Below are 72,089 nucleotides of genomic sequence, written 5' to 3'. Positions count from 1 at the left end.
ACAATAAATAAATCATAGGTAAAGCTTACACTTTAATATTCACAAATAAAATTCAATATTTCAGGGGAAAGCCTTAATATAGGTATTTAATTTGTTCTAAGAAAAAAGTTTTTTTTTCAAATTAGGAGAAACATAGATTTCTGTTCAGAAAAATGAATAATCATGCAATTCTCATAAATCTTTAACACTCAAACATACACAAAGTGGGTGTTGGAAGAATATTCTCAATGATAATATTTACCTATAATGTAAGTTTGCCTCATGAGTTCATCAGGACAGTGTCTCAAAGACATCCTGTACTTTAAAGATTAATGGTAAGGCTGGCACCATGGCTCACTAGGCTAATCCTCCTCCTGTGGTGCCGGCACCCCTGGTTCTAGTCCCAGTTGGGGCACCGCTTTCTAGTCCTCTTCCAGTCCAGCTCTCTGCTGTGGCCCGGGAAGGCAGTGGAGGATGGCCCAAGTGCTTGGACCCTGCACCTGCATAGGAGACCAGGAGGAGGCACCTGGCTCCTGGCTTTGGATCAGCACAGTGTGCCAGCCGGAACAGCCATTTGGGGGGATGAACCAACGGAAGTTAGACCTTTCTCTCTGTCTCTCTCTCTCTCTCTCACTTTCTAACTCTGCCTGTCAAAAATTAAAAAAAAAAAATTAAATGGTAAGATAGTCCAGACATGCAGGCCATAAACAGATTTTAGTAAATTCTACAGCTAAGCTCAAAAGGCAATGGTCTACTTTGATAGTACTGTTGCTTTGTCTTCTCATGTTACACTATTTCCTTTCCTTAGCAATCTTATGTATTTATGAAAATCCTCAAGGATCATATTCTAGGTTCCAAAAGGTAAAGAGAGGAAGCTCAATTTTATGGAACATGAAACTAAAGCTTCTGTGAACAGTCCTTACATATTAGCGGAACTTTCTAACTGTAGGAGCCAACAACAAGTTATGAAAAATTTCATTACAGCAACTTTCCCAAAATGTCTAGAAAGTAAATTTCTCAATTTAAGAGATAACCATTTAATACAACATAAGACTTTTAAATTTTAATCAACTTCAAGAAAATAATCAATTTTCCTAGGATTACCATGAGTGCATTAGCTCATCTTATAAAGAAATGACTTCAGAATTCTTTTATTTTTGAACTTATCATTTTACAAACTGTTTTGAAGGGCTCATAAGACAAACTCAACTAATGGAAGCAGAATAATATCAGAAGAATGTCTTTTACTCACTTGTTGAAGTAAGGGAATCTAGTCTTCAAAATTATGACTATTAATTTGTTGATTGCATCAGGCAAGAGATACTCCTGTGGCATTCAAATCCTTCCTTAATGATGTCCACTATTTATTTTAAAAATTAATATTAATTATGTCATAATATCATTATATTTATATATCAATATGATTGTAATATTTAAGAAGCCATTAGGACTTAGTGTAATACTTGCTTCTCTGAATTATTATTAACTGCATAACTAATGAGTATTCGTATAAAAAACAGCTACTTTGAAAAAGAAAGCTTTATTAGCATTCTTTAGTTGAATAAAAAGACAAGTTTGAGCCATGCACTCCAGATGTGGGGATCGCTTTGTTTAAAATGGAGCCAGCTACACAGGGACAATAATTGGAGAAAGAAGGAGAAATCACATCACCAGCCTTTGCAGGAGGGATTGTGCCCCCTTTTTTTTTTTGGAAGCTGCATCATCCTTACTGGGACAGAGGCAGGCAGGTCAGGCCAGAGAACTGATCTGGGTCCTTCATTGTCACTCTCAAAGTCTTACATAAAATTGTCTTCACATTCCATAGAAATGCCATGGTTTTTCAGGAAAAATACAGACCTGAGACAATAGTTTATTTTGCCTGGCACTACAGTTCCCAAACTGAAAAATTACTGCCAGAAATAGAAATCTCTGAACTGAGATGCAGGAAAGTGCTCCTGCATTAATTCCCTGGTACTCTGGGACCCCAATCAAGGGTCCTTTGTTAAGAACCTCTCAAAGTGATGAGTCACTCACAGGAAGTGGGAAGCTTTGGGTCTGCAGTCTACTTACCAAGGGAATTCCCTTTTCCTCGGGCACCCCCTTGCCAGCAGAGGTATAAAAAGGCAGCAGCAAGGCCTACCTGGTGATGAGGCATTGCCCAAGTGTGGGCAGCCAGGTCATTCACTCACTAAGGCACAACCGCCCTGGGCTCTGGGCAGGGCTCTCACAACTCCTTGAGTCCCCCAAGCATCCGCTGCTCCTGGGCTTCCCCATCTTTGTTTCCTTGTACTCTTTCCTTAAGCATGGCAACTGCTCCCTGGGCTGATCTCCTCTAGGATTCATCCCATGTCTTCCACAATTCGCCATTGTCAACATGTTACTTACCATGTGACTTCCACTCAACCCGTGTTTATTGAATATTTGCAGTGGGAGGTATTCTGTTCCTCACTAGGAAACTGATGAGTAAATATACCATGTGATTTAATTAAGTAGCTTATGGAAGTAGTGGGCTTGTGTTGGGTGGAAGGTGGGGTGTTGGGGGTATGGGAAGTGGGGGTGGTACAGGAGGGCAAATCATGAACAAGAATAAAAATAAGTTCATAAATATCTAGTAACATCAAAGTACTGATTGAGTGACTGAAGAGAGATGCAAACATCCATTGGTCATCAAAGAAGAAAAGGGCACATACAACTGGGGAATCATGAAAAGCTTTCATGAGCAGATCAGGTGTACCACGGCTCTTAAAGAAAGGACAGAGCCTCTACAGTGGCAGAAAAGGGCTTTCCAGGTGACAAGAAATATAAAAGCAAAAAACATGAGCAGGAGGCATAAAACAGTATCTGGAGTACAAAATACAGAAGGGAGCGATGAGAAACAGATTCCAGAATGATAGGTTAAGGCCATGCGGGGCCTTGAATGAATGAAAGCTGAGAGAGGCAGTTGTTTGTGAGCTAAAAAAGTGTTGTCACAACAGAGAGGAAGGGGGATGGCAAAAGTACAGGCATCTGATCTAGGGGACCATGGGCCCTGAAGACTAGACAGAGACATGGTGATGCTGACAAGCCATCATGAAGTCAGGAATGAGCTGAAGTCCAGCAGAGAGTCCAACATTCCAGGAAGAGTAGGGATAAATTTCACTCACCTTAAAAGACTAAAATGTTTTTCTGCCCCTTTTTTCTACACTGCCAATAAAACTCTACTGCAAATTATATTTGGTTTGGATTTTTTTTATTTTTTAACTTTTATTTAATGAATATAAATTTCCAAAGTACGACTTATGGATTACAATGGCTTCCCCCACATACCGTCCCTCCCACCCACTACCCTCCCCTTTCCCACTCCCTCTCCCCTCCATTCACATCAAGATTCATTTTCGATTATCTTAATATACAGAAGATCAGCTTAGTATACATTAAGTAAGGATTTCAACAGTTTGCTCCCACACAGAAACATAAAGTGAAAAATAATAGATGATTTTCTTTAAATGATGATGAATTTTTTTTCTCTTCCAAAACCCCTAACAAATAATGAGTTGCCTATACACTTATTTGTTTGGTTTAGTGCTGTACTATATATACATATTTCTTTCCTGGGCTTCTAAAATATCCTGAATCTAATCATTAACATTTTTCTACATTTCCATACTTTTAATAAGCAATCTCAACTCATATATTCTAACATAATTGCACCCAGGGATATCTTTGCTAATGTTCAGTAGTAATAATGCCTTTTCCACCACACAAGGCTTACAGAGCAATCCTCAATTAATTCCAAACCAATCTTTATTTTAAAAAATTCACAAGTGAATAGTCCTCCTGCTTCCCACATCCTCATGCCCTGTGTTGGGGCAGCTTCATTGCACAATGTATGGCTGGAAACCCAGCAGGCCCAGATGTTTTCATGGGAGAGACACTGCACCCCCTCAAAATTCTCTATGTCGACTCTCTGCAAATCCAAGATGAACGCTTTATCCCCACTGTCCTGCTAAAAGTGCTTCAAATCTCCTTTAGGAACTCCTTCTGCTTGTCAGCTACCTGACTGGCAATTCTGGAATTCAGACTGGAAATTCGAATAGACTGAATCTTTCATGAGGCTATGAAGGTTAATGATTCTATGTTGTTAATTGCCACTGTCTGATTCTATTAAGCTTTCTTACTTTTCCCCTGGAAATTCTACCCTAGTTTTTGGCATGTTCCCCAACCTTTCCCAGAAAAAATGGTCTCCTCCCTGTTCCTCTAGGGGCCTGGAACTCTCCCTAGTTAACCTTACATTTTTGAATATGTTTTATTGTTTGCCTTCTCACTTCCACAATACCATTTTCTGACACTCATATCCATTGTTATGGCACATTTGACTGCATTTTAATTGCATATCTATCACTTACTGATCTAACATCTCAGTACCTCTGAGTCCATTTGTCTTTTGATAACTGCCCAAATTCAATGTTTATACATTGTCCTCAATTAAGAATGACTTTAAGATGCATATTTGTCCTCAAATCCATGCTTGCATTTTCTTCTAAAAACAGCTGGTTGATGCAAGTGTTTATTTTTTAAAAGTTCTTTTGTAAAATCATGCTCTTTTATGTTTCACTTTTAAAGATGCTTCATTTTTTATCATATTTAGTTTCTCTTGGTGTTGGAGTTCTCATAATCTCTTGTTCTGATGAGAAGGTCCCTCTTTCAGCAGCTGAAGATTAAGAAGGTTGGTCCTTATGTCTAAACCCACAGGACACTTCAGAGGAAGGAAGGGTTCTGCACTTGCAGTATCCCATGCATTAGCCACACACAGATATGGTGTGCATGGAATGTGGTTCACTGAATCAGTGGATTGCATTTTTAAGTTTACCTAATGAAAATTTAAAAAGCCTTAAGTGGCTCTTGGTTCCCTTACTACACAGCATGAAAGAGCATTATAATGGAACAGGCAGGAATGTTTGTGTCCCAGGTGGATTGAGCACCTGGTTTGCAGTCACTGTTGCAGTCCTGGCTTCACTTCCAATTCCAGCTTCCTGCTAATGTATTGGGAGGCAGCAGGTAATGAATGAAAAACTTAAATCAGGGCCACCCACACAGGAGACCTGGATGGAGTTCCAGGCTTCTGGCTTTGCCCTGGCCCAATCCCAGCTGTGGCAGCCATTTGCAGAATGAATCAGCAAATAAGAGATCGCTTTCTGCCTGTGTCTGTCTCTCTGTTCCTCTGACTTTCAAATAAATAAAATAAAACAAATATTTTTATAAAAGGGAATGTTACAATTATCGCTGACAACCACAGATACAAGCCATGCATTGTAGTAAATCTGTAATGCCTTGTTGGGCAGACATGTCTGAAAAGAATGACATCCAGAGGACAAGTGCTTGTGTCTTAGGACTTCTCATTGAGAAAAGAGACTCTTCTTGTCTTGGAATTCTCAACCCTGATGGTGTGTAAGAATCACCTGGGGACTTTTTGTAGGCTGACAGTGTCCCGATGAAATGATGAGACACTTGGGACTTGCACCAAATTACTGGGAAAAATGAGAACAGAGACTAGGATGGCAGAAATGAGCTGTCATTTGTCACATGCTGAGGAACACTGAACAGGACATGCACATGTCCCATACCCCATTCTCCCATCTCATGCTATGATTTCCATGGATTGTCAAATTTAACACATGGCAGCTCCACTCTAGATGAACTTAATTGTAATCCAAGAGGCTTCTGTATCTTTGGAAAAGGCTTATATTACTCCAGTGCTCACAAAATTTAAGAATCACTGGTTTATGAAGAAGTCCTGATGCACAGAGAATATGAACTATCTTTCCTTAAGATCCAAAGAGATCAGGAAAAAGGAATCAATTTAATAAACAATGTTTATTAAAAAAAAAAACACTCATCAAGGAGCAGGCTTTGTGGCATGGCTGGTTAAGCCACTGCTGGTGACATTGGCATCCCATATCAGAGTGCAGCTTTGAGTCCCAACTGCTCTGCTTCTAATCCAGCCTCCTATTAATGCACCTGATGGTCCAAGTACCTGGGCTCCTGCTACCCATGTGGCAGACTAGAAAGGAATTCCTGGCTCCTGGTTGCTGGCTTCTGCCTGGACCAGCCCTGGCTGCTTTGGGTATTTGGGAAGTGAAGCAGTACATGGAAAATCTTTCTTTTCTTCTCTGTCACTCTGCCTTTCAAATTAGTAGATAAATAATCTTTTTATAAAAAGAAATTAAAAGACTGACCAAAATGCATTGCCATGTGCATTATGTTAACTCCCTTACAGAAAATAATGGTAACTGTGTTGCACAAGTAGATTTGCCACCAACTTTCCTTTCTAGGTGGTTTATGGAACCTATCTCAGAAGATCCCATGGGAAGATTACTGATGATCTGCCCCACCCTCCCTTTCCTTGTGCTTTATTCACTGGCCGGGCCACCCATGTGGTCATCAGTGTCCCAGATCCATGGTCCCTAATCCTGTAGCACTGTTTGACAAGGGTTAACAATAATCCTCTGCAAAGTGGATCATACAGACACAGACATCCTGGACTGAAGCAGCATCATTCTATCAAGGTCCTCATAAAAGGGATTTTTAATCTATTTGTTAAAGCCAGTGAATTTAAAAAATTTGAAAGCAGTTTATTTTTCTTTAACTCACCAATATTTGTGCCACTATCAAATAGTACAATGCAGCTTGCTTAATAGTCCTTATTTTTCCCAAATGTCCAATAATTTCAAGTTTTATTTAGTATTTGACATTTTAAAAAAGATGAGCTGACTATATATAACGTTCAATAATGCATAAATGTATAAAATGCATAAAGCTCAACAATGCATAACTCTGCAGAGATGGCTATAGCATCTCACATCTCATCTAAAAGTAATGCCACAGGATATTCATACATATTGGTTAATAGGAAATTGGATTTCATAGTTACCAGATTATTAAAAGTATAGACACCGTATATATTTTAAAATACACATTTTTAGCTTGGTTATGATAAACTTTTTAATAAATGTGCACTTATTTTTGTCCAGACTTAATAAAAATGGTAAATATATAACATATAACCAAAGGTATTAGATGTTAGAAAGCATCCATTGATATCAACCATACACAAACACAAACAATGAGACTTTAGTGACTGTTCATCTACTTTTCCTGTGGGTTGACCAAACATTTTCCAGGTTCACCCCACTCCTAAAAACGTGGATCTAGGAGCCTCAGAAAATCTCAACCATGGAGGATTCATTCATCTTCAGAGCAGCAGTTTCTATACCAGAAGTAAGATTTGCCAAACAAATAGGATTTACCTGACTCTATGCAAGTAATAGTCTTTACTACCAGCGGAAAATGTGATGAGTAATTAGGGGGTATGCATCTGACAAGGTGTCATGCAGATTTTAACAAAAACAATGCATGCAGATTGGCAAAAAGATACTACAGTCTGTGGGTTAAAAATAAATGAATATCTGATAGGCAACAAGAGCTAAACACACACACACAGAGCATGTAAAGCTAGTGAAATCTGGGTAATGTTGATGGATTGTATCAAAATGAATTTTCTGGTTGTGCTAATATATTGCAATTATTCAAGTTACTGCGGTTGGGGGAAGCTAGGTAAAGGATTTATAGGATACCTCTACATTATTTCTTTAAATACTGCACGTGAATTTACACTTGTTCAAAATAGTTTTTGTAGTGAAGTGCTAAGCAGAAGCAAGTCTATTGGACAAAGATTTGTTAAAACCAAACAAAATCAATTATCAGTGCAAAAGTAATCAACTATTCAATAAAGGCTTTAATGATTGGGTTAAGAAATTCTAGATGAAAGCCTATGAATAGATACTCCAAAATTCTTATCAAAGGAAATCAGATAGTGAATACGGTACTGCAATTCACTAGGGGTTCTTGGCTACATGATGGATGCAGAACACCTTCTGGAAAATTTCCTGAATGAATCCTTCACAATGAGTTCTAGGTACTCACATCATGAAGTAACAGAACACTGTCTTGAATGCTAATGATGTATAATCATGCTCTGAAGAATAATTTTGCCAGAAAAACACTGCACTCAATAAAACAAGATTACACTCAAGAGCCAGTTGCGTAGTGTGTCAGCGATGGATATCAGGCACTTTGTGTGTCATATGCATCAAACTTTATGATTAAACATTTGTATAACAAGTGTGGAATAGCTTCAGGTTAATGCAGAATTCTAAGAAGATAAATGATCGAGTCAATATATTATTGTGTGGTATAGTAAAGAAATCCTACAAGATCCCACTAGGGAAGAATAAAAACAGATAAAAATGCTCAGAGGACAGTTAACTTAGGAGTTCTGTGGGGAGGGGAATACATTAAATTCCAGAGACACAAAGTGGCAATAGGAATAAAATAAAGGATGATGTCAAATAGGATGAATTTGGTCCATGTTGAGTAGAATAAAACCATGGCACTGAGGACCAAATGTAAGTGTAGATGAGAAGGAGAAGTCATCAATGGAGATCATTAATGTGAAGACATTTGGAAAGCAAATTAAAATTAGTTATGTAAAGCAGGGATTTTTATGTGTGTGTTTGGGATTAGAGTCATGATTGACAAAAAAAAATGTGGAAAAATCAACCCTATTTTCCACACTTGATTTTGTTTTGAGAGTCTTGAAAACACAAGGATCTGGGACAACCATGAGGATCAGAGTTAGGGTCTTTGCAGAGTTCAGTGATTATTGGAGGAGGAAGGAACAGGTGGGTCTGGTGTGCACAGGTGATGGGAAGACGATGTGGACCAGAGAGGGGGAGAAAGAAGGAAAGCATGTCTGTTTAGTGCAAACAAAATGGTCAATCATGGATATTTTTGAGCAGATGCTGGAAAAGATGACCATTCAATTTAAGAAACCAGCAGTTATCTAAGAATGCAGAGAGAAAGTTAAGCACTTGAGACAAGGGAGGGTTGCTTGGTATAATTGGAGCTATTTTATTTTATTACTTTATCTGGACACAAAGACAAATAAAACTATAAGTAAAATTCAATTTCCCCAAATTGCCTTAAAATAAAAAAAAATTGAAGAGGAAATAGATTCTTCAATCCATCAAGGGTTTTCCAAAATATTATTCTATTTATGGAAAGCATCTCTAATTTATAATAGATCCCATGTGTACAAGACCAGATATCACACATTAAAAGGCTACGAGGTGTCAAAAATATTCAGGCACTTTGTTAGCAGGAGCTACATCACTGGAATGTTCAAAATCTGAAGCTAAGAAAATGTATCTATCGGTATTTATATTCATAAAACAAGGATGAAAAATGACTTAGGTAATCATAAAACCTGATTCAGAGAATGGTATCTTACACCCAAGTAAAGCGTTTTGTCAAATTTCATTGTGTTCACTCAATGGCAGTAGCCAACATTTTAAATGATGCTGAGATTTATTTTTATTGGGAAGGCTAAAACTTAAGGTTTCAATAAGGGCACCGGTTTGAGTCCTGGGTGCTCCACTTCCGATCTAGCTCTCTGCTGTCGCCTAGGAAAGCAGTAGAAGACAACTCAAGTCCTTGGGCCCCTGCACCCGCATGGGAGACCTGGAGGAGGCTCCTGGCTCCTGGCTTCGATATACTTCCAGTGTTGTAATAAAAGCCAATGTTTTCAAGCACAGAGGGAAGAGAGGTAATGAACAAAACATGGTTTTTTCAGTTTAAGATTAGAAATCAGCTTACAGGGTGTCAACATAATGGCCTCCATTCATAGTTACTATTAAATAAAGATTAAATGTTAAATATTTAGCATCAAATTTCTAATCTGAAGGAAAACATATATTGTCATATCTTGCACTTAACGGTTTTCCTTTTCAAATATTTTAGAGACTTACACAGAACTGGAAAATATTCCCATTTTTATTTACATTCTTCCTTTGATTCATTGATGACTTTCAACAGTAAAGCATCTTCATTTCAAAGAGTTCTTACCCCGAAATTAATCTACTACTCCAAGAAAAAGATTCTATAGCTTAGAGACTTTTAAATTGTTCAACATTATCCTTAATCTTTGAGATGCAACAGGGTATTTTTTTCTACTCTAAAGCAAATACTAAAATATACAACTCAGTAACACAGAAATGAATAGTAAAACACAATGATGGAATATCTAGGAAAAATTACAATATGATGCACAATCAGTTTGAGTAAGATGTAACTTAGAGTTTAACTTTCAGTTTATTAAGTGCACTGTGTACCTGTCATTCTACAATGCCAGGCATATAGACAAACACTGTTCCACAACAAATGCTTTATGAGTTGGTAGTTATAAATAAAATATTTGCCATTCTACAAAAATCTAATATAATGCAACATCTAATAAAATTCATGTCCCCAAATCATGTCCTGTTTTGGATCAAGTTCTGATTTTTAGGAAATACATACTTATATTCACTAATTTGAGAGAACATACTTACAATATATATTGTATATCCCCCACAAAAAAAAATAAAACTAGCATTACACCGATTAATCAATTTTAGTTATTTTAACTGAAAGTGGCAGTTTAACTGAAAGAGAGCATGGAGGTGAGCAGGGCCAGGCCTTGGAGGGTGAGGAGGGGAGTGGGGTCAAGCCCTGGTTGGTAGCAAGGGGATCCGGGCAAGGAATTGGAAGGCAGGGAGTGGAGCAGTGTAAGGCCCTGGAGGGCATGGAGGAAAGCAGGGTCAGGCCCAGTAGGGCAGCGAGCGGAGCAGGGCAAGGCCATGTAGGGCGAGGAGGTGAGCAAAGCCAAGCCCTGGGGGGTGAGGAAGGCAGCAGGGTCAGGCTCTAGAGGGTGGTGAGGGGAGTGGGGCAGGGCTATGGAGGTTGAGGAGGGAAGCAAGGTCAGCCCATGGAGGTCTGTAGGGGAGCGGGGCCCAGCCCTGGAGGCAAGGAGGTGAGCTGGGCCTGGACCTGGATGGCGAGGAGGGCACCGAGGCCTGGCCCTGGAGGGCATGGAAGGGAGCTGGGCTCAGGCCATGGAGGGCGAGGAGGGGATCAGGGCCAATCCCTGGAGGGCGAGGAGGGGATCAGGGCCAATCCCTGGAGGGCAAGGAAGAGAGTAGGGTAGGCCCTGGAAGGTGGCAGGGGGAGCAGGGCCTGCTCCCCTGTTCGCCCTCCAGGGCTGGGCCCTGCACCCCTCCTTACCATCCTGGGCTAGGCCCCCCTCTATTCCTTGCCCTCCAGGGTCAGGCCCCACTCCCCTTTGGCATTGCCATCACTGCCCTCCAGGGCATGGGCCCCACCCCCTCCTCATCCTCCTGGGCCTGTGCCCCATTTCCCTCCTTGCCCTCCAGGGCCTGGCTCTGCTCAACTCCATGCCCTCCAGGTCCTGCCCCGCTCCACTCGCTGCCCTGCATGGCCTGACCCAGTTCCCCTCCACTCCCTCCAGGGCCGGCCCCCGCTCCCCTGCATGCCTTCCTTGCCCTCCAGGGCCGGCCCCCACTCCCCTGCACGCCTTCCTTGCCCTCCAGGGCCACACCCTGCTACCCTCCTGGCCCTCTAGGACCTGGACCTTGCTGCCCTCCTAGCCCTCCATGGCCTTGCCCTGAATACCTCTACGCCCTCTAGGGCAAGGCCCCATTCCCCTCAGTCATGACCATCACTTCCCTCCTGGACATGGGTCCCGCTCCCCTCACTGCTTTCCAGGGCCTGACCCTGCTGCCTTCCTTGCCCTCCAGGGCCTGGGACCACTCCCCTTGATGCCCACCAGGGTCAGGCCTCGCTATGCTACTCAGGCCCCAGGGCCCAGCCCTGCTCCCCTCCTCACCCTCCAGGGTCAGGCCCCACTCCCCTCAGGCATGGCTATCACTGCCCTCCAGGGCATGGGCCCCACTCCCCTCCTTGCCCTCCAGGGCCTGTGTCCCATTCCCTCCTCAACCTCCAGGGCATGGCACTGCTCACCTCCACACACTCCAGGGCCTGGGCCTCATTCCCTCTGCACGCTCCAGGTCCTGGCCCCACTTCCCTCCTTGCACTGCATGGCCCTGCCCAGATCCCCTTGCCACCAACCAGGGCCGGTCCCGCTCCCCTACTCGCACTCCAAGGCCTGGCACTGCTCACATCCATGCCCTCCATGGCCTGGGCCCCAACCCCCTCACTTCCTTGCAGGGCCTGGCCCTGTTCCCCTGGACACCCTCCAGGGACTGACCCCGCTGCCCTGCTAGTCCTCCAGGACCTGACCCGCTCCCCTCCTCGTTCCAGCACCTGGCCCTGTTCACATTCACGCCCTCCATGGCCTGGGCCCTATTCGTTCCTAGCCCTCCAAAGCCTGGGCCCAGTTCCCTCCTCACCCTCCTGGAACAGACCCTGCTCCCCTCCTCACCTCCAGGCCTAGGCCCTGCTGCCCTCCTCACCCTCCAGGGCCAGTCCCTTCTCTCCACAGAAACAGCCATCACTGCCCTTCAGGGCATGGGCCCCGCTCCCCTCCTCACCTCCAGGGGCAGACCCGCTCCTCTTGCCAACCTCCAGGGCAGGACCCTACACCTCCCCCGCCTCTCTCCTGTGCAGGACACCACTCCTCTCCTTTCCCCGGAGGGCCGGGCACTGCTCCCCTCCTCATCCTCTAGGGCCTGGACCCTGCTACCCTCCTTGATTTCCAGGGAAGGGCCTTGCTCCCCTCCTAGCCCTCCAGTGCTGGGCCCTGCTCCCTTCCATGCTTTCAGGGCCTGGGCCCGCTTCCCTTACTGCCCACCAGGACCTGACCCCGCTCCCCTCCTTGACCCCCAAGGCCTGGCCATGCTCACCTACATATCCTCCATGGACTGGGCCCCGATCCCCTCACTGCCCACCAGGACCTGACCCTGCTCGCCTCTTTGCTCTCCAGGACGTGGCCCTTCTCACATCCATGCCCTCCACTGGCCTGGGCCCTGTTCCTTCCTAGCTCTCCAGAGCCTGGTTCCCTCCTCACCCTCCAGGACTGGAACCTACTCCTCTCCTCACCTCCAGGGCCAGGGTCCTGCTCCCCTCCCTTACCTTCCAGGGCCTGGCCCGGATCCCCTCGCCACCAACCAGGGCCTGACACTGCTCCCCTCCTCACCCTCAAGGACCTGGCAATGACACATCCATGCCCTATGTGGCCTGGCCCTGTTACCTACTCACCCTCCAGGGCCTGGGCCCTGAACCTCTCGCCAACATCCAGGGCCAGGCCCTGCCCCCCCGCTTGCACTCCAGGGCTGGGACCCCTCCGCTAATCGCACCCAAGGACCAGGCACTGCTCCCCTCCTCACCATCCTAGGCAAGCCCCACTCCTTTTCTTGCCCTCATGGCCCAGGCAGTTTCCCCTCCTTGCCCTCCAGGGCTTGGCCCCCATCCCCTCTCACCCTAAAGGGCAGGGCCACGCTCCCCTCATCACCCTCCAGGGCCTGACCCAGCTCCCCTCCTCGCCCTTCAGAGCTGGGCTCTGCTCCCCTCATCACAGTCCAGGGCCAGGCCCCACTCACTTCAGGAACAGCCGTCACGCCCTCCAGGGCATTGGCCCCGCTCCTCTCCTCGCCCTCCATGGCCAGTCCCCGCACCTACTGCCACCCTCCAGGGCCAGGCCCAGCTCCCCTTGCTGCCCACCAGGGCCAGGCCCTGCTCCCCTCCTAGGCCCCCAGGGCCTGGCCATGCTCCCCTCCTCACCCTCCAGGGCCTGGGCCCACTCACCTTGATGCCTACAAGAGTCAGACCTGGCTCCCCTACTTATGCTCCAGGGCCCAGCCCTGCTCCCCTCTTTACCCTCCAGGGCCAGGCCCTGCACCCCTCCTTAAAATCCTGGGCTAGTCAGAATCAGCCCTAAAGGCATTCGGAGCTGGCTGAAAAGCTCATGAGAGTATTTCAGGCATGGAAAGCCAAGACACTCTGGCAAAAGATCTCTGCGAGTGAGATCCCAGTGGAAAGAACAGGTCATCAAAGAAGGAGGTACCTTTCTCTGAAGGGAGGAGAGAACCTCCACTTTGACTATGACCTTGTCTAAACAAGATAAGAGTCGGAGAACTCAGAGGGCTTCCATAGCCTTGGAAACTCATGACTGGAGCATAGGGAGATTACTGATGCCATAGACAGGAGTGTCAATGTTTAAAGTCAACAACAGGAGTCACTGTGCACTTACTCCTCATGTAGGATCTCTATCCTTAATGTGCTGTACATTGAGATTTAATGCTATAACGAGTACTCAAACAATATATTTCACTTTGTGTTTCTATGGGGGTGCAAACTGTTGAAATCCTTACTTAATGCATACTAAACTGATCCTCTGTAAAAAAAAAAAAAAAGAAATTATCAATTCAGAACTTGACTCTCACTGGGATTAAACATGGCAATAGGTCTGCTCTGATTTCATCATCATTTAAAAAAATCATCTATTATTTTTCACTTTATGTTTCTGTGTGGGAGCAAACTGTTGAAATCCATACTTAATGTATACTAAGCTGATCTTCTGTATATTAAGATAATCGAAAATGAATCTTGATGTGAATGGAAGGGGAGAGGGAGTGGGAAAGGGGAGGGTTGTGGGTGGGAGGGACGGTATGTGGGGGAAGCCATTGTAATCCATAAGTCGTACTTTGGAAATTTATATGCATTAAATAAAAGTTTAAAAAAAAAAAATCCTGGGCTAGGCCCCCCTACTCTCCTCGCCCTCCAGGATCAGGACCCACTGCCCCCAGGCATGGCCATCACTGGCCTCCAGGGTATGGGCCCCGCTCCCCTCGCCCTCCAGGGCCTGTGCCCCATTCCCTCCTCGCCCTCAAGGGCCTGGCCCTGCTGACCTCCCTGCCCTCCAGGGCCTGGGCCTCATTCCCTCCTCGCCCTCCATGGCCCTGCCCTACTCTACTCACTGCCCTCCAAAGCCTGACCACACTCCCCTCTTTGCTCTTCAGGGCCTGAATCCGCCCCCCTACTGTCTTTCAGGGCCTGGCCTGGCTCCCCTCCTTGCCCTCCATGGCCTCACCCCTCTCTCCTGCCTAGACCTGCTCACCTCCATGCCCTTCATCGCCTGGGCCCCAATCCCCTCACTGCCTTCCAGGGCCTGGCCCTGTTCCCCTCGCCACCCTCCAGTGCTGGATACCACTCCCCTCCTAGCCTTCCAGGACCAGGCCCTGCTCTCCACCTCACCCTCCAGGGCCTTGGCTATGCTCCCCTTGTCACCCTCCAGGGCAAGGCCCAGTTCCCCTCCTCACCCTCCAGGGTCTGGGACCTGCTCCCCTCCTTTCCTCCAGGGCTGGACCCCACTCCCCTTATTGCCCTCCAGGGCGGGACCCCACTTCCCTCTATGCCTTCCATGGCCCTGCCCTGCTCCCCTTGCTGAGCTCCAGGGGCTTACCCTGCTCACTTCCTTGCCCACTAGGGCCTGGGCCATGCTCCCCTTGCTGCCCACCTGGGCCACGCCCACTCCCCTCCTCACCCTCCAGGGCCAGGCACTACTCCCCTCCTCACCATCCTGGGCCATCCCACTCCCCTCCTCCTCCTCCAAGGCCTGGGACCTGATCCCCTCGCCGCCCTCTAGGGCAAGGCCCTGCCCTCTCCTTGTCCTCCAGGACCAGCCCCCCTCCCCTAATTGTCCTCATGGACCAGGCCCTGATCTCCTCACCATCCTGAGCCAGGCCCCCCTCTTCTCCTTGCCCTCATGTGCCAGGCCAAATTCCCCTCCTTGCCCTCCACGGCCCTGCCCTATTCCTTCCTCGCCCTCCAGGGCCTGGCCCTGCTCCCCTCCTCGCCATCCAGGGCCAGGCCCTGCTCCCATCCTCACTGTCTAGGGCCTGGGGCCTGAACCCTGCTCACCCTCCAGGGCCTGGCCCTGCTCCCCTCCTCGCCTTCCAGGGCCTGGGAACTGCTGCCTTCCTCACCCTCCAAGGCAAGGAGGGGAGCGGGTCTCATATCCTGGAGGGCATGATGGCTGTGCCTGAGGGGAGTAGTTCCTGACCCTGGAGGGCGAGGAGGGGAGCAAGGCCAGAACTTAGAGGGCGAGGAGGGGAGCGAGGTCAGGCCCTGGTTGGTGGCAAGTGGAACAGTCCATGAACTGGAAGTGGAGAGAGAACGGGGCCCAGGCCCTGGAGAACAAGAAGGGGAACAGGCCCATGTCCTGGAGGGCAGTGATGGCCGTGCCTGAGGGGAGTGGGGCCTGACCCTGGAGGGCGAGGTGGGGAGGGGGGCCTAGCTTAGGATTTTAAGGAGGGGTGCGGGGCCTGGCCCTGCAGGGCAAAGAGGGGAGCAGGGCTGGGCCATGGAATATGAGAGGGGAGCGAGGCCAGACTCTGTGGGCATCAAGGGGAGCAGGCATAGACCCTGGAGAGTGAGCAGGGGAGCATGGCCTGGCCCTGGAGGGTGAGGAGGGGAGCAGGGTCAGGTCCTGGAGGTTGGTGAAGGGAACAGGGACAGGCCCTGGGAGGCAGTGAGAGGAACTGGACCCAAGCCCTGGAGGGCAAGGAGGGAAGCAGGGTCAGTCCCAGGAGGGCAAGGAGGGGCGGGAGTCCCAGGCCCTAGAGGGTGAGGATGGGAGGAAGGGCTGACCCTGTAGAGTAATGAAGGGAGCTGACCCTGCCCTAGAAGTCAAGGAGGAGAGCAGGGCCAGACCCTGGAGGGCAAGGAGGGGAGCAGGGCCCATGCCCTGGAGGGCAGTGATGGACATACCTGAGAGAGTAGGGCCAAGCCCTGGACTGTGAGGAGGGGAGCAGGGCTCAGCCCTGAAGGGCTAGGAGGGGAGTTGCGCCCAGGCCATGGAGGGCGAGGAGGGGAGCAGGTCCTGGTTTGGAGGGCGTGGAGGGGAGATGGGTTAGGCCCTGCAGGGTAAGGAGGGCAGCTGGGCCTGCCCTGGAGGGTGAGGACTGGAGCAACACCTGGCCCTGGAGGGCGATAAGGGGTCGTGCCCAGGCCCTGGAGGGCAAGGATGGGAGCAGGGCCTGACCCTGTAGGGTGAGGAGGGGTGCTGGGCCCAATCCTAGAGGGTGTTGAGGGGAGCATGGCCCGGCCCTTTAGGGAAAAGAGGGGATGGGGCCCAGGCCCTGGAGGGTGAGGAAAAGAGCGAGGCCCATACCCTGGAGGGCGATGTTGGCTGCTCCTGAGGGGAGAAGGTTCTGGTCTTGGAGGACGAGGAGGGAACTGGGCCCAGGCTCTGGAGAGCTAGGAAGAAACGGGGCCAGGCCATGGAGGGCATGGATGTGAGCAGGGCCAGGCCCTGGAAGGCGAGGAAGGGAATGGGGTCAGGTCCTCTAGGGCAAGGATGGGAGTGGGGGCAGGTCCTGGAGGCTACAGAGGGGAACAGGGCCAGGTCCTGGAAAGCAATGAGGGGACTGGGGCCCAGGCCGATGATAGCATGGATGTGAGCAGGCCAGGTCCTAGAAGGTGAGGTGGGGAGCAGGGCCTATGCTCTGGAGGGTAGTGATGCCCTTCCTGAGGGGAGTGGGCCCTAGCCTGGAAGGCAGTGAGGGGAGCGAGACCGAGGCCCTGGAGGGTGAGGAGGGGAACAGGGCCCCGGCCCAAGAGGGCAAGGAGGGGAGCAAGGCCTGACCCTGTAGGGTGATGAGGGGAGCTGGCCCAGCCCAGAAGGTTAAGGAAGGGAGCTGGGCCTGGACCTGAAGGGCAAGTTGGAGAGCGGGACACAGGTCCTGGAGGGTGAGGAGGGGAGCGGGGTCAGGCCCTGGAGGGTGGCGAGGGGAACAGGGCCAGGCCCTGGAAGGCAGTGAGAGGACCGGGACCCAGGTCCAGGAGGGTGAGGAGGGGAGCAGGGTCAGGTCCTTGAGGGCGAGGAGGGTAGAGGGGGCAGGCCCTGGAGGCTGGCAAGAGGAACTGGGCCAGGCCCTGGAAGGCAGTGAGGGGAGTGGAACCCAGGCCCTATGGGCCAGAAGGGGAGTGGTGTCCTGCACTGGAGGGAAGCAGGGTCAGAAGGGTCCAGCCCTGGAAAGCTGCTAGAGGAGCAGAGCCAGGCCCTGGAGGGTGAGGTGGGGAGCGGGGCCCACACCCTGAAGGGCAGTGATGCCATTCCTGAGGTGAGTGGTGCCTAGCCCTGGAAGGCAGTCTGGGGAGCAGGACCCAGGTCCTGGAGGGTGAGGAGGGGAGCGGGGTCAGGCCCTGGAGGGTGGCGAGGGGAACAGAGCCAGGCCCTGGAAGGCAGTGAGGGGATCAGGGCCCAGTCCAATGAGGGCATGGAGGTGAGCAGGGCCAGCCCTGGAGAGCGAGGAAGGGAGTGGGGTCAGGTCCTGGAGGGTGAGAAGGAAAGCGGGGTCCCAGGTCCTGGAGGCTGAGGAGGGGAGCGGGTTCAGGTCCTGGAGGGTGAGGAGAAGAGAGGGGTCAGGCCCTGGAGGGTGGTGAGGGGAACAGCCCCAGGCCCTGGAAGGCAGTGAGGGGAGCGGGACCCAGGTCCTGGAGGGCAAGGAGGGGAGCAGTGTCCTATACTTGAGGGCAGCATGGGGAGCAGGGTCCGGCTCTTGAAAGTGGCAAAAGGAGTGGAGCCTGGCCCTGGAGGGTGAGGTGGGGAGCAGGGCCCAGGCCCTTAAGGTCAGTGATGCCCTTCCTAAGGGGAGTGGGCCCTAGCCCTGGAAGACAGTGCGGAGAGCGAGACCGAGGCCCTGGAGGGTGAGGAGGGGAGCAGGGCCCAGTCCCAAGAGGGCAAGGAGGGGAGCGGGTCCCAGGCCCTGGAGGTCAAGGAGGGGATCGGGGCCTGGCCCTGGAGGGCGAGGAGGGGAGTGGGGCCCATGACCTGGAGGGCAGTGATGAACATTCCTGAGGGGCATGGGGCCTGGCGCTGGACTGTGAGGAGGAGAGCAGGGCCCAGCCCTGAAGGGCTAGGAGGGGTGTTGGGCCCAGGCCATGGAGGTTGAAAGGAGTGGGTCCTGGTTTGGAGGGCGTGGAGGGGAGTTGGGTCAAACCCTGTAGGGCGAGTAGGGGAGCAGGGCCTGGCCCTGGAGGGCGATGAGGGATCGTGCCCAGGCCCTGGAGGGCAAGGATGGGAGCAGGGCCTGACCCTGTAGGGTGAGGAGGGGTGCTGGGCCCAGCCCTAGAGGGTGTTGAGGGGAGTGTGGCCCAGCCCCTTAGGGCAAGGAGGGGATGGGGTCCAGGCCCTGGAGGGTGAGGAGGGGAGGCTGGCCTGGCCCTGGTATACAGCATGGGGAGCAGGACCCAGGCCCTGAAGGCAAGGAAGCGAGCAGGGCCCAGCACTGGAGGGCTAGGAGGGGAGCAAGGCCCTTCCCTGGAAGGCAGGGAGGGTAGCAGGGTCCAGGCCCTAGAGGATGAGGAGGGGAGCAGTGCCTGGACCTCTTGGCCAAAGAGGGGAGCGGATTCCTGACTGGAGGGCAGCGGGGGAAGTAGGGCCCTGCCCTGGTGGGCTAAGAGGAGCAGGCCTGGCCCTGGAGGGTGAGGAGGGTTGTGGGGCCCATGCCCTGGAGGTTAGTGTTGGCTGTTCCTGAGGGGAGAAGTGCCTGGCCGTGGAGGGTGAGGAGGGCAGCAGGGACTAGGCCTGGAGGTGAGGAGGGGAGAAGGTTCCAGTCCTGTAGGGCGAGGAGGGGGCAGGGACTGGCCCTTGCGGGCCGCAAGGGGATCAGGTCCCAGGCCCTGGAGGCGGAGGTGGGGAGGAGGGCCTGGCCCAGCATGGTGAGGACGGGAGTAGGGTCTAGCCCTGGGGGGCAAGGAGGGAGCAAAGCATGGCCCTGGTGGGCAGCAAGGGGAACACAGCCCAGGCCCTGGTGGGCAAGGAAGTGAGAAGGGTAAGACCCTGGAGCACAACGAGGGGAGCAGGCCTGCACTGGAGGGCGACAGGGATAGTAGGGCCCTGCCTTGGCTGCGGAAAGAGGAGCGGGCCTGGCCCTGGAGGGTGAGGAGAGGAGCAGGGTCAGGTCCTGGAGCGTGAGGAGGGGGCAGTGCCTGGCCCTTGAGGGCCGCGAGGGGATCAGGTCCCAGGCCCTGGAGGGGGAAGTGGGGAGGAGGGCCTGGCCCAGGACGGTAAGGAGGGCAGTAGTGCGTAGCCCTGGAGGCCTAGGAGGGGAGTGGGGCATGGCCCTGGTGGGCAGCAAAGGGAGCACGGCCCAGGCCTGGTGGGCAAGGAAGTGAGAAGAGTAAGCCCCTGGAGTGTGGCGAGGGGAGCAGGACAGGGCCATGGACAGCATAGAGGGAAGTGAGGTCCTGCACTGGAGGGCAACAAGGGGAACAGGGCCCAGGCCCTGGAGGGCGAGAATGGTAGGAGGGCCTGACCCTCTAGGATGAGGAGGGGAGTTGGGCCTGGACCTGGAGGGCCAGGAAGGGACCATAGCCAAGGCCCTGGAGGGCTAGGTGGGGAGCAGTGTCCAGCACTGGAGGGTGGCGAGGGGAACTGGGCCAGGCCCTGGAAGACAGGAGCAGGACCCAGGTCCTGGAGGGTGGCGAGGGGAACTGGGCCAGGCCCTGGAAGGCAGTGACATGCTCAGGGCCCAGTCCATCGAGGGCATGGATGTGATCAGGGCCAGACCCTGGAGGGCGAGGAGGGGAGCGGGGTCAGGTCCTGGAGAGTGAGGAGGGGAGAAGCTCCAGGCCCTGGAGGGTGAGGGGAACTGGGCCAGGCCCTGGAAGGCAGTGAGGGTAGCAGGTCCCAGCCCTGGAGGGCAAGGAGGGGAACAGGGTCCTGCACTGGAGGGCAGCGGGGGAGCAGGTTCCTGCCCCTGGAGGGTGAGGTGGGGATCAGGACCCATGCCCTGGAGGGCAGTGATACCCTTCCTTGGGGAGTGCGGCCTAACCCTGGAAGACAGCGAGAGAAGTGAGCCAGACTCTTGAGGGCGAGAAGGGGAGCAGGGCCCAGGCCCAAGAGGCCAAGGATGGGAGTAGGGCCCTGGCCCTGGAGGGCAAGGATGGGAGCAAGGCCTGACCCTGTAGGGTGAGGAGGGGAGCTGGCCCGGCCCAGGAGGTCAAGGAGGGGAGGGAGGCCTGGGCCTGGAGGGCGAGGAAGGGAGCAGGGCCCACGCCCCGGAGGGCAGTGATCGTCATTTCTGAGGGGAGTGGGCCCCAGCCATGGACTGTGAGGAGGGGAGCAGGGCCCAGCCCTGAAGGGCTAGGAGGGGAGCTGGGCCCAAGCCATAGAGGGTGCGGAGGGGAGCTGGGCCCAGACCTGGATGACAAGGATGGGAGCAGGGCCCAACCCTGGAGGGTGAGGAGGGCAGCTGGGCCTGCCCTGCAGGGCGAGGACTGGAGCAACACCTGGCCCTGGAGGGCGAGGACTGGAGCAACACCTGGCCCTGGAGGGCGATGAGGGGTCATGCCCAGGTCCTGGAGGGCAAGGATGGGAGCAGGGCCTGACCCTGTAGGGTGAGGAGGGGTGCTGGGCCCAATCCTAGAGGGTGTTGAGGGGAGCATGGCCCGGCCCTTTAGGGAAAGGAGGGGATGGGGCCCAGGCCCTGGAGGGTGAGGAGGGGAGGCTGGCCTGGCCCTGGTGGGCAGCAAGGTGAGCAGTGCCCAGGTCCTGTAAATGAGGAAGTGAGCAGGGCTCAGCACTGCAGGGATAGGGGGGAACAAGGCCTGACTCTGCAGTGTGAGGAGGGCTGTTGGGCCCAGTCCTTGATGGTGTTGAGGGAAGCATGACCTGGCTTTTTAGGGCGAGGAGGGGATGGGGGCCAGGCCCGGTGGGCGAGGATGGGAACTCCCCATGGCCCGTGAGGGCAAGGAGAAGAGGGGGGCCTGGCCCAGGACTGGAAGGAGGGGAGCTGGGCCTGGTCCTTGAGGACAATTAGGGGAGGGGGGCCAGCCCTGGAGGGCAAGGAGGGGGTAGTGTCTGGTCCTGGAGAGCTGTGAGGGGATCAGTTCTCAGGCACTAGAGGGGGAGGTGGGGAGGGGTCCTGGCCCAGGATGGTGAGGAGAGGAGTAGGGCCTGGCCCTGGAGGGCGAGGAAGGGAGTGGGGCGTCCCTGGTGGGCAGCAAAGAGGAGCACGGCCCAGGCCCTGGTGGGCAAGGACATGAGCAGGGTAAGCCCCTGGAGCTCGGGGAGGGGAGCAGGGCGGGGCCATGGATGGCATAGAGGGAAGTGGGGTCCCGCACTGGAGGGCAACAAGGGGAACAGGGCCCAGGCCCTGGAGGGCAAGGAAGTGAGCAGGGTCTGGCTCTGGAGGGCCGCGAGGGGAGCAGGGCAGGGCCATGGTGGGCATAGAGGGAAGCAGGGTCCCGCACTGGAAGGAAATTAGGGGAGTGGGGTCTGGCCCTGGAGGGTGAGGTTGGGAGCAGGGCCTGACCCTGGAGGGCAAGGAGAGGAACGGGGTCCAGGAGCTAGAGGGCAAGGAGGGGAACAGAGCCCGACCTTCCTAGGCAAAGAGGGGAGCAGGATCCTGTCTGGAGGGCAGCAGGGGGAGTAGGGCCCTGCCCTGGAGGGTGGCAAGAGGAGCAGGCCTGCCCCTGGAGGGCGAGGAGGGGAGTGGGGCCATGCCCTGGAGGGCAGTGTTGGCTGTTCCTGAGGGGAGAAGGTCCTGGCCGTGGAGGGTGAGGAGGGCAGCAGGGCCTAGGCCCTGGAGGTGAGGAGGGGAACAGTGTCAGGTCCTGAAGGGCGAGGGGGGGGAGTGTTGTCAGGAACTGGAGGGTGAGGAGGGGTGAGGGGGCAGGCCCTGGAGGCTGGCGAAGGGAACGGGGCCAGGCCCTGGAAGGCAGTGAGGGGAGTGGATCCCAGGTCCTGGATGGGAAGGAGGGGAGCTTGGTCAGGCCCTGGAGGCTCACAAGGGGAGCAGGGCCAGCCCCTGGAAGGCAGTGAGGGGAGCGGGGGCAGGCCCTGGAGGCTGGCAAGGGGAATGGGGTGAGGCCCTGGAAGGCAGTGAGGGGAGCAGGACCCAGGTCCTGGAGGGCAAGGAGGGAAGCAGGGTCCTGCACTGGAGGGCGGCGAGGGAAGCAGGTCCGGCTCTGGAGGGTGGCAAGGGGAAAGGAGCCTGGCCCTGGAGGGCAAGTGGGGAGCGGGGCTCATGCCCTGGAGGGCAGTGATGCCCTTCCTGAGGGGAGTGGACCCTAGCCCTGGAAGGCAGTGAGGGGAGTGAGACCCAGGCCCTGGAGGGTGAGGAGGGGAGCTGGGCCCAGACTTGGAGGGCAATGTTGGGAGCAGGTCCTAACACTGGAGGGCGAGGAGGGAACTTGGCCCAGGCTCTGGAAGTCTAGGAAGGAATGGGGGCCAGGCCATGGAGGGTGGGGATGTGGAGGGCGAGGAGGGGAGCGGAGACAGTTCCTGGAGGGTGAGGAGGGGAGTGGGGTCAGGTCCTGGAGGGCAAGGAGGGGAACAGTTCTAGGCCCTGGAAGGCAGTGAAGGTATCGGGGCCCAGACCATGGAATGCATGGAGGTGAGCAGTGTCAGGCCTTGGAGGGTGATGCGGGTGGTGTGCCCAGGCCCTGGAGGGCAAGGATGGGAGCAAGGCCTGACCCTGTGGGATGAGGAGTGGTGCTGGGCCCAGCCCTTGAGGGCGTTGAGGGGAGCATGACCTGGCTTTTTAGGGCAAGGTGGGGATGGGGACCAGGCCCTGGAGGGTGACGAAGGGAACTCAGTAGCCCGTGAGGGCAAGGAGAGGATGGGGGCCTGGCCCAGGACTGTGAGGAGGGGAGCTGGGCCTGGTCCTTGAGGGTGATTAGGGGAGAGGGGCCGGCCCTGGAGGGCAAAGAGGGGGCAGGGCCAGGCCCTGGAGGGCTGGGAGGGGATCAGGTCCTAGGCCCTGTAGGCGAATGTGGGGAGGAGGGCCTGGCCTGGATGGTGAGGAGGGGAGTAGGGCCTAGCCCTGGAGGGCGAGGAGGGGAGTGGGGCGTGGCCCAGGTGGGGAGCAAGAGGAGCACAGCCCAGGCCCTGGTGGGCAAGGAAGTGAGCAGGGTAAGCCCCTGGAGCACAGCAAGGGTATCAGGGCGGGGCAATGGAAGGCATAGAGGGAAGCAGCGTCCTGCACTGGAGGGCAGCAAGGGGAGCGGATCTGGCCCTGGAGGAAAGGAGGGGAGCAGGGCCCAGGCCCTGGAGGGCGAGGAGAGGAACCGGTCAGGTCCTGGAGGGTGAGGAGGGGAGCGGGGTCAGGCCCCGTAAGGCAGTGAGGGGAGCAGGACCCATGCCTTGGAGGGTAAGGAGGGAAGCGGGTTCAGGTCCTGTAGCACAAGGAGGGGAGCAGGTTCCAGGACCTGGAGGGTGAGGATGGGAGCAAGGCCTGACCCTGTAGGGTGATGAGGGGAGCTGGCCCAGCCCTGGAGGTCAAGGAAGGGAGCGGGGCCTGGGCCTGGAGGGTGAGGATTGGAGCGGGGCCCATGCCCTGGAGGGCAAGGAGGGAAACTGGGCCCAGGTCCTGGAGGGCGAGGAGGGGAGTGGGTCAGGTCCTGGAGGGCAAGGAGGGGAGCGGGGTCCTGCACTGGAGGGCGAGGAGGGGAGCACGGTCCTGCACTGGAGGGCAGCGTGGGGAACGGGGTCCAGGTCCTGGAAGGCAACAGGTGAGCTGGGCCCGGCCCTGGAGGTGAGAGATCTGAGCCTAGATCACGGTTCACTTATTTTAGACTGAGCCTCCATCTTGTTATTTGGGCCTGATAGCCACCCTCCAGGCCAGACACCACTCCCCTCCTCACTCACCAGGGCCTGGGCCCTGCTCCCCTCAGCGCCTTCCAGGGCTAAACCCAGCTCCCCTCCTTGCCCTAAAGGGCCTTGGCCTGCTCCTCTGCTTGCCCTAAAGGGACTGGGCCCTGCTCCCCTCCTTGCCTTCCAGGGCCAGAAAATGCTCTCCTAAGGTGCAGGCCTCCTCGCCCTCCAGGGCCCGGCCCAGCTCAGCTTGCTGACTTCCAGGGCTGGAGGATGCTCCCCTCACAGCCCTCCAGGTCCAGACCCCGCTCCCCTCCTCACACTCCAGGGCCTGGGCCTTGCTCCTCTGCTCGCTCTCAAGGGGCTTGGCCCCACTCCCCTTTTTGCCATCCAGGGAATGGGCCCCGCTCATGTCATCACCCTCCAGGGCTGGACCCCGCTCCCTTCCTCGCTATCCAGAGCCTGGGCCCCGCTCCCCTCCTCACTCTCTAGGGATGGCACCACTCCCACCTCACACTCCAGGGCCGGTGCCGTGCTCCCCTCACCGCCCTCCAGGGCTGGGCCCTTCTCCCCTCTTTGCCCTCCAGGGAGTGGGCCCCGCTTCCTTTCTAGCCCTCCAGGGCCTGTGCCATGGTCCTTTGCTCGCCCTCCAGGCACTGGGTCCTGCTCCCCTCGTTGCCCTCCAGAGCCCAGCCGGCATCCCCTCCTCACCCTCCAGGGCTTGGGCCCTGTTCCCTCCTCACCCTCCAGGGCCATACCCTACTCCTCTTCTCACCCTCCAGGAAATGGGCCCCACTCCCTTCATCGCCCTCCAGGGACTGGACCCCGCTCCCCTCCTCACCCTCCAGGGCCAAACTCTGCTCCTCCTCTAGCCTTCCAGGGACTGGGCCCCGCTCCCCTTGCCACCCTCCAGTGCCGGACCCTGCTCCCCTCCTCGCTCTCCAGGGATGGGTGCCACTCCCCACCTCCCACTCCAGGGCCTGGGCCCTGCTCCACACCTCGCCCTCCAGGGCCTGGGCCCTGCTCCACTCCTCGCCCTCTTGCCAAGCTCTGCTGCACTACTCGCCCTTCAGGGCCTGGCCCTGCTCCCCTCCTCACCCTCCAGGGTCTGGGTCCAGCTCCCTTCATCGCCTTCCAGGGCCAGACCCCGCTGCCCTCCTTGCCCTCCAGGCACTGGGCCCAGCTCCCATCCTCCCCCTCCAGAGCCGGACTCAGCTCTGCTCCTCATTCTCCAGGCAAAACCCCGCTCCCCTCTGGCCCTCTAGAGCCTGGGCCCACTCCCCTCCTTGCCCTCCAGGGCCTGGCCCTGCTCCCCTCTGGCCCTCCAGGGCCTGGGCCCCACTCCCCTCCTTGCAATCCAGGGGCAGACTCTGCTCCCCTCCTCAGTCTCCAGGGCCTGGGCCCTGCTCTACTCATGACCTCCAGGTCCGAAGCCCGCTCCCCTCCTCGCCCTCCAAGTCCTGGGCCTTGCTCCCCTCCTTGCCCTTTTTCCTTTTACCTGCTCTGACTCCCCATACTGAAGGCCTCAATGAACGCCCATGCAAATACAGCCTGTTCAGGCTGCACTGCTTCACTCTGCAATCTGTTCATCAGGAACTCTATGCAGTCACTGCCACAATTCTCCTGCTTCTTAAAGTCGTTCTGACCCACAGCTGATTTTAATTTCCTCCCACTCTACCTCGTTAATGAGCTCTACCCTCTTCCCCCCAGCCCTCCAGCCCACTACTCTCCTAAGATAGAGAATCTGCAACAATCTTGCCTCACTGCCAGCCATTCCTACCAGGTGTGAGAAGAGCAATTTTCAACTAGAAAAAATTATATCCCTCTTAAAACCTATCACTATTCACCAAATCTATCGATTCAGATGCAAGCAATTATTTTATTTCGCTCTCAACCATTCAGAGAACATACAGATGTATGCACATATGACATTCCTGATGGATGTATCTAAAAATAAATTTCTATTTAATATTAACCTATGAAAACAGATCATAACAATATGCTCCTGAATTATTTGGAAACAGAGTCACTAAGTAGTTTCTATACAAGTGTTACCTATTAAATCTCCTTTTTATAATTTCTTTCAGTGCTAGTTCCTTATAGCATTCATAAAAGTATATAATCTTGTGGCCAGCACTGTGATGTAGCAGGTAAACACATCACCTGCAGTACTAGCATCCCATACGGGTGCTGGTTTGAGTCCTGGGTGCTCCACTTCTGATCCAGCTCTCTGCTATGGCCTGGGAAAGAAGTAGAAGATGGCCCAAGTCCTTGGGCTCCTGAACTCCCATGGGAGACCCAGAAGAAGCTCCTGGTTTCTGGCTTTGGATCAGCACAGCTCCAGCTATTGTGTTCATCTGGGGAGTGAACCAGAAGATGGAAGACCTCTCTTTCTCTTTCTGTTTCTCTTTCTCTTTCTGTTTCTGTTTCTGTTTCTCTTTCTCTTTTTCTCTGCCTCTGCCTCTGCCTCTCTGTAACTCTGACTTTTAAATAAATAAATAAATCTTGAAAATATAAATCATCTAATATGGTTTCCTCCTCCTATCATGAATCTGAATAAAATGTGAATGTGAATAAAACATAAGCTGGACAGTGGCCATGGGGTAGGGGATGGAGGGAGAGTTGACGAGGTCAAGGTGGGAAGGCTAGGTTAACACTGTGACTCGCAGGGTTTTATAGTAACAGATTGCTGGTTTACTCACTGTACAGGTCCGTCATTTGTGGCAGGGGACTCTCCTCACAGAAGTCATACTATCTTTGTTACCCAGGCATGCCAAGCAAGCATAGTAGAATCCTGTCCCATGACAGCACAAGGAAAAGGGAACATGGTAACACAAAACCTATCCCTTTCAACTTCTGCCTCACATGGCTCTCATTAGTCAACACAAGTTAGTCAAGCCTAACCTACACCTGGGAGGGGAAGTGGCTGCTGATCAAGTGTATCTTTTTAAAATTGAATTTATTTCTTTGTATTGCAGATCAAAAGCAACATTGAGAGAAAAAGGGAGAGAGAGATTTTCCAACTGCTGGTTCACACTCCAAATACCCGCAACAGCTGGGACTAGGCTAGGCCAAAGTCAGGAACCAGGAACTCACTCCACAAGGGAGGCAGGAACTCAAAGACTTGGACCATTTTCTGTGTCTCCTGGGCACATTCATAAAAGCTGGAAAAGAAGAGTAGCAGGGACTCAAACTAAGCATTTGATACGGGACATGGGCACTGTAAGTGTTGACTTAACCTACTGTGCCACTACGCTCACACTAATAAAGTTTATTTTATGAAGTTTCTATGTGCAGCAAAACTCATGTTCAATTCATATGAATAAGAATTATGAGCATGTTCTTAATTTTCTTTGTTGTTTTCACCTGAATCTTTACTGTTTCTGAAGGTAAGTTCTTTCTCTCACTAAATAAAAAGCTTAAAATTTTAAGAAAAAAAAAGACAAGTGCTAAAACTCTTCCCATATTAACCTACATAAGAATTTAGAATTCTATATCTTCCCACTGAATTGATAACTATATCATTATGAAATCTCTCTGAATATATCTAGTAATAGTTCCTGCATGAAAGTCTGTCTTGTCAGATCTCAAGAGAGTCTTCTATTCAAAATGTGTAGGTATATTTTCAACATTTTTACTCTTAAACATTTAAGGATTGTATCCTAAATAGCAAATAATTAACTGGTTTTCCATTAAATAAGAAAATTTTGATTTCTAGCTGGATCACTTAGTTAATTTACATTTAAAAATTTGTGATATGTTTTACCTGAATTTAGCATCTTACTTTGTTTCCTGTTTTAGTAGTTTCCTCTTCTCCCTCATTTTGAATCTATATAGTTTGTTACTTAATTTCCTCTCCATTGGTTTGTTTTTTTTTCTTTTTTTTTAACTTTTATTTAATGAATATAAATTTCCAAAGTACAGCTTATGGATTACAATGGCTTCCCCCCCATAACGTCCCTCCCACCCGCAACCCTCCCCTCTCCCACTCCCTCTCCCCTTCCACTCACATCAAGATTCATTTTCGATTCTCTTTATCTCAGAAGATCGGTTTAGCATACATTAAGTAAAGATTTCAACAGTTTGTCCCCACACAGAAACATAAAGTGAAAAATAATAGATGATTTTTTAAATGATGATGAAATCAGATCAGACCTATTGTCATGTTTAATCCCAGTGAGAGTTTAGTTGGGAATCAATAATTTTTTTTTTTACAGAAGATCAGTTTAGCATACATTAAGTAAATATTTCAACAGTTTGCTCCCCACAGAAACATAAAGTGAAAAATACTGTTTGAGTACTTGTTATAGATTTAAATCTCAATGTACAGCACACTAAGAACAAAGATCCTACATGAGGAGTAAGTGCACAGTGACTCCTGTTGTTGACTTAACAAATTGACACTCTTGTTTATGGCATCAGTAATCACCCTAGGCTCTTGTCATGAGCTGCCAAGGCTATGGAAGCCCCCTGAGTTCACTGACTCTCATCATATTTAGACAAGGCCATGGTCAAAGTGGAAGTTCTCTCCTCCCTTCAGAGAAAGGTACCTCCTTCTTTGATGACCCATTCTTTCCACTGGGATCTCACTCGTGGAGATCTTTCATTTAGGTTCCCCCCCCCCCAGAGTGTCTTGGCTTTCCATGCCTGAAATACTCTCATGGGCATTTCAGCCGGATCCGCATGCCTTAAGGGCTGATTCTGAGGCCAGAGTGCTGTTAGGACATTTGCCATTCTATGGGTCTGCTGTGTATCTCACTTCCCATGTTGGATCATTCTCTCCCTTTTTTATTCTATCAGCTAGTATTTGCAGACACTATTCTTGTTTCTGTGATCCCTTTGGTTCTTAGTCCTATCATTATGATCAATTGTGAACAGAAATTGATCACTGGGACTAGTGAGATGACATTGGTACATGCCACCTCAATGGGATTGAATTCGAATCCCCTGGTATGTTTCTAACTCTACCGTTTGAGGTAAGTCAGCTTGAGCATGTCCCGAATTGCACATCTCTTCCATCTCTTATTCCCACTCATATTTAACAGCGATCACTTTTCAGTTAAGTTTCAGCACTTAAGAAGAATTGTGTATTGATTACAGTATTCAACCAAAAGTATTAAGTAGAACAAACAAAAAAAATACTAAGAGGGATAACATATTAAGTTGTTAATCAACAGTCAGGGCAAGGATTGATCAAGTCACCTTTTCTCATAGTGTTCATTTCACTTTAACAGGTTTCCTTTTTGGTGCTCAGTTAGTTGTCACCTATCAAGGAGAACAAGTGGCATTTGTCCCTTTGGGATTGGCTTATTTCACTCAACATAATGTTTTCCAAATTCCTGCTCATCACATGAATTATTACTTTGGTTCATTTTTGGAAAGAAGAATGAGATTTCATAAGATTGGTTTTAATAATATCAAGAGATTAATGTTTCTTACATCAAATTTTATTTGTCACAACAAGAGTTATTGATTTTTTTGTTTTGACAGGCAGAGTGGACAGTGAGAGAGAGAGACAGAGAAAGGTCTTCCTTTTGCCATTGGTTCACCCTCCAATGGCCACTGCAGCAAGTGTGCTGTGGCTGGTGCACCACGCTGATCTGAAGCCAGGAGCCAGGTGCTTCTCCTGGTCTCCCATTGGGTGCAGGGCCCAAGCACTTGGGCCATCCTCCACTTCACTCCCTGGCCACAGTAGAGAGCTGGCCTTGAAGAGGGGCAACCGGGACAGAATCTGGAGCCCCGACCGGGACTAGAACCTGGTGTGTGGGTGCCCCAAGTTGGAGGATTAGCCTAGTGAGCCGCAGCGCCAGCCTAAGAGTTATTTATTTTTCAGCATGTTATTTATCCATGGCTCACAATAGCTAGTGAGTATTCAGTTTTCTTAAAAGCATGGGGGGGGGGAGGCACTTGGTGTAGAGATTAAGACTCTGCTTGGGACACCTGCAATCTCAAATTAGAGTGACTGGGTTCAAGTCCTACCTCCATTCTTGATTCCAGTTTCCTGGTTAGTGCACATCCTGGGAGGCAGCAGGTGAAATCTCAAGTTTTTGAGTCTCTGCCACACATCTGGGATATACTGACTAATTCTTTGTTCCTGGTTCAACCTGTCCCAGCCTTGGCAGTAGCTAGCATTTGGAGAGTGATCCACTGTGTGGGAGATCCCTCTTTGTTGCCCTCTCCATATGTGTGTGTTTGAAATAAATAAAAATGCAAAAACAGTGGGATAGTAAAACTTGTATGACTATATCAAAGAGCCTGTTTTACAAGATTGATTTGTAAAGGGGAAAACAAGTTTCAGATCTGAAAACTATAGAGACAGAAAAATGATTCATCTATCACCAGCTTTGTGCTAAAATCAATGATAAAGGCAAGAGGCAGCCCAATAAATAGGGTTTCAATTGTTAGTCATGCAATGTATTCTGTCCCTATACCCCTTCCATCAAGCACCCCCAACCTCAATGCACAGCTGCAGATCTGCAGAGCAGAGTTTGCTGGTGGCTTGGAACTAGCTGAGGGACCCCACTGGCAGGCAGACATATGTCTATCCTTGCAGGCAGAAGTGGAGAAGCTTTCTTTTCTTTCTTTTTCATTCTTACCTTAAAGCATTCTTGGTTCGAATTCTTCACTTCAACTCCCCACTTTACCGCTGAACTACTTGGTTAAGTCTGCAGGGCCTGTTGACATTGGGTTGTCTACATTAACTGCCAGAGCTGCTTTAGTCACTGGGATATGATTAAATCTGAAAATTGTATTTGTACAATGATTCTTTCCATGTTTTCACATCTTTATGATGTGAATAAATATTTGTTAGACAGTGTCTACAGTGTTTCAAGTGCCCAGACAAAAATGGAAGCAGTTGGAACATTAAATCTAAAAATTCCAGATGTGTGGAGATATCTGGATATGTCACTGAAATTTTCAGATTTCATCCAGATGTTTGGTGTTATGGTTGCTTGTTTCTACAAAAGTCATACATTTATGGTACAATATAAATATGGATTATGACATTATATAGATTCAGCTTCCTATTAACCTAATTCACTGTGGCCACCTTAGGAAATTAGGAGACACTATAGATTCATATATAATTTGTTTTCTTCTCTAATCTAATGTAAACCTAGGAGACCAGATATTATACACATTAAATGCAAATGTGTTTCACAAATTCTAATGTACTCATTGAAACAAATTTCAAAGCAAAATTCTCTTGGCTGCTTTCTTCATTAAATAGAGTCAAGATTGAGAACACATATTTTTCTATTTACTTGAGGAGTAATTGGATCATCTAAGCAATGTAAATATTAAATACTTAATTGACTAAGGAGACTTCTTCATGGTAGTATGTTCTGAAGAGTAAAGTCTATAATTGGGGATTTTAAATATTTACCACTATAACAATCTATTTCATGGTTTAGTTATTTTTATTAGGCAGATTTTGTTGAAAAATACCACCTGCATGCACAGATATTAATAACTTAGAAGGTTTGGCTCGTGTATTTTTAGTTCATGAATAACAACCTCTCTACATTATTCCTATTTGGATTTGATTTTATCTAATTTGTTAATCACACTCCATAACATGACACATTTTACACAGTCTTACCTTAAATCCAGTCTTGAAAAAAGGGAATTATTTAAAAACCCTCCTTTATTCAGCACTTTTCAGAAAAGTTGCAGATCAGAAGATATCATTGACTTGAACTTCAAATAAAATCAACATCAGCACTCATAAAATGCATGTACCATGCTCAAATAGTTTATTTGCTTTGCTGTGTGTAATATATTTGGTAAGTCAACTTTCTAGAACCCAAGGTTCTAGCCTAGGTTACTGGAGTAAAAAAAATGTGGAAGGCACACAGGATGCTAACAATGGCAAGGATGTGTGATTCTCAGAGGGAAAATCTCTGTGGTCACAGTCATGTGACAGCTCAACAGTATAGAGTTTTAGGCCACCACTTGGATGGGGGACTTTTAATGACACTCACAGAACAGTGAATGGTTTAGGAACATTCTGTAGAATATGAGTATGGAGCTAACCTTTTACAATTCTCATCACTGATGAAAGCCTCATGCATTGCCAACAACCATCTGTTGTTTACAAGCCTCCCATTTATTCATTGGGAATGCCTTAAGGGCAAGGTCTGCATTTTATTTTCTGTGCATTCCTCACTCAATCCCTCTCATCATGGTTCTACACAGTACTGGTACCTGGACATTAAGTAACATCTTAGAACCTGTGAATGGATGAATAAATAGAGATCACAAGTCATCAAGAAAACATGGATTCTTTTCATTCTATATAGCTTATATGGTTTGTAAATTCAGCATACTGTATGTACCATGCTTGTATATTTTCACTAAAAATCATTAGAATACTTATTTTGAAAAGCTGAAGTCTTAGGCATTTGGATGAATATACAAAGGAATTTCAAAAAGTTTGTGGAAAACAAAATTAAAAGTTTATCTTGGTGCAAAAAGTTTTGAACACAGTGAATAATTTTTTTCAAAACACACTCTTTCCCTAAACAGTTGAAGACACTTCATACTTCAGCTGCCATCAAAACAAAAGTAGAAAAATAATTTTTTTTCATTCCAGTCAATGAAGCTGGATTAATAGTCATACTAACTTGAACTATAAAAATTTTTATGTATAAATCTACCATGATGTCATTATTTTAATAGAAATATTTATAATCTGGAATTATTTTTTCAGATTGTGTTTGCTCATCTTGAGATGAAGATAAAGAAACATGTCTCCTCCAAATTTTCCTCTTATTTCAACTCACTCCAATCTTCTTAGTATATTTGAATGGAAATGGAAATGTGTTGACTTTTGGAGTTCTGTACTTGTCCTTCCATTTTCTATAACATGTGTCCATTATGTATCTGTTGCCTTTTTTGTTCCATTACTAACTTTGTGGAATTTTGGTATCAAATATGCAGTGTAACTCTCAAAGAAAATAGTATATAAGGCATTACAATTACTATAAAATCATCAAAGGTTTTCCCCATATAAATATGTGTATATAAATGTATATGCATATTTATGTGTAAATGTGTATTAATATTTATAGCTATGTGGCTCTTATTTTCCACTATGATGTCTATTTTAAAAATTGAAATGGAAGTCATTTGTTGTGCTGCACCTGTTAAGCCATTGTTTGGGATGCCCATGTAGTGAAGTGTCTGGATTCCAGTAACACCTCCACTTCCTATACAACTTCCTGCTAATGCTCACCCTGGGAGGCATCACTTGATAGATGAATTACTTGGGTCCCTACCACCCAGGTGGGAGACAGAGGTGGAGTTCTTGGCTCTTGACAATGGTATGGCCCACTCCTGGCTCCTGTGGTTATGGGGAGTGAACCAACAGATGGAAGATAATCTCTTTCACTCTCACTGTCTCATTCTGCCTTTCAAATGAATAAAAACAAAACAATTTTTAAAAATAAAATGGTAAAATGTCATATGGTGAGAAAGAAAACTAACGGACATACTTTCTTTTAAATACAAAGTGGTATTCCTAACATCCATACCTTCTTCTTAGAATTTTCTCACATGAAATTGCACATGACAGATGGATGCTGGTATTACAGAATTACTGTACCTCCTCTCCTAGAGAAGAACATCAGCATGGATTTCAATAACTCTATTCCTCCCATTTTTTGTTTCCTGTCAAGATTATTTTGCATGAACATTTCAGTTTTGGTGACAGTGATTATGATGATGACTTATGTGTTTTTTTTTTTTTTCCCAATCTGGAATGGTCAATGGAGAAAATATCCCTATGGAGAATCTTGAAAGCCTCATTATTACAATATCACAAATATGAAAATTGAGACAGAGAAAAGCGTAGTTTTCCCAAATTCACACAAAAATTTAGAAGTGAAGCCAAGAGTAGTACCCAGCTCATGTGCAACAGATCTAATGTAACCTGCACTGTCAAGCTCATATGGTGATTAGGCTGAGTAGTGTAATTACCTAAAGTACAGGGCAGGAAAATAGCGCCCCATTTACCAACCCATTCACAGCAAGTGGAGGAATTACATGAATGACAGTCACCATATGGATGGTGCTCACACATTTCACAATCCTGTACTTTACCTTCTTATCCTGAATGCTCTAAAAACAGGAGTTTGAGATAGAATTCAAATAAAAAAACCAAACCCCAATTCTGGAGCCAGATAAAGACATAGGTGTTTAAATCCTGGGGTTAGAGTTTCCATCTGTGTCATGTTCATGTAAACTTTACCTCAATTGTCTCATTTATAACATAGAAATAATGTTCACAAGATGAGGGGAAAGTGTATTAGAAATAAAGCACAGGTAGCACATATGCTGTAACATGATGCATGTAGTGATCCTTATGAGTAGTAAGCAGTAATAATATGTCAGTTCTCATCAAATATTTTTAAAGATTTATTTATTTATTTGAAAGGCAGAGAGTTACAGAGAGGCAGAGAGAAAAAGAGGGAGAGAGAGAGAAAGAGGGAGGGAGAGAGAGAGAGAGAGGTCTTCCATCCGCTATTTCACAGTCAATGATTATAGGCTGGCGACGTGGCTCAACAGGCTAATCCTCCACCTGCAGCACCGGCACATTGGGTTCTAGTCCCAGTCGGGGCACCAGTTCTGTCCTGGTTGCTCCTCTTCCTAGTGTCTAGCTCTCTGCTGTGGCCCGGGAAGGCAGTGGAGGATGGCCCAGGTGCTTGGGCCCTGCACCCACCTAAGGGACCAGGAGAAGCACCTGGCTCCTGGCCATTGTGGGGGTGAACCAATGGAAAAAGGAAGACCTTTCTCTCTCTTTCACTGTCCACTCTGCCTGTCAAAAAGAGAGAGAGAGAGAGAGAGAGAGAGAGAGAGAGAGAGAGAGAAGTCAATGATTATATTAACTTAATACATTTTGTGTCATGCATGGTTGCACATGGATTGGATGCCTAAGACCTACTTACAACTATATCATGTTATTTTTTAACTGTTCCACATTTAACCAGAAGAATTTGGAAACATTACCATCATTCCTCCTTCCTCCATAGAAATAAACAGAAAACTAATTCATAAACATTTCCAAATTACTCATTATTCGATTTTGTTTCAGAATGATTAGATTGACCAAAATATATTGATTCTATTCTAACTTAGTCTAGCAAGACATATATGAGTATTCAAGAAATATAGTAAATTATATTTTTGTATCATATTTTCTCTTTGTGAGATACATTTTATCACACTGGTAAACAATCTAATTTAATTTTGGGGAGATCCTGTTCAAATTGAAGGTACAAAACATACTTTTCTATCAATCACTTGAAGGAATAAAAATTATGCTTGTATTGATATCTATTTCTTTTTGTAGAATAACTCTGACTTTCAAAGAAAATAAATCTTAAAAAACAATTCTATAAAACTATTCAGTTAACATTTGAGGTAAGTGATACTTAGGTGAAAATATGATGTTTGCAATATAAATACAAACAATTGGCATAGTTATTATTTGAACCATCTGGGGAACAGTGTATTTTGCTGTCAGTCCCTTATGCTGCATTCTGTTTGTAAAAAGCAATTCAGAAATAAAAAGAAAGCCACAGAGAATTTAGCATGAGAGCGGTAGTCTAAACATTCCAAACCTGAAAACATTTGAAGTCTGCAGAACTGATCTGCAAATGCTCTTGAGAAAGTGGTGTTTGTTGTGGTGGTTGTGGTTGTTTCCTGATTTCTTACCTAAAACTGGCCAGGAAAATTGAGTAATAATTCTCTCACGTGTACCTCAACGTTCAACTTTTGCCAAATAATGCTAACAGGCCTGGACAAAGGAACAAACGTGGTCCCAGAAAAAATAGATTGCTACATCAAGTTTTGAGAGCCTATAAAAAATTCAATAAGAATTTTTGAAATAAATCTAATAATTCTCTATTACCATGTGTTTTCTCAATAATCTCATTTTGACATTTGATATGCTTAAAGATATAGATACATTTAAAAATTAAAAAGTTTTTCTTGTATGCCTTATTTCCCACCTTTAGTAACTTTTTAAATTAAATCTGGCTTCAAACTGTGATCAAGAATTCCAGAAAATATTTTATTATATGATGGTTAGTAATTCCCCTTTAAAATATTGTTTACTTTTTAAAAAATATAGTTTTCAGAAACAGTTCTTAAAACGAATTTTCAAAGATAATTATTGTCATATCCAGTTCATGTAAGGGGCTTTATTTTGTATTTCTGCCCTTTTGGAAATGGTTCGTTGAGATAAACATTCATTTCCTTTATTTAAACACTAATCACATGATTTTGGAACACATTTTTGTAGAACTATTCAAGCATCCACTGCTTTTGCAAATGTGTAATATTGATGGTTGAAAATATTTTTACATCTTTTTTATGTTCAGTGTATATTGATATTGAAAATCCATCACTTATCTAACCTGATGAAACATGAAACTCAAACTATTATTTTATTCAAGCTAATACTTCTAATTAAATAATTCGTTAGGCTTTCATTTTTTTTTTTTTTTGTAAGAGCTCCACTTTCATTGGCTTTGCCAACATTGGAATTGGTAATTTTTGTGATCCTGGGCCTATGTAATGCAAGAGAGTGGTGTTTAAAAAGTAGTAAGCAGGAGCTAGCATTTGGCCAAGTGGTTAAGAATCCCCTTGAGACAACCTTGCTACAATGGAATGAGGGCGTCTGAGTGTTGTTTCCATTTTAACTTCCTGCTAATGCAGACGCTGAGAGGCAGCACAGGAGGGCTCAAGGAATTGGGTTCCTGACACACACACACAGTAGAATTACTCTCTGCCTTTCAAATGGATACATGAAAACTAAAATATAGAAATATAAAACGTGGAGAAAGTTATGTCTAAAATTATCAGGCTTTAAAAACACACACCCTGTATATTCATTAGACAATCGGCTCCTAACACTGCTACACCTGCAGGTCCAATTGGGACTGTCAGATGGACCAACATCAGCATGACCAGTGCCAGTCCTGCCGGCTCAAGAAGTGCTTCCGGGGGGGTTGTGCAGAAGGAGGGTGAGTGGCCCCCAGCCCCGCTGCAGCCTAGGGGGGGCGTGCGGTAGGTGGGTGAATGGCACCCCAGCCCGCTGCAGCTGGTGGGGGAGGCCTGCGGAAGGAGGGTGAGCGGCCCCCATCCTCCCTGCAGTCGGCTGGTGGGGCCCGGGGTTGGCACCTGCTAACCACAAGACCAGGGCCATTGCACCCTGTACTGGCGCAGGAATGCAATTACAGCTGTGGCCAGGGCCTGGTCCCCTGCCCAGGCCTGGCCACTGCGTCCTGAAGAAATACACAGACACACACATACACAGACACACACATACATGGACACACACATACATGCACACACACGCACAAACAACACACGCACATACACACATTTATTTGGTTTCCGTTGCCCCCACCCATGCCTCTGTTTGCTTAAGGCAGGAGCCGGGCAGCCTGAGCCCATGGAGACCCCACTCTTGTTCCCTCCCCTAGAAGCCCCAGCCTGGCCCAGGGCAGACACAGTCCAAGCAGCGTGGCCCTAAACGCCAATGCCCTGCAGTTTCTCCAGGCTCCACACAAAGGGGGGGGGGCGGCAGTGGTCTCGGGGTAGAGGTGGGGGTGGGGTTCCAGCCTCAGGATAAATGCGCACCCCATACCTGCTTTCTGTCTGCCGGTTCTTCCCAGGGTCTGACCCCAGTCTCTCGCGCTTTCGAAGTCCTCCCCCCTCACTGCGTCTGTGAGGGAAGCTGATAAAGTTGGCTCAGAGCCCCTTGGAAAAGCCACTCCCTTCAGTTTGGGGGGGTTCACCTGTGCCCCCTCTTCTCACGTGGCTGATCTGAAATCCCGCTGGCCCGGCCCTCAGGTGGGCGCGCCTACAACCACGTGCTGCACCCCCCACCCCATGCGCGGCTTCCCACCATCACAGCTCACAACCCCTTACTTTGCTTTGGAACCCAATGACTTCTCCAGGGACTCTCTTTGTCTTGTGCACTGTTGTGCCCCAGGGTCCCTGCATACAGTTGGCCCTCAGTAAATAGCCCATGGCTTCAGTTGCCACCAGGGTAGCCCTTCCTCCATGGCCAATACTGCTCTAAAGCAGATTTGTTAATTCGGAGGTTGGTGTTAAACAGGGAGTTGTGGGTGGGATTTGAACCCCATGCCCCAGCCTGGGCTGGAGGAGGAAGAGTTGGGGTGAGGGTTTGAAGAAGGGGGGTGAGCAGGTGCAAAGGCCCTGGGGTAGGATGGGGTGGGTGGTGCAGGCGGGGCTTATAACCAGGGCAGCACTTTTGGGCTCCATTTGGCCACTCCTACTGCACAGCTGACCCCCACCCCCGCAGGACTCAGCCCCACCTCCAGCCCCAAGTCCCCTCCAGGGCTGGTAATGAGCCCTGCATGAGGCTGGCCCAAGGCTGGAGCTCACAGATTCGATCAGGCCAGGTGGGCGGGCTCATTAAGGCTCCTTAATTTGCCCTGCCTGGCAGCCAGCCCTCCCTGCCTCGGTTTCCCTCCTCCCACCTCACCTGCTTGCTGCGGGCGAGGCCCCAGCTCCCAGTCCCACCTGGGGAAGACCCCAGGCCCCCTCCCGACCCGGCCTCTCCCGGAGCTGGGGTGGGGGGACTCTGAGAGAGCCTAGCTCTGGCTGTCTTCTCCCTGCCCTTCTCTCTCTCTCTCCCTCCTGCTGCCCCGCAGCGCTGCAGCGTGGCCGCATTCCGCAATCCCTGCCCGCTGGTGGCGTGGCTGCTCTTAGTGCTGCCCCTGCCTGCACAGGGCACCACTGCCGGCCAAGCGCGCGGCCTTCCTGGACCAGGAGCAGGTGGAGGAGATGGGCCGCCTGCAGGGGGACTCCATGGAGCCCGGTGCCTCAATGTCATGGCGCTCTCGGCCTCTGCACGCGCTGAGAGGCTGCAGGAGCAGGTGCAGGTGGCGCTCATGGAGTATTGCGCGCCCAGTACCCGTCCCAGCTCCAGTGCGCCTGGCCCTGTGCGCACTCCAGGCGCCCCTCATTGCGCAGCTCCACTTGCTGCGCCTGGTGGGCAAGACGCCCGCCCAGACGCTCACCCGGGACTCGCTGCTGGCGGGCAGCCCCTTCAACTGGCCCTAGGGCTCTGGCCGGTGACCGCCGCATCAAGAAGACACTCTCTGCTCTGATTTCGGTATCACAGATTGCACAACACCTGGAAATAGTTTCTTTAAATGTGACGATCGGTTACAACGCAGAGAGGTTAAATGAAAAAGTGTCTAATCACGACCACATTCTTTCTTAGTAACTTCAGGCAGATTTAGCATCTCTACAATATATTAAATAATGGCCAGATATTTCCCAGGAACACCATGTTTTTCTGATGGATTTCAAAATTTCATGGGAAATAGAAGTAGAAGATAAGTTTATGTTGGTGCATAACATTTGAAATATGTATTTCTCATAATACATGTTTTCCATGAACTTTTTAAATAACCCATGTATATATAAATTTCAACATGTTTTGAACCAAAATAAATTTAACTTTTAATTCCATTTCCACAATCTTTTTAAGGTACGCTTATGTGAGTCAAACAGATGGCTTCGCTCACGTAACACAGGCTTGAGGAAATGTATCTGTATAAACATGTTTTGGGGGCTGGTGCTGTGGTGCAGCAGGTTAACGCCCTGGCCTGAAACGCTGGCATCCCATATGGCCACCAGTTCAAGACCTGGCTGCTCCACTTCCAACCCAGCTCTCTGCTATGGCCTCGGAAAGCAGTGAAAGATGGCCCAAGTGCTGCACCCTTGTGGGAGATCCAGGGGAAGCTCCTGGCTCCTGGCTTGGGATCAGCGCAGCTCTGGCCATTGCGGCCAATTGGGGAGTGAACCAGTGGGTGGAAGACCTCTCTCTCTCTCTCTCTTTCTTTCTGCCTCTGCTCTCTCTGTGTAACTCTTTCAAATAAATAAATCAATATTTAAAAAATAAATAAGCATGTTTTTGAAAAATAGTGGATATATATATAATACATCCTGTTTTGCAAGGTTTTTTTTTGCTTAATAATGTAAATATATTTTATAGCTAAACTATGTTTCTTCATATGGATTTATCATATACTATTTAATGAATACTGTACTGTTAGATATTTACTTTTCTATCCTCAAGTTTCCCTAAGAAAAAGTTCCCATAGACACTTCTGAAACCTATTTTTCCAAAGAAAGATTTTTTTAAGAAGTGCTTATTTGGGACAAGAGTATATAATAACATAATCTGTGTTGCTAAGACTTTTGGTACACATCACCGATTTCTTTTGCAAATTCACATTCTATTCAATGGCCATTGCCTCATATATGTCAAAATGTCAACAGTTGCAATAATTGTTTTGAATCTGCTGAAAAACACATACTTTAATTTGTATTTATTCAATTTTTAAATAAATTAAACATCTTACTGAGTTTGCTGATAATTATATATATATATTATACATAGTTATATTATATATTATATTATAGTTAAGATATATAATATATAGTCTAATGTGATATATTCTAATATATAATTATGTTATTATAAATTATATAATTATTATATATGTTATGTAACTATATAACTGTGTTATATTGTATAACTATATAATATATAATATAATAATATATGCATATATGTGTATATATATATGTACACACACACTCATAGATTTATTTTTTTGACAGGCAGAGTTAGACAGTGAGAGAGAGAGACAGAGAGAAAGGTCTTTCTTCCATTGGTTCAACCCCCAAATGGCCCCCATGGCCGGCAAGCTGAGTCAATTCAAAGTCAGGAGCCTGGTGCTTCCTCCTGGTCTCCCATGCATGTGCAGGGCCCAAGCACTTGGGCCGCCCTCCACTGCCTTCCTGGGCCACAGCAGAGAGCTGGACTGGAAGAGGAGCAACCGGGACAGATTTTTCATTCATTTCTGGAAATATTTTTTAAGATTTATTTATATATTTGAAAGGCAGAGTTACAGAGAGGCAGAGGCAGAGAGAGAAAAAGGTCTTCCATCTACTGGTTCACTCTCCAGAGGGCTGCAACAGCAAGAGCTGCCCTTATCTTAATTCAGGAGCTTCTTCTAGGTCTCTCACATGGGTGCAGGGGCCCAAGGACTTGGGCCATCTTCTACTGCTTTCCCAGGCCATAGCAAAAAGCTAGATATGAAGGGGAGTACCTGGGACTTGAACTGGGGCCCATATGGGATGCCAGCACTACAGGTGGTGGCTTTACCAACTATGCCATAGCATCAGCCCCAGGATATACTTTTTAATTTTAACAAAATTAATAAACTATGAGTAAAAGTAATTGAGGAAACACAGGGAAAAGTAACACTAGTGTCCATTTTCATGTATTAAAACAATTGTTTACAGAGAAAAGAGCTTTGTCAAGATCAGAAAAAAATATTGTAAAACTCTTAGGGGTAAGGCCAGCGCTGCAGCCCACTAGGTTAATCCTCCGCCTGCAGCACCAGTACCCAGAGTTCTAGCCCTGGTTGGGGCACCGGATTCTATCCTGGTTGCTCCTCTTCCAGTCCAGCTTTCTGCTGTAGCCCAGGAAGGCAGGGGAGGATGGCCCAAGTCCTTGGGTCCTGCACCCATATAGGAGACCAAGAGGAAGCACCTGGCTCCTGGCTTTGGAATGGTGTATCTCTGGCCATAGCGGCCATTTGGGGGGTCAACCAATGAAAGGAAGACCTTTCTCTCTGTCTCTCTCACCATCTAACTCTGCATGTCAAAAAAAGAAAAAAAAAAACCTCTTGGGATAAAAACTTGACTAGAGATAAAAATCCACTATACTTTGAAAATCAAATTCCCAAACACAAACACAAATATAAAGTCCTAAAATCCAATATAAGAAGTATAAAATAGGAAAACTCCAAATTAAAACAAGCAAGTTGAATCCCAGTTTGAAGGCCACCAGCCAATAAAACAGTTAGAGAAACAAAACTTCAGGTATAGAAACACAAAATATTTCAAACATTTAAGAAATAAAAAAACCTATATTTCTCAGATGTATCAAAGTATAAATAAGCAAAGCATATTTTCAGATTTCTTTTAGAAAGCCAGCATTACATTGATAATGATGCAATATAAATTAAGAACTTTCAATATAAATTAAGTATAAACTCTCTTTCATATACAGATGTATAAATCCTTAGTATTTGTATAATAAATGAAATCGCATATGAAAATGTAATGAATAACAAGTCACATATAATAAAAAATACAAGAGGTGGTTAACATTTCTTAACAAGTCATGTAAATTTTCCAGGTAGGTGAAAAATTCAAGGAGAAAATCACATGACAATTTAATGTTCAAAAACATTTAAAAATCAGCATGTAATTTTTAAAAACTGCTTGCAGTATAGTAAAAAAGAGCAATGGCTTTCTTATTCAGATCAAAATTTTTAAAAGGATCCTACAACGAAAACCATGATTAATACAGAATCATTGACAGCTTTTACCCTGGAAGTAAACCTAGACCAGAAGTCTCCACTACTGCCAACTTCTTATTGGAGGAGTAGTTGGGGGCGAGGGGGAGAGCAAAAAGAAATAAAATAAGATGTAAAGATCAATTTCTTAACAATAAATTGCCAATATATTGGAGATATTTATTTAGGGAGAATCCATAAAATCTAAAAACAAATAAACTGATAAATGAATTTAATGTTGTGGGAAAGATCGATGTTTTAAAAATCCATTAGATTACCAAGTGCCAGCAAGAAATAACTAGAAAATATAAAAGATCAATAGGCAGAGTAGAAAACAGAAGAAAAGAAAAAAAAGAGTAAATTATGTTACATCTAAGTGTTATTCAAATCAATAAGTAATACAAACGACCCAACAGAATGAGCAGAAATACAAGGAAAACGAAAGCGCCGGAAGCGGATAAACAGAACTGTAACTCACTGCAACAGGTTACCGCCAGCTCCAGGCAGCATCCGCAGGGAGAAGGACGGGGACCCAGGGCGAGGCCAGTGGGTAGCAGGAGCTCCGAGGTGAGAGCCCTCCAGCCGCGGGGAGGCAGAGCCCAGGGGCGGCCATTTCAGACCTGAACCCAGGTCTGTCTCTCGCTGTTCCCATCCAGGACAACTTGAAGTTAGGGGTCCTTGCTATGGGGGACGCTGATTGGCTCCGTGCTTTGTGACGTTCCGTGCACTCAAGGCTGGCAAACTGTCCAATCAGGCAAGGTGACGTCCACAGTGCATCAGCACGCGGGGCCTGGACGTCACAATCTTCTCCGAGTTTTGCCTGCAGAGTGAACTCCTGGGAGACAGCTCTGCCGCCAGGAGGCTCCCAAGCGAGGTCGACCTCTGCAGCTCTCCACCTTCACTCACCGGGGACACTGGGCACCTAGGAAGCTGACAACCGCGACATGGTGAGTGTGTGGACCTGGTTGTACCGAGAGGGGAAAACGGAGCCGAAGGCCAGGAGGACACAGCCCTCCGGCATCTGTGGGCTCCATATTGGCGCTGGCACAGGGCTTCCCCTCGGTCCCCTCAGACCCGTGGGTTGGGGGTTTTACCGGCACCCAGCACCCCCGAGGTCCTGCCCCTTCCCTGCTTGGGTGAGACTTCTCAGCCCGGAGCCATAGCAGGCCAGCTGTGTGACAGTAGCTCCACGTCTCCCCCGATTGTGCAGTGGGGACTGGGTGGTCTCTAGGGAGAATGTGGGCTCTGTGTATGTGGTTCATGCGGGACAGGCGCTGTCGGTTCCTCCTTCCCTCCCCACAGGGACCTGGTTCCCCCGAGTTTTCTCAATATGTGGCCTGCAGGGTACTTTCCAGGGCATTGACCTCTTTACACAGCTGTTTCTAGGATGTCTCACTCCTTCATATGTTTCCAATATCACAGTAACATAGACTGAGTAAGGTAGAGACAGAAGTTTTATTTGGCTTGGGGTTTTCACCCAGGTTTTAGAGAAGCAGAAAGACCCTGTAATTTGGTACTTGGGCAACGTCTTAGCACTTGCACTTTCTCTGTACAGGGTGCCATCTCTATTTGCACTTTCAAAATAGAAATTTTGACCACTCAAATTTATGTGTTTTTTTTTAACTTTTATTTAATGAATATACGTTTCCAAAGTACGAATAATTGATTACTATGGCTTCCCCTCCATACCGTCCCTCCCACCCACAACCCTCCACTTTCCCACTCCCTCTCCCCTTCCATTCACATCAAGATTCATTTTCGATTATCTTAATATACAGAAGATCAGCTTAGTATACATTAAGTAAGGATTTCAACAGTTTGCTCCCACACAGAAACATAAAGTGAAAAATAATAGATGATTTTTTTTAATGATGTTGAAATCAGATCAGACCTATTGTCATGTTTAATCCCAGTGAGAGTCAAGTTGGGAGTTGATAGTTTCTTTTTTTTTTTTTTTTTACAGAGGATCAGTTTAGTATGCATTAAGTAAAGATTTCAACAGTTTGCACCCCCATAGAAACACAAAGTGAAATATATTGTTTGAGTACTCGTTATAGCATTAAATCTCAATGCACAGCACATTAAGGACAGAGATCCTACATGAGGAGTAAGTGCACAGTGACTCCTGTTGTTGACTTTACCAATTGACACTCCTGTCTATGGCATCAGTAATCTCCCTGTGCACCAGTCATGAGTTTCCAAGGCTATGGAAGCCCTCTGAGTTCTCCGATTCTTATCTTGTTTAGACAAGGTCATAGTCAAAGTGGAGGTTCTCTCCTCCCTTCAGAGAAAGGTACCTCCTTCTTTGAAGACCTGTTCTTTCCACTGAGATCTCACTCACAGAGATCTTTTGCCAGAGTGTCTTGGCTTTCCATGCCTGAAATACTCTCATGGGCTTTTCAGCCAGATCTGAATGCCTTTAGGGCTGATTCTGAGGCCAGAGTGCTATTTAGGACATCTGCCATTCTATGAGTCTGCTGAGTATCTCACTTCCCATGTTGGATCACTCTCCCCTTTATTTATTCTATCGGTTAGTATTAGCAGGTACTAGACTTGCTTATGTGCTCCCTTTGACTCTTAGTCCTTTCATTATGATCAATTGTGAACTGAAATTGATCACTTGGACTAGTGAGATGGCATTGGTACATGCCACCTTGATGGGATTAAATTGGAGTCCCCTGGTATGTTTCTAACTCTACCGTTTGGGGCAAGTCAGCTTGAGCATGTCCCAAATTATATATCTCTTCCCTCTCTTATTCCTACTCTTAAGTTTAACAGGGATCACATTTCTGTTAAATTTCAACACTTAAGAATAACTCTGTATTAATTACAGAATTAAACCAGTCATATTAAGTAGAACAGACAAAAACACTACTAATAGGGATAATGTATTAAGTTGTTCATTAACAGTCAGGGCTATGCTGATCAAGTCACCGTTTCCCATAGTGTTCATTCCACTTCAACAGTTTTCCTTTTTGATGTTCAGTCAGTTGTCACCGATCAGGGAGAACATATGGTATTTGTCCCTTTGGGACTGGCTTATTTCACTCAGCATGATGTGTTCCAGATTCCTCCATTTTGTTGCAAATGACTGGATTTCGTTGTTTCTTACTGCGGTATAGTATTCTAAAGAGTACATATCCCATAATTTCTTTATCCAGTCTACCGTTGATGGGCATTTAGGTTGGTTCCAGGTCTTAGCTATTGTGAATTGAGCTGCAATAAACATTAGGCTGCAGACTGCTTTTTTGTTTGCCAATTTAAATTCCTTTGGGTAAATTCCAAGGAGTGGGATGGCTGGGTCGAACGGTAGGGTTATCTTCAGGTTTCTGAGAGATCTCCAGACTGACTTCCATAGTGGCTTGACCAGTTTGCATTCCTACCAACAGTGGGTTAGTGTCCCTTTTCCCCCACATCCTCGCCAGCATCTGTTGTTGGTAGATTTCTGAATGTGAGCCATTCTAACCGGGGTGAGGTGAAACCTCGTTGTGGTTTTGATTTGCATTTCCCTGATTGCTAATGACCTTGAACATTTTTTCATGTGCCTGTTGGCCATTTGGATTTCCTCTTTTGAAAAATGTCTATTGAGGTCCTTGGCCCATCTCTTAATTGGGTTGTTGGTTTTGTTTTTGTGGAGTTTCTTGATCTCTTTGTAGATTCTGGTTATTAACCCTTTATCTGTTGCATAGTTTGCAAATATTTTTTCCCATTCTGACGGTTGTCTCTTCACTCTCCTGTTTCTTTTGCAGTACAGAAACTTCTCAATTTGATGAAATCCCAATAGTTAATTTTGGCTTTGACTGCCTGTGCCTCCCGGGTCTTTTCCAGAAACTCTTTGCCTGTGCCAATATCTTGAAGGGTTTCTCCAATGTTCTCTAGTAACTTGATGGTGTCAGGTCATAGATTTAGGTCTTTAATCCACGTTGAGTGGATTTTTGTGTAAGGTGTAAGGTAGGGGTCTTGCTTCATGACTCTGCACGTGGAAATCCAATTTTCCCAGCACCATTTATTGAATAGACTGTCCTTGCTCCAGGAATTAGTTTTAGATCCTTGATCCAATATAAGTTGGCTGTAGATGTTTGGGTTGATTTCTGGTATTTCAATTCTGTTCCATTGGTCTATCCATCTGTTTCTGTACCAGTACCATGCTGTTTTGATTACAACTGCCCTGTAGTATGTCCTGAAATCTGGTATTGTGATGCCTCCAGCTTTGTTTTTTTTGTATAAGATTGCTTTAGCTATTCGAGGTCTCTTGTGCCTCCATATAAATTTCAGCACCAATTTTTCCAGATCTCAGAAGAAGGTCTTCGGTATCTTGATTGGTATTGCATTGAATTTATAAATTGCTTTTGGGAGAATGGACATTTTGATGATGTTGATTCTTCCAATCCATGAGCATGGAAGATTTTTCCATTTTTTGGTATCCTCTTCTATTTCTTTCTTTAAGGTTTTATAATTTTCATCATAGAGATCTTTAAAGGCCTTGGTTAAGTTTATTCCAGGGTATTTGATTGTTTTTGTAGCTATTGTGAATGGGATTGATCTTAGAAGTTCTTCCTCAGCCATGGCATTGTCTGTGTATACAAAGGCTGTTGATTTTTGTGCATTGATTTTATACCCTGCTACTTTGCCAAACTCTTCTATGAGTTCCAATAGTCTCTTAGTAGAGTTCTTTGGGTCCCCTAAATAAAGAATCATGTCATCTGCAAAGAGGGATAGTTTGAGTTCTTCCTTCCCAATTTGTATCCCTTTAATTTCTTTTTCTTGCCTAATAGCTCTGGCTAGAACCTCCAGAACTATCTTGAATAGCAGTGGTGAGAGTGGACATCCCTGTCTGGTACCAGATCTCAGCGGAAATGCTTCCAACTTTTCCCCATTCAATAGGATGTTGGCTGTGGGTTTTTCATAGATTGCTTTGATTGTATTGAGGAATGTTCCTTCCAAACCCAGTTTGCTTAGAGTTTTCATCATGAAGGGGTGTTGTATTTTATCAAATGCTTTCTCGGCATCTATTGAGATAATCATATGGTTTTTCTTCTGCAGTCTGTTAATGTGGTGTATCACATTGATTGTCTTGCGCACATTAAACCATCCCTGCATACCAGGGATAAATCCCACTTGGTCTGGGTGGATGATCTTTCTGATGTGTTGTTGCATTCTATTGGCGAGAATTTTATTGAGGATTTTTGCATCTATGTTCATCAGGGATATTGGTCTGTAATTCTCTTTCAGTGCTGCATCTTTTTCCGGCTTAGGAATTCAGGTGATGCTGGTTTCATAGAAAGAATTTGGGAGGATTCCCTCTTCTTCGATTGTTCTGAATAGTTTGAGAAGAATTGGAGTTAGTTCTTCTTTAAATGTCTGGTAGAATTCAGCAGTGAATCCATCTGGTCCTGGGCTTTTCTTTGTTGGGAGGGCCTTTATTACTGTTTCAATTTCTGTCTCAGTTATGGGTCTGTTTAGGTTTTGTATGTCTTCCTGGTTCAATTTAGGTAGGTTGCATGTGTCCAGGAATCTATCCATTTCTTATAGGTTTCCCTGTTTGCTGGCATACAAGTCCTTGTAGTAATTTCTGATGATTATTTTTATTTCTTTGGTGTCTGTTGTTATGTTTCCTTTTTCATCTCTGATTTTATTGATTTGGGTCTTTTCTTTTTTTAGTTAGTTGGGCCAATGGGGTGTCAATTTTGTTTATTTTTTCAAAAAACCAGCTCCTCGTTTGGCTGATTTTTTGTAATGTTTTTCTTGATTCAATCCTGTTAATTTCTTCTCTGATTTTAATTATTTCTCTTCTCCTACTAGATTTGGATCTGGTTTGCTGTAGGTTTTCTAGATCCTTGAGGTGAATTGAAAGCTCATCTATTTGGTGCCTTTCCAATTTCTTGATGTAGGCGCCTATTGATATAAACTTTCCTCTTAATACTGCTTTTGCTGCATCCCATAAGTTTTGGTATGTTATACTGTTATCCTCATTTACTTCCAGAAAGTTTTTGATTTCTCTTTTGATTTCTTGAATGACTCAGTGTTCATTCAGGAGCATGTTGTTCAATCTCCATGTGTTTGCGTATGCTCTAGGGATTCCTGAGTTGCTAATTTCCAACTTCATTCCTTTATGGTCTGAGAAGCTGCATGGTATGATTCTAATTCTTTTGAATTTGCTGAGACTTGCTTTATGGCCTAGTATGTGGTCAATCCTAGAGAAGGTTCCATGTACTGCTGAGAAGAATGTAAAATCTTTAGCTGTAGGATTGAAAGTTCTGTATATATCTGTTAGATCCATTTGGGCTATAGTGTCGTTTAAATCTACTGTATCCTTGTTGATCTTCTGTCCTATTGATCTGTCTATTTCTGAGAGTGGAGTATTGAAGTCCCCCAGTACTATTGTATTGGGGTCTAAGTCTCCCTTTAAGTCCCTTAACAAATCTTTTAGATAAACTGGTGCCCTGTAGTTAGGTGCATATACATTGATAATTGTTATATCTTCCTGTTGAATTGATCCCTTAATCATTATGTAGTGTCCCTCTTTGTATCTCTTAACGGTTTTTGTGGTAAAGTTTATGGTGTCTGATATTAAGATGGCTACGCCTGCTCTTTTTTCATTTCTGTTGGCATGGTATATCTTTTTCCAGCCTTTCACTTTCAGTCTGTATGGATCTTTGTTGGAAAGATGTGTTTCTTGTAAGCAGCAAATAGATGGGTTTTGTTCCTTAACCCAATCAGCCAAACGGTGTCTTTTAACTGGACAGTTCAGGCCATTCATGTTCAAAGTGACTAATGATAAGTGGTAACTTTGCCCTGCTATTTGCCAAAGGTAAGTTCTAATATATGCTTTGAATTCCCTGTGATCTTTTGCTGTGAGCTTTCCTTCCTTGGTTTCCTTCCTTTACCTTCTTTCATATTGATGGCCGTGTTTCTTTGTTTCTGTGTGTAACACATCTTTAAGCATCTTTTGCAGGGCTGGACGAGTGGCAACAAATTCTTTCAATTTCTGTTTGTTACGAAAAGTCTTTATTTCACCTTCATTCACAAATGATAGCTTTGCAGGATATAATATTCTGGGCTGGCAGTTGTTCTCTCTTAGTACCTGGGCTATATCTCGCCATTCCCTCCTAGCTTGTAGAGTTTCTGATGAGAAGTCAGCTGTGAGTCTGATTGGAGATCCTCTGAGAGTAATCTGACGTTTCTCTCTTGCACACTTTAGGATCTTTTCTTTATGTTTCACTGTGGAGAGTTTAATTACAACGTGCCGTGGTGAGGGTCTCTTTTGGTCGTGTTTATTAGGGGTTCTGTGAGCTTCCTGTACTAGGATTTCTCTGTCCTTCTCCAAACCTGGGAAATTTTCTGCTAATATCTCACTAAAAAGGCCTTCTAATCCTTTCTCCCTCTCCATGCCTTCAGGAACTCCTAGAACCCGAATGTTGGGTTTTTTAATAGTATCCTGAAGATTCCTGACAATATGTTTTAGATTTCTAATTTCCTCTTCTTTTCTTTGGTCTGACTGTATCCTTTCCTGTTCTCTGTCTTCTAAGTCCAATATTCTCTCTTCTGCTTCTCCCATTCTGTTTGTAAGGCTCTCTATTGTGTTTTTCATTTGATCTATTGAATTCTTCACTTCAGTCACTATCCCAGTTTCCTGTTGTACTAGTTGTTTCGTTTCATTTTGATTCCTCCTTAATATTTCATTTTCACGAGAGAGATTTTCTATCTTGTCCATTAAGGATTTCTGTAGTTCAAGAATTTGTTTTTGAGAACTTCTTAATGTTCTTATTAATTTTTTGAGATCTGCTTCTTGCATTTCTTCTATGTCATCATCCTCATAATCTTGAATTGGGGTGTCTTTTTCATTTGAGGGCTTCATGGTGACTTCCTTGTTTTTATTACCTTGGTTTTTGCGTTTGTTATTTGTCATATTGGAGATATTTGGTTTCTTCACTGTGGTGCTTTTTCTTGTTATACTATGACTCTAGATTAAGTGGACTATCTGTTTTTGATGGAGCCTTAGGGCTTGAGATGGGTGTGGCCTGAGAGCTCTGTTTGGTGTGCCAAAGGTGACACTCCCAGGTTAGGCGTGGTAAACCTCTCTCTCTCTCTTTCTTTTTTTTTTAATCTTTTATTTAATGAATATAAATTTCCAAAGTACGACTCATGTGTTACAATGGCTTCCCCCCCATACCGTCCCTCCCACCCACAACCCTCCCCTTTCCCACTCCCTCTCCCCTTCCATTCACATCAAGATTCATTTTCGATTATCTTAATATACAGAAGATCAGCTTAGTATACCTTAAGTAAGTATTTCAACAGTTTGCTCCCACACAGAAACATAAAGTGAAAAATAATAGATGATTTTTTTTAAATGATGATGAAATCAGATCAGACCTATTGTCATGTTTAATCCCAGTGAGAGTCAAGTTGGGAATTGATAATTTCTTTCTTTCTTTTTTTTTTTTTTTTTTTACAGAAGATCAGTTTAGTGTACATTAAGTAAAGATTTCAGTCGGAAGCTCTTTCCCAAGGACCACACAGGGAATCTGTTCGGCCCTCGGAGTGGGCTCAAATTCTCCTTCAGTCTCCCACTGGGTTGCCAAAGTTACGGAATTGTAGCGTCTCTGGAGAGTGCTCACGTGAATTCCGTGAGTTCTCTCCCCCACTGTCTCTTTTTTCACAGTCTCAGTTCAGTAGCACCACAAATTTACTAGGTCCTAATCTCCTGTTAATTCGCCCCGCCCAGAGTCAGGCTTTTCTGCTAGGCTCAGGGCCGGTGCAGACCTGAGGTCGCTCTGCTTATGACGTATGTCCAAGATGGCGCCTGCTCTTTGTCTTGCTCACCCTTGAGAGGTGAGCGGAGAGAGAGAAACCCGTGTCCGTACCAGTCACCTTTTTTTTTTTCCCTCTCTCTCTCTTCCAGTTAGCTTGGTGAAGTCCCCCCCCCGGGGGTCGTTCCCTCTCTCTGCTTGCCTGCCGGTGTCTCGGGTTATTGAGGTTCGGCTCACCTCGCGTTCCAGCGCTGGTGTGTTGAGTCTACCGCTGGTGTCCCGAACTGTGGGCTCCCACGCTCTCCACGCAGGTCTGCTCCCCTTCCAGCGCCAATGTGTGGACTCGGAGCCCTGGACGTCCCAAGTCTCCCCGCTGTTGCACTCCCCTTCGAGCACTTGCACGCAGACCCTGCAGCTTGTGCAGCTCAGTCCCGCGGCTTAAATTTATGTGTGTTTTAAAAATGATTTTTCTTGCATGAAAGTCTTCCAAATCCTGTAGATATGTCTAGTTTACTAAGTTATTTTGGATTTATATTTTAATATAGGAGCCTGTTTAGTTTTGCTTGTTTTAATTTTTTCAAGATTGTCAGAGTATGACTGACACAATTTGTGTATCATCAAGGTATGAAAACTGATGTTTTGCTATGTGAGGGACATTAAAAAGTTATGGACAATTCACATTATCTTTTGATTACATTTTTTCATAAACTTTCTGGAATCCTCTTGTACATATACATTATGAAATGATTAAGACAATCTAATATATCCATCACATTACATCCCTATGTTATTAAAGAATATGTAAGATATTAGCAAGTTGTGAGTATGTGATATCATAATCAACTATTTACTGTGTTGAATATTAAGGTCTTGAAGTGTTAATTTTGTTAATTTATCTCATAGCTGCAAATGTGTGTTCAGCTAACATTTTCCCATGTCCTTCACTCAGCCCATGACAACCACCATTCTATTCTGTGATTAAGTGCGACTTTCTTAGATTACACATATGAGTGATATTGTGTGGCATTTATCTTTCTGTGCCTTATTTCAAATAGCCTAATGTCCACATTCATATTTTTGGATCCACATCCTGACAAAATGGAAGAATTTCCTTATTAAGGTTGTCTGTGATTCCTGTGTATGTGTGTTTATCACATTTTCTTTATTCATATGTTGACAGTGGGGTTGTCTCCATATCTTGTTCTTGTAGATAATGCTGCCAGTAATGTGGAGATAAAAGTATCTATTTGAGATACTGATTTGGTTTCCTTTGGATATACACGCAGTTGTGAGATTGCTTTGTCATATGTTCTATGTTTAATTTTGATTGAAGACCTACATAATGTTTTCTGTATTGGATGTACCAATTTACTTTCTCAGCAACAATTTTTATATTCCTTTATTCTACCCTGGGCCAATGTTATCTTTTTACTTTTGGATAATTGTTTTAACACATATGAGATGATAATCACTGTGGTCTTAATTAGCATTGTAGTCTTCATTAGCTGTTTCTGAACCCCTTTTAAGTTACCTGTTGGCTACTTGTATATATTCAATGGAAAACTGATCAATCCTTTGTGCAATTTTTATTACAATATTTGTTTTTGAGTTGTTTGTGTTCAAACCCAGGTTGTCTAATGTTTTCTTCATTTCTTACTTCATCTGTTCTGTTTTTCCTATCACATGCAGAATATTTCTTAGATTTTTTTCAGTCTTTGCTTTTGTCACCTATGCGTTTAGTGTCATATCTAAACAATCATTGTTGAGACTAATATCAATGAATTTGCTTCCATTTGTAAGGGGTTTTATATTCTCAGACCTTTTATGTAAGCCTTCAATTCATTTTGATTTGACTTTCATGCCTGGGGTAATATAAAGATATTATATTTCAGTTTTTGGCATGTAGATGAACAATTTTCCTCTGCTTCAGATGTGGTCACTAAACACTAAGTGGCAGGATCCAGGCAGAAACTGTCACAGTCCAGTTTTTCCCTAATCTGCCTTGTCTCCCAGACCCACTCTTCTGTGCTCTGCTGCTCTTCCCTGTCTGCATGAAGAGACCTCAGAAGTGAGCATGCACAGAGAGAGACACATGAAGCAGTGTGCAATGTTGGGGAGAAGCAGAAACTATGTAGTAAAGGGGCAGGGCCCAGAAGGCTCTGTCTCCTTTCTCTGAAAGCCTTGGATATACAGAGGCACTTCAAAAATTCACTGAGGGATTGACATTTGGCATGTGTTACAACCCTGCTTAGTATGTCCACATCCTATATTGACATGCCTAGGTTACAGTCACAACTCTCAATTCCAGCTTTATGCTAATATGCACTTTTGGAGGGAGTGATGGCTGAAGTATGTGGGTCCCTGTAACCCACATGAGAGACTCGTATCATCTGGGAAGCAGAGCTGATGGGGTCCTCCATGCAGAGTGGATGAACATAAGGTGTTCCTTTGCTGCAATGTGTGTTGGTGATCTGGAAAATAACACTCCATCATGAACTTTGTATGTCAAACAATGATGCACAACTGAGAAAAGGAGGCCACTGAGGTATTCAGGCATTTTTTCAATTAGTCTATGCAGCTGCCATCCCCACAGGGAAGGGGCCCAACTGGAATAGTCCCAGTCTGACCACATGGATGCAGGGGGTTTATTTAAATTTTGAAAATTAATTTTATTCACATTAAAGGCACAGCGATCTCTCATCCACTGTTCTCTCCAGATATTCACAATAGCTGGAATTCAGCCAGGATGTGATGTGAAAACATCAGGTTTTATGAAGTGAAAATCCCAGAACTCAGTGTGGATGGCACAGACCCAAGTATCTGAGCTATTATATGCTGCCTCCTAGGATGCACTTTAGTAGGAAGCTGGATTGGATGTGGAGTGGGACTCAAACCTACACACTCTAATATAGGATGTGGGTCTCGAAAGAGCCATCTTACATGCTGTTCCCCAATGCTCACCTCTCTGTTATTTTAAGAGGAGTCCTACAATAGTCCAAACCAACTCTCCTGGCCCTGATGGTCATAGCACCTGAAGTTAAGCTGTGCAGACCCTCAACACTCTAGAAAATACCCAAGTACATCCACGCAATGGAGTGTTCACAGCAGCAGCTTCCTGCTGTGCTTGTCACTCAGAACTATGAAGCTAAAGGTGTGCCATCAGGTGCTGTTCTGCCTGACACCTCTTCATCCACTTTCCACAAGCTGATACCACATCTGGCCATCCATATCAAAGTGGTCACTATTAGATGCTATGTTGAAGGGGGATCCCAAGTTGTCTCATTTCAGATAAACTTCATGTGTTGCTTCAGACACTCCTTGGCACTGATGTGGCTCATCCCCCCAGATAGTCTCCATAGCAGGTCCCTTGGCACAGTAGTTCATACACCCCACCGGCACCTCTGTGGGTGACACTCATCTGTTTGCTGGGCTCATAGCCTAGATAATTGTGACCTGTGGGCACTGAATCAGGTATTACTTCATCAGTGTGGTGAACCAGCCTGCTGGGTCATTGGCAAAAAGAGGACAAGTCCTTAGTATACCTGCATGGTCAACATATTAAGGCGGGACTCTTCCTTTTACCATGAACGCTGGTATTGTTTCTCCCCACTTCTCATTTACCATTTCTCATCCTTGGTTGGCATGGACAGTCTGGAATATCTCTTCTCCACCAAGCCTAATGCTTTGTACAGGTGGGGTATGCTGACGAAGAGCCTGTGCATTTCCTCAAGTCCCTCTGCACCATCAACACTCAAGCAAGGCCGTAGTAGAATTTGCCTCAGTTAATCACATAGTGAAAGCATGTGGCTTGAAATTTGTATTTGTAACTTATCGCAGGTGGAAGCTTAACATCCTGCCTCACAATCATAATTCCAACCAGCCTATTTTTACAGGTTAAAAAAAGAAATCATTTTCAGACTGCATTGATTTGCAAAAACGTGATAAAATAATTGTAGTGACATTAAGGTTAGATGTTTAATATGTTGGTAAATTTGCCTAGAGAGAGTGCCTGCCTTCTAATTTTGTATTAGGAAGGAAGGCAAGTTAGGGGGTGACAACCATAGCATTATGTAGTGAGTAGTAGACAACTTTTCTGTTTGGTTCACCCCTTTGAACAGCCTGACATGAAATAGAAACTGCTCAAATGTTTGTTGAATGGGTAGAAATATCCAAGGAACCTGGAAGATATGAGAAATACCCAAAAACCTATATTTTTCAGTGATTTACTGTATGCCCAGCTTTGGCTTCATGCTGTGGGAGCCAGTGCTGTGTCTAGGAATACTGATAGCAGCAGCAATTTATTGTGCTTCTTGTGAGCCAAGCATTCTGCACACATTTGTTTTTCATTCTCTCTGCTACTCTGTGAGTTGGGCATTGTGGGTTTTTTTATCCATAAGGAAACTGAGGCCAAAAGAGGCCAAGCAGCTGGACAACAAACAGGAAGGTGTGCCCTTAACTTCTGTATTCTAAGGCCTGCTTGGCTCAGAAAGCATACTTTCTTGTGGGAAGTGAACATAATTAGGACAATTACAAATTAGCATACTAGGGAATAATTGTATAGTATGCCTCTCTTTCTACATATTTGTGTGCTACCAGCATTTCATAAAGTGTGGGGTTTTGTCATGATTAAGGCTGTATGCTCTGGAATTAGATGCATGGATTGGAATCATTCCTGTGTGTGTAAAACTGGACATGTAGCCATGCATTTAAACATTTATTACAACTTCTTATAAAGTGTGGATGATAAAGGCACCTGCCTCCTTGTTGTGAGGGATGTGTAACTTGTGTAAAATAATTCAGTGTGTGGTAGGCATTGCATCTCAGCAGGTTAAGCTGCAGCTTGGAATGCTCACATCTCATATTGGAGTGCTGCTTTGAATGCTAGCAACCACCATTCAGCTAGCTATTGATGTACTTGGGAAAGCAGTAGAGGATGGTGCAAGGGCTTGAGTCCTGCCACACCTCTGGGAGGTTTGGATGGAGTTCCTGGCTCTTGACTTTGGACTGATTCAGTCTTAAAGATGGGCACTTGATGATTGATCCAGTGGTTGGATGCTTTCTCCCTCTATTCTCCCTCATCACACTCTCCCCCATCTCTCTTTATATCCTTCTTTATCTTTTACTTTGCCTTTTAAATAAAAACAAAATGGTTCAGTGTCGGACAAACTGTGGTTCTCATACAATTCAGTGTCTGACAAACTGTGGTTCTCATACAATGTAGGGTTTGCAAAGCCACTGATTTGTATCAGTTTTATTCATCTATCCTACGCATCTCAAATGGTGATTTAAAATAGGTAAACAGTAAGTGTTTAATGAATAATATATTTTAATATGTAAATATCTAGGTCCAGTTACATTAGAAAGATCCTCATTCTATTTTCACATGTAAAGCAAGATTGGGATGGACTGAATATGGGGGAACATAAACCCAGAGGCGGAGGGGAACCAGAAGGAGTGGAGAAACTTTTGCAAAATGAATTATTGGAAAGTATGCTGGACAAATAGCTCATTTACATGTTTTCTTACTAGTTTTAGAATGAGTATACTCTCTATGTTTTTCTAGGCAATCACAATATAATGTGACACACATGTTGTGGCAATAGGACTCCATTCTAATGTTGATCCTACAAAGCTGTTTTACTGTTTCTTAGAATTAACACTGGATTCCATCTCACTTGCAATTTTCATTAGAGAGCTGCTATGGAAAATTTCTATACCTCTCAAGAAAGAGTAATACTGTCATGTAAGGCCAGGTGCATCACACAAATCATCCCAATCAGATTTCTCAATGCTTGATATAATCAGAAAACTGTGTTTTCTTAGCTTCTTGGTAAAGTTCACTCATAAACTCAGAAAGAATTTATTGAAAATATGTGTGTCTGTCCATGCCTGTAGTGTAACAAGTGTAGTCTATGAATTCAGTCCTGTACTTTAGGAGTTCATAGGATTATTGAATGAATTAAGGAGCATAATAGATTTCTATTTAAAATGTATGATGGCTTTTGTACTTAAAATATGTTATAGGTCTTTCATGTCAGTTAATTGACATTAACTGTTATTTTGTATCCTTGGAACTGCATTATGGAATATTTTCCTTTAATATTTCAAAGTAAATACCACAATTCTCAAAGATGGTTTTGTGATTCTGGTCATTGCTTACAACATGTTGCTGTGAAAATAATAGAATGGTTGCAATCTCATGGTTTTATTGACTGTGGGTTTGGGAGATTCCAAAATGGAGGAAAGAATAAGTTGAAATTCTACTGATTTTGCTCTTCATTGGAGCACTGCACAGCATAAAACCACTGCCCCTCCAAGCCTTCTTAACCACCTCATTCTACAAGGGTCTTTCTTTTGCATTGTCTATAATTCCATTTATACAGAAGAGGCAAATATATATGGAGAGATAGCATTTTATGACTTACATGGGTCTGCCGGGTAAAATTGGTATAATTGGAGAAAGACTTCAAAAATGCTTGTAAGAACTTTTGGAGTGATGGGACTTCCCTAAAGCTGGATTGTGGTGATGGTTTCCCACCGGTATCCATTTGCCAAAAGTCATTGAACAGTATTGTTAGAATGTATGATTATTTTATGTATGTGATATACACAAATTTTAATTTCAATCTAAAAATTAAAACAAATGTATGCACAGTCTTTTTACCTTTAACAGAAGAAAAATAATCAATGTTTTAATTCTATCTAGACAAGTAGTATAAAATATCAAATCATATTATATAATATATAAATAATATCTGACAATAATACTAACTAACACTACTACTAGATATGTGCTGAGTATATGATAATTTGCTTGATCCAACCTGCCTATGAAGTAAAATAATCATCTTCATTTTACATTAGAAGGGCACTTATAATGGTTTTATATTTTGCCTAAGGTAACACAAATTGTAGTTGGTAGAGGTACAATTTGATTTTTTTTTGAAAGGCAATGTTAGGCAGTGAGAGAGAGAGACAGAGAGAAAGGTCTGCCTTCCCTTGGTTTATTCCCCTAATGGCCACAATGACTGGTCCTGTGCTGATCCAAAGCCAGGAGCTGGGTGCTTCCTCCCAGTCTCCCATGCAGGTGCAGGGACCCAAGCACTTGGGCCATCCTCCAATGCCCTCCTAGGCCACAGCAGAGAGCTGGACTGGAAGAGGAGCAACCAGGGCTAGTATCTGGCACCACAACTGGGACTACAACCTGGGGTTCCAGCACTGCAGGCAGAGGATTAGCCAATTGAGCCACAGCATCAGCCAGTAGAGGTAGAATTTGAATCCTAACAACCTCTAGAGTCTGGCTGGCAATATCTGATAGGATGATACCATGGATTTGCCATGGATTCTTCTACCTCAGAGCTTTTGCCCATTCTGTTTCCTTTAGAAGAACACACTTACACCCCTTTCTTCCTGTAATAACTCTTATTCATTTTTTGAAGTGGAGAATAACTGTTTTCTGGAGTCTTTTTTACCCTCTTTTTATTTTTTATTTAGTATATATAAATTTTCAAAGTACAGTTAATGGATTGCAATGGCTCCCCCCCATAATTTCCCTCCCACTCACACCCCTCCCATCTCCCACTCCCTCTCCCATTCCATTCACATCAAGATTCATTTTCAATTATCTTTATATACAGAAGATCAATTCAGTATATATTTTTTGTTTTTTTTTATTTAGTAAATATAAATTTTCAAAGTACAGTTAATGGATTACAGTGCCTCACCTCCCATAATTTCCCTCCCACTCACACCCCTCCCATCTCCAACTTCTTCTCCCATTCCATTCACATCAAGATTCATTTTCAATTATCTTTATATACAGAAGATCAATTCAGTATATATTAAGGAAATATTTCATCAGTTTGCACCCACACAGACACAAAGTGTAAAATACTGTTTCAGTACTAGTCATAGCATTACTTCACATTGGACAACACACTAAGGACAGATCTCACATGAGAAGTAAGTACACAGTGACTCCTGTTGTTGACTTAACAATTTGACACTCTTGTTTATGGCCTCAGTAATCTCCCTAGGCTCTTGTCATGAGCTGCCAAGGCTATGGAAGCCTTTTGAGTATGCCGACTTTGATCTTATTCTGAGAGGGTCATAGTCAAAGTGGAAGTTCTCTCCTCCCTTCAGAGAAAGGTACCTACTTCTTTGATGTCCCTGTTCTTTCCACTGAGATCTCACTCACAGAGATCTTCCATTTATGTCTTCTTTTTTTTTTCCCCAGAGTGTCTTGGCTTTCCATGCCTAAAATACTCTCATGGGCTCTTCAGCCAGATCAGCATGCCTTAAAGGCTGATTCTGAGGCCAGAGTGCTATTTAGGACATCTGCCATTCTATGAGTCTACTGTGTATCCCGCTTCCCATGATGGATCGTTCTCTCCCTTTTTGATTCTATCAGCTAGTATTAGCAAACACTAGACTTGTTTGTGTGATCCCTTTGACTCTTAGACCTATCGGTGTGATCAATAGTGAACTGAAATTGATCACTTGGACTAGTGAGATGGCATTGGTACATGCCACCTTGATGGGATTGTATTGGAATCCCCTGACATGATTCTAACTCCACCCTTTGGGGCAAGTCCGATTGAGCATGTCCCAAATTGTACATCTCCTCCCTCTCTTATTCCCACTCTTACATTTAACAGGGATCACTTTTCAGTTAAAATTTAAACACCTAAGAATAATTGTGTGTTAATTACAGAGTTCAACGAATAGTACTAGAACAAATCAAAGAGAAAATACTAAAACGGATATAGTATTACATTGTACATCAACAGTCAGGACAAGAGCTGAACAAGTCATTGTTTCTCATAGTGTCCATTTCACTTCAACAGGTTTCCCCTTTGGTGCTCAGTTAGTTGTCGCCGATCAGGAATAACATATGATATTTGTCCCTTTGAGACTGGCTTAATTCACTCAGCATGATGTTTTCCAAATTCCTCCATCTTGTTGCAAATGACCGGGTTTCATTGTTTTTGACTGCTGTATAGTATTCTATAGGGTACATGTCCCATAATTTCTTTATCCGGTCTACTCTTGATGGGCATTTGGGTTGATTCCAGGTCTTAGCTATTGTGAATTGAGCTGCAATAAACATTAATGTGCAGACAGCTTTTTGTTTGCCAATTTAAATTCCTTTGGGTAAATTCCAAGGAGTGGGATGGCTGGGTCGAACGGTAGGGTTATATTCAGGTTTCTGAGGAATCTCCAGACTGACTTCCATAGTGGCTTAACCAGTTTGCATTCCCACCAACAGTGGGTTAGTGTCCCTTTTTCCCCACATCCTCTCCAGCATCTATTGTTGGTAGATTTCTGAATATGAGCCATTCTAACCGGGGTGAGGTGAAACCTCATTGTGGTTTTGATTTGCATTTCCCTGATTGCTAGTGATCTTGAACATTTCTTCATGTGTCTGTAGCCATTTGGATTTCCTCTTTTGAAAAGTGTCTATTGAGGTGCTTGGCCCATCTCTTAAGTTGGTTGTTTGTTTTGATATTGTGGAGTTTCTTGATCTCTTTGTAGATTCTGGTTATTAACCCTTTATCTGTTGCATAGTTTGCAAATATTTTTTCCCATTCTGACGGTTGTCTCTTCACTCTCCTGTTTCTTTTGCAGTACAGAAACTTCTCAATTTGATGCAATCCCAAATGTTAATTTTGGCTTTGACTGCCTGTGCTTCTGGGGCACAGGAAGTATTTGCCAGTACCTATCTCTTTCAGAGTTTCTCCAATGTTCTCTAATAACGTGATGGTGTCAGGTCATAGATTTAGGTCTTTAATCCATGTTGAGTGGATTTTTGTGTAAGGTGTAAGGTAGGGGTCTTGCTTCATGGTTCTGCATGTGGAAATCCAATTTTCCCAGCACCATTTATTGAATAGACTGTCATTACTCCAGAGATTGGTTTTGGATCCTTGATCAAAAATAAGTTAGCTGTAGATGTTTGGATTGATTTCTGGTGTTTCTATTCTGTTCCATTGATCTATCCATCTGTTTCTGTACCAGTGCCATGCTGTTTTGATAACAACTGCCCTGTAGTATGTCCTGAAAGCCTCTGGCTTTGTTTTTGTTGTACAAGAATGATTTAACTATTCTAGGTCTCCTGTGACTCCATATGAATTTCAGCATCATTTTTTCTAGATCTGAGAAGAATGTCTTTGGAATCTTGATTGTGATTGCATTGAATCTATAAATTGCTTTTGGGAGAATGGACATTTTGATGATGTTGATTCTTCCAATCCATGAGCATGGAAGATTTTTCCATTTTTTGGTATCCTCTTCTATTTCTTTCTTTAAGGTTTTATAATTTTCATCATAGAGATCTTTAAAGGCCTTGGTTAAGTTTATTCCAGGGTATTTGATTGTTTTTGTAGCTATTGTGAATGGGATATATCTTAGCAGTTCTTTCTCAGCCATGGCATTGCTTGTGTATACAAAGGCTGTTGATTTTTGTGCATTGATTTTATATCCTGCTACTTTGCCAAACTCTTCTATGAGTTCCAATAGTCTCTTAGCAGAGTTCCTTGGATTCCCTAAGTAATCATATCATCTGCAAAGAGGGATAGTTTGAGTTCTTCCTTCCCAATTTGTATTCCTTAGTTTCTTGCCTAATAGCTCTGGCTAAAACTTCTAGAACTATATTGAATAGCAGTGGTGAGAGTGGGCATCCCTGTGGTGCCTGATCTCAGTGGAAATGCTTCCAACTATTCCCCAATCAATATGATGTTGGCCGTGGGTTTTTCATAAATTGCTTTGATTGTATTGAGTAATGTTCCTTCCATACCCAGTTTGCTTAGAGTTTTCTTCATGAAAGGGTGTTGAATCTTATCGAATGCTTTCTCTGCATCTAGTGAGATAATCATATGGTTTTTCTTCTGTCTGTTAATGTGAACATTGAACCATCCCTGCATACCAGGGATAAATCCCACTTGGTCTGAGTGGATGATCTTTCTGATGTGTTGTTGCATTCTATTGGCGAGAAATTTTTTGAGGATTTTTGCATCTATGTTCATCAGGGATATTGGTCTGTAATTCTCTTTCAATGCTGCATCTTTTTTTTTTTTTTTTTGGCTTAGGAATTAAGGTGATGCTGGCTTCATAGAATTTGAGAGGATTCCCTCTTTTTTCAATTGTTCTGAATAGTTAGAGAAGAATTGGAGTCAGTTCTTCTTTAAATGTCTGCTAGAATTCAGCAGTGAATCCATCTGGTCCTGGGCTTTTCTTTGTTGGGAGGGCCTGTATTACTGTTTCAATTTCTGTCTCAGTTATGGGTCTGTTTAGGTTTTCTGTATCTTTCTGGCTCAATTTTGATAGGTTGCATGTATCCAGTAATCTATCCATTTCTGATAGATTTCCCTGTTTGCTGGCATACAAGTCCTTGTAGTAATTTCTGATGATTCTTTTTATTTCTGTGGTGTCTGTTTTTACATTTCCGTTTTCATCTCTGATTTTATTGATTTGGGTCTTTTCTTTTTTTAGTTAGTTGTGACAATGGGGTGTCAATTTTGTTTATTTTTTCAAAAAACCAACTCCTCATTTGGCTTATTTTTGTAATATTTTTTGGAGTCAATCATGTTGATTTCTTCTCTGGTTTTAATTATTTCTCTTCTCCTACTAGATTTGGGTCTGGTTTGCTGCAGTTTTTCTAGATCATTGAGATGCATTGAAAGCTCGTTTATTTGGTGCCTTTCCAATTTCTTGATGTAGGCACCTATTGCTATAAACTTTCCTCTTAACACTGCTTTTGCTGTATTCCTAAGTTTTGGTATGTTGTGCTGTTATCCTCATTTACTTCCAAAAAGTTTTTGATTTCTCTTTTGATTTCTTGAATGACCCAGTGTTCATTCAGGAGCATGTTGTTCAGTCTCCATGTGTTTGCATACTTTCTGGGGTTTCCTGAGTTGCTAATTTCCAGCTTCATTCCACTGTGGTCTGAGAAGCTGCATGGTATGATTCTAATTCTTTTAAATTTGCTGAGACTTGCTTTATGGCCTAGTATGTGGTCAATCCTAGAGAAGGTTCCATGTACTGCTGAGAAGAATGTAAATTCTTTAAGTGTAGGATGAAAAGTTCCATAGATATCTGTTAGATCCATTTGGGCTGTAGTGTTGTTTAAGGTTTAGGTCATCACAGTGCTCAGTTTATGTCAATGACAAGTTTATGATGTCAGTTCTTTGTGTGTTCACAATAAACAGTTTATTTATATATATATGTATGTCATATATATGACAAAGTTTTGCATATTGCATCTAAATATTAGTTTATGACATCAAAAATGTTTATGATTTCACATTGATTATGGTATCACAATGGTTTTCTATCGTCACAATTGGCTAAAATATCACAATGATGGTTAATACATCAAAATTGATTATGTCAACATTCTTTACTTCAAATTTGATTATGATATTACAATGGTTGGTTTATGAGAATGATAATTTGTGGCATCTCAACATTAGTTTATGACAACAATGTACTATGACATCACAATTGAATAGGACATCACAATGGTATTATGGCACCACAATTGACTTTGATATTGCAATGATGGTTATGGTATCAAAATTGATTATGATGCCAAAATGGTTTTTATGACAACACAATACATTATTACATCACAGAGGTAGTTTTATGTCATCAGAATGGTGGTTTATCACAAAATGATTTTCACATCAAAACTTTTATTATAATCCAATGGTTTTTAATGACATCAGTATTGATGATTTCATGATGATTCCTTGGTTTATGACATCACAACATATTGTGATGGCACAATAGGGCATGATATTATTTTTGTGGCAGCACAATTGACAAAGATGGCACAATGGTTTATGATATGATAATGTTGTTTTATCACATAACAATTGATTATGGCTACACAGACTATCATGGTTTATGACAACCACATTGATTGTGATGGCAGTGTTTGGTCATTGCAGCTCAGTTCATAATAGCTAAGATATGGAATCAACACAGGTGTCCATCAACTAAAGACTAGATAAATAAATTATTTTTTATATACACTATAGAATACTACACAGTGATTTAAAATAAAATGCAACAAAATGGATGAAACTGGAAACCATTATACTTAATGAAATAAGCCAGCCACAGGAGGACAAATACCATATTTTCTCCCTGATCTATGGAAACTAATAGAGTACCTAAAAGGTAATCTATAGAAGTGAAGTTGCCACTTTTAGATGCAATGGTTTTAAACAGCTTGTCACAATTGTTAAGGGATAATTTTTTCATACTATCCGTAGAACTCTTATATATTGTAGGGTTAATCTTATGAGTATAAAGTTGAGGAGCTGGTGCTGTGGTGCAGTATGCTAATCCTCCACCTGCAGCACCAACATCCCCTATGGGCACCAGTTCTAGTCCCAGCTGCTCCTTTTTCCAATCCAGTGTCTCTGCTATGGCTATGGCCTGGGGCTTCGGATTGGCCAGCTCTGATCATTGCAGCCATTTGGGGAGTGAACCAGTGGACAGAAGACCTTTCTCTCTGTTTCTCCCACAAACTGTTTGTAACTCTATCTCTCAAATAAATAAAATTTTTAAAAAACAAAGTTAATTGAAAATAGATCTTTGTAAAAATAAGAATAAGAATAGGAGAGAGAGGAGGAAGAAGTGTGAGAATGTGGGTGTGAGGGAGGGTAAGGTTGGAAGAATCACATTACAGTGTTTTATGACAATATAATGGTCATTTATGACATCAAAATTGATTATGATGGCATGAGGTAGTTTTATGTCATCACAATTTGAATATGGCAACAAAAAGGTAGGTTTATGATATTAGAAGGGTGGCTTATCCAAACTAATAGACTGATATCACAATTTTTAAAAATATTTAATTTTTTGAAAGGCAGAAGTAGAGAAGGATATTCATTCCCCCAAGTGGCTAAAATGGCCAAAGCTGTACCAGTTCAAAGACAGGAGCCAGGAGCTTTATCCAGGTCTCTCACATGGGAACAGGGACCGAGGACTTGGACTGTCCTCTGCTGCTTTCCCAAGCTCATTAGCAGGGAGACAGATTTGAACTGGGGCAGCCAGGATTTGAACCAGTGCCCATATGAGATGTTGTTTTGGCACATGGCAATTTAATCCATTATGCTACAATGCATGCCTCCACAATTTTTTCTATGATAATGCAAAGAAATTATATGCCATCAAAATTAGTTATTATGGAACACTGTTTATAAAATCACAACTGATTCACAAAGACAGTTTTATGATAGAAGAATGGTGGGTTTTTTTTAAAGATTTTAATTATTTGAGAGGTAGAGTTACAGACAGTGAGAGGGAGAGACAGAGAGAAAGGTCTTCCATCCACTGGTTCACTCCCCAAATGACTGCAACTCCAGCCGATCTGAAGCCAGAAGCCAGGAGCTTCTTCCAGTCTCCCATGTGGGTGCAGGGGCCCAAGGACTTGAGCCATCTTCCACTGCCTTCGCAAGCCATAGCAGAGAGCTGGATTGGAAGAGGAGCAGCCAGGATTCCAATGGGCACCCATATGGGATGCCGGCACCACAGGAAGATGATTAACATACTGTGTCATAGCGCCGGCCCCCAGAATGGTGTTTTATCACTTAACATTTTATTTCAACATTACATTTTTTTGACAAAGCAAGGGTATTTGTGACATCAAATTTTATTATGACACAATGTGTGATGATTTAACAAAAAATTTATGAAAGAAAAATGGTAGCTTTATTACATCAAAATTGATTATGACAAAGACATATTAAGGGTATGTTTCTGATACCAGAATGTATGATACTATATTATTATGGCAATATAACGGGGTTTATTACATCCAAATTGATTATATGGTATAATGTTTATGACATCACAACTAATTATGGCATCAGAAACATTTTTAATATCAGAATTGATTATGATAGAATGTTAGGTTGATATCAGAATGGTAGATTATAACATAAAAATTGATAACAACTTCACAATGTGTCTTATGACAATACCATGATGACACCAAAGTTTATGAAAGAACAATGGTAGGTTTATGATATCACAATTTGTTACAGTAGCACATTGGTATGTTTATACTATCAGAACTATAATTGATCATGTATCAACTGGTTATGACAACATAATGTTTTTTGATAATACAATGGCAATTTATGATTTCAAAACTCATTATGATGTCATAAAATTTGGATTATGACATCACAAATTATTAGGACTTCACAATGGTAGGTTTATGATATCAGAATGAATGTTTATCAGAAACCAATCAATTATAACATCAAAATTAACTATGATTTCACAATGTGGATTATCAAATCACAATCATTTAGGACACCTAAATGGTAAGTTTATAATATCAAAATTTATTATGACATCACAACCATATCAGAATCATATCACAGTAGTAGATTTATGAATTCATTAATTATGACATCACAATATACGAGATATGACAACAGATTTGTTGACATCACAATCACAAATGTAAAATTATGGTATCAGAATGATAGCTTATCACAAACCAATAGATTATATCATGATGTTTTATGACAATAAAGGTGGTACATGACATAAAAATTGGTATGAAGGCAGAAAAGGTTATATCACTTTTGATGATGATATCACAAATGTAGGTTTATGATATCAGAATGGTGTTTTACTCAGACCATTTGATTATACTACAATGTTATTATGAAAATATAAGGTTGATCTATGACATCACAATTTCTTATGATGGCATATTGTTTTCATTATGATAACACCATTGATTATGATATCAATGACAGGATCATGATAACAGAAATGAGGTTTAACATAACAAACATTATAATCTTCCAATGTGTCAAATGAAAATACAACAGTGGTTTATGACATCAAAATTGGTAGATGTAGCAAGATGATTGGTTTATAACATCACAATTTTTATGATGGCACAATGGTAGGTTAATGACATAGCAATTGACATCACAATGGTATTTTATATCAGAACCATGGTTTACCACATAGCAATTGATTATAACATGAAAATTTCTTAGGATAACAATTGTGATTAACAGCATCAAAATTAATTCTGATGCCATAATGCTCTGGCTGATTGCATCATGGTACTTTATTACAGCAACAGCAGGCTTTTACATCAGAATTGATTATATTGGCAAAAGGGAATTCTTAAGTTATCAGAATGGTGGTTCATCATTTGAAAATTTATTATGATATCATAGTGTGTTTTATGACAGTATGATGATGGGTTATGATGGCACAATGGTAGGACTATGATATCACAATTGATTATGACAGCACAATGCTCATCTATCATACCAGAATCATTTATCACATACCAATTGCTTTTTATTAAGTTTTATTTAATGAATATAAATTTTCAAAGTGAACTTTTGGATTATAGCTGCTTCCCCCCCCATAGCCACCCTCCCACCCACAAACCATCCCATCTCTGACTCCCTCTCCCATCCCATTCTTCCTCAAGATTCATTTTTAATTATCTTTATATACAGAAGATCAACGTAGTATATACTAAGTAAAGATTTCAACAATTTTCACCCACACAGAAACACAAAGTATAAAGTACTGTTTGAGTACTAGTTATACCATTAATTCACATAGTACAACACATTAAGGACAGAGATCCTACATGAGGAGTAAGTGCACAGTGACTCCTGTTGTTGATTTAACAATTGACACATTTATTTTTTTTAACTTTTATTTAATGAATGTAAATTTCCAAAGTACGACTTATGGATTACAATGGCTTCCCCCTCATACCGTCCCTCCCACCCACAACCCTCCCCTTTCCCACTCCCTCTCTCCTTCCATTCACATCAAAATTCATTTTCGATTATCTTAATATACAGAAGATCAGCTTAGTATATCTTAAGTAAGGATTTCAACAGTTTGCTCCCACACAGAAACATAAAGTGAAAAATAATAGATGATTTTTTTAAATGATGATGAAATCAGATCAGACCTATTGTCATGTTTAATCCTAGTGAGAGTCAAGTTCTGAATTGATAATTTCTTCTTTTTTTTTTTTTACAGAAGATCAGTTTAGTATACATTAAGTAAAGATTTCAACAGTTTGCACCCCCATAGAAACACAAAGTGAAATATATTGTTTGAGTACTCGTTATAGCATTAAGCCTCAATGTACAGCACATTAAGGACAGAGATCCTACATGAGGAGTAAGTGCACAGTGACTCCTGTTGTTGACTTTACCAATTGACACTCCTGTCTATGGCATCAGTAATCTCCCTATGCTCCAGTCATGAGTTTCCAAGGCTATGGAAGTCCTCTGAGTTCTCTGACTCTTATCTTGTTTAGACAAGGTCATAGTCAAAGTGGAGGTTCTCTCCTCCCTTCAGAGAAAGGTACCTCCTTCTTTGAAGACCTGTTCTTTCCACTGGGATCTCACTCACAGAGATCTTTTTGTCAGAGTGTCTTGGCTTTCCATGCCTGAAATACAAATTGACACATTTATGATATCAGTAATCACCCGAGGCTCTTCTCATGAGCTGCCAAAGCTAGGAAAGCCTCTTGAGTTCAGCAACTCCGATTTATTTTGATAAGGGCATAGTCACAGTTGAAGTTCTCTCCTCTCTTCAGAGAAAAGTACCTCCTCCTTTGATGGCCCGTTCTTTCCACTGGGATCTCACTCACAGAGATCTTTCATTTATATCACTCCTTTGCCATAGTGCCTTGGCTTTCCATGTCTGAAATACTCTCATCAGCTTTTTAGCTAGCTCTCAATGCCTTAAGGGCTGATTCTGAGGCCAGAGTGCTGTTTAGGACATCTGCCATTCTATGAGTCTGCTGTGTATCCCGCATCCCATGTTGAATTGTTCTCTCCTTTTTAATTCTATCAGTATTAGCAGACACTAGTCTTGTTTATGTGGTCCCTTTGACTTTTAATCCTATTATTGGGATCAATTATGAACTGAAACTGATCATTTTGACTAGTGACATGGCATTGGTACATGCCACCTTGATAGGATTGAATTGGAATCCCTTGCACGTTTCTAACTCTACCATTAGGGGCAAGTCCGATTTAGCACGTGCTGAACTGTACATCTCCTCCTCTTATTCCCACTCTTATATATTTTTTTTGACAGGCAGAGTGGACAGTGAGAGAGAGAGACAAAGAGAAAGTCTTCCTTTGCCATTGTTTCACCCTCCAATGGCCACCGCAGCCAGCGTGCTGCGGCCAGTGCACCACGTTGATCCAATGGCAGGAGCCAGGTGCTTATCCTGGTCTCCCATGGAGTGCAGGGCCCAAGTACTTGGGCCATCCTCCACTGCACTCCCTGGCCACAGCAGAGAGCTGGCCTGGAAGAGGGGCAACCGGGACAGAATCCGGCACCCCGACTGGGACTAGAACCCAGTGTTCCAGCGCTGCAAGGTGGAGGATTAGCCTAGTGAGCTGTGGCGCCAGCTCCCACTCTTATATTTAACAGGAATCACTTTTCAGTTAAATTTAAATACCTAAGAATAATCTTGTGTTAATTAAAGAGTTCAACCAATGATATTAAGTAAAACAAAAAAATAGTAAAAAGAATAAAGTATTAAGTTATTCCTCGACAGTCAGGACAAGGGCTAATAAATTGTTTTTTTTTTTTTTTTAAGACTCATTTATTTATTATTTGAAAGGCAGAGTTACCGGAGGGGATCTTCCATCCACTGGTTCACTCTCCAAATGGCTGCAACAGCCAGAGCTGGGCCAATTCAAAGCCAGGAACAAAGAGCTTCTTCCAGGTCTCTGATGCAGGTGCAAGGGCCCAGGGACTTGGGTCACTTTTTACTGCTTTCCCAGGCCATAACAGAGAGCTGGGTCAGAAGTGGAGCCACCAGGACTCAAACTGGCACCATACAGAATGCCAACACTTCAAGAGGCAACTTTACCCACTATGACACAGTGACAGCCCCACAAAATGCTTTTCACAACAGATTTCTAGGTCAATATAATGATGTTTTATTTTATTAAAACTGATTATGATGGGACATTGTTTAGTTTATGACATCACAAACTATACGGTATCATATTGGTAGATTTATAATTGCAGAATGGCTGTCAGATACCAATTGATTATGATATCACAATTTTTATGACAAAACAGTTAATTTTTGACATCACAATTGACTATGATATCACATTGGATGACTTATAACACCAACATTTATGATGACATCTCTTTTTAAAGATTTGTTTGGTTGTTTATTTATAGATTTATTTGAAAGTCATAGTTACACAAAGAAAGAAGGAGAGGCAGAGAGGGAGAGAGAAAGAGAGAGGTCTTCCATCCTCTGGTTCACTTCCCAATTGGCTGCAATGGCCAGAGCAGCACTGATCTGAAGCCAGGAGCTAGGAGATTTTTCCAGGTCTCCCACATGGGTGCAGGAGCCTGAGGACTTGGGGCAACTTCCACTGCTTTCCGAGGCCATAGCAGAGAGCTGGATGGGAAGTGAAGCAGCTAGGACTTGAACCAGTGCCCATATGGGATGCTGGCACTGCAGGCAGCAGCTTTACCTGCTACGCCACATTGCCAGCCCCTATGATGACATCTTAACAATTGGTATATTACATCAGAATTAGTTTTGACATCACAGTTATAGCATTATAGTATCAGAATGGCAGTTTATCACAAAACGTAGATTATATTATGTTTTTTATCACAATACAATGGTTGTGTATGTTTATCAAAATTGGTTATGATGACATAGTTTATATATGACATCACAATTGATAATGACATCACAATGGTATGTTTATGATATAAAAATGTGGTTTATCAGAAAATAGATTATATCTCAATGTTATGATATTAAATGTCAGTTTATGACATCAAAATTGATTATGATGGCACACAGTAGTTTTATGTCATCGTAACTATTTGTGATGGCACACCAGTAAGTTTATTATATCACAATAGTGGCATATCATATATTGATTAGGACATCACACTTCTGAAATATTTTATGGTGGTCTATGACAGGACAATTGGTTAGGATGGCATAATAGATGGTTTTTGACAACACACTTGACTGTGATATCACAATAGTAGGCTTGTGATACCAAAATGTCATCACTATGTAATTATGGCAGTACAATGTTGTATTATGACAATATAATTTTGATTATGATAGCACATTTTGATGTATGATATCACAATTGATTATGACAGCACAATGGTAAGCTTAAATCAGAAAGGGAGTTTATATCCAACATGGGAAGTGGGATACACAGCAGACTCATAGAATGGCAGATGCCCTAAACAGACTCTGGCCTCAGAATTAGCCCTTAAGGCATTCAGGTCTGGCTGAAGAGCCCATGAGAGTATTTTAGGCATGGAAAGCCAAGACACTCTGGCAAAAAAAAGCAAAACCTAAATGAAAGATCTCTGTGAGTGAGATCCCAGTGGAAAGAACGGGCCATCAAAGAAGGAAGTTCCTTTCTCCGAAGGGAGGAGAGAACTTCCACTTTGACTATGACT

The sequence above is a fragment of the Oryctolagus cuniculus genome, chromosome 19 (assembly GCF_051225735.1).
Source record: "Oryctolagus cuniculus isolate XC-2025 breed Fujian yellow rabbit chromosome 19, ASM5122573v1, whole genome shotgun sequence".
Classification (NCBI taxonomy): domain Eukaryota; kingdom Metazoa; phylum Chordata; class Mammalia; order Lagomorpha; family Leporidae; genus Oryctolagus; species Oryctolagus cuniculus.
This window is presented reverse-complemented; position numbering follows the sequence as displayed.